The sequence below is a fragment of the Chanos chanos genome, chromosome 5, assembly GCF_902362185.1.
Source record: "Chanos chanos chromosome 5, fChaCha1.1, whole genome shotgun sequence".
Classification (NCBI taxonomy): Eukaryota; Metazoa; Chordata; class Actinopteri; order Gonorynchiformes; family Chanidae; genus Chanos; species Chanos chanos.
The window spans coordinates 27,105,555-27,177,643 of record NC_044499.1 but is presented as its reverse complement, the minus strand read 5'-3'; the positions used below and the strand labels follow the sequence as shown (position 1 = coordinate 27,177,643).

At 41.2% G+C, this 72,089-nt stretch overlaps 1 protein-coding gene across 1 annotated transcript; it reads right to left on the bottom strand.

Moving 5' to 3' along the window:
• Positions 1-20,823: 20,823 nt before the first annotated feature.
• Positions 20,824-35,197, bottom strand: nuak1b (NUAK family, SNF1-like kinase, 1b). Its single transcript, XM_030774834.1, has 7 exons — positions 34,916-35,197; positions 29,296-29,416; positions 24,742-24,893; positions 23,547-23,612; positions 23,071-23,190; positions 22,099-22,231; positions 20,824-21,866 (listed from the first exon to the last, which is right to left on the bottom strand). Exons 1-7 carry the CDS (start codon positions 35,195-35,197, stop codon positions 20,824-20,826), a joined length of 1,917 nt encoding a protein of 638 aa, XP_030630694.1.
• Positions 35,198-72,089: the final 36,892 nt, after the last annotated feature.

Below are 72,089 nucleotides of genomic sequence, written 5' to 3'. Positions count from 1 at the left end.
GCTAGCAAGCTGCTACTAGAGCGAACCGCTGCTAGAGCGAGCCGCTGCTAGAGACAGATTTGAAGAGTTGGAGAACTGGAGAGAGTTTGTATTTTTCAGCGGTTTTATGACAGAAATTGCGTCATCAGTGTATCTGGTATCTGGCTCCATTGCTGTATCCAATACCGTTACACTGAAAGCAGAGAAGATGGGTTCAGATTACCCATGGGGTCAAGCAGGGAATTATGGGTAGTATGGTCTACGGCCGTGGCAACCCCTACAGAAATGTTTGATGACATACACCCTCAGAAACATTACATACAACAAGGGTATTCCACAATGAACATAGTAACACTTTATTCACATTTTAGAATATTTTAATAAACTTCCATGCATGTCACAATACTGACACATCAGTGCCTTGGTAGGACTAGTCATATCACCTTAGTAGCAGGATATGATGCTGCCACTGATATGAAGGAATTTCCCTGGAAGAGTAGTTTTCAAAGAACTCCCGATCACTCTGTGGATTTGTTCTGTATTTGTTTAGTTGTTATTACTTTATTTTGTAATTTTCTCTGAGATCAGCAGTGAGCCTTTTAGGCCCTTTCATTTCCTGTTTTCTCCATAGCATCTGCTGTGCTTTTGAAATCCTCCATTTTAGTAACGCGCCGTCAAGATGGCTGCCACTCTCTGAGCTCCTCCTTAAATGTAACTTTTTTGTTAATTTATTCACACTATTTTATGCAAGAACACTATAATTGTGAATGTCATGATCACCTACGATGGGGAGACTTTGATCGTCATCAGATCTACAATGGATACGCATTTTATAGCCCAAAAGTATTCAACAGACTCAGCGGACTTCCATTTGTTTAGATTTAAATTGTTTAGCCTACCTACTACACCTTGTAAACGGAGCCAGAGAATGAAGCGGGGCAAAAGAGCTGGAGCACTGGTCAGGCAGAGACAATAGAAACAACGAGAAAACCATCGTCCTTGTCAAAGTATCCTTCTAACGAATAATGTTCATCGTAATGAACATCATAATGTTAAGACTAATATGACTATGTATATAGCTAGTAGTGACATTTTTCCCATTAGTGTACTTTCATGCCCACGTAGCTCATTTCGGTCTAGAGTCAAATGGACCATATTTCGTAGCAATTTAGTTCCAATTCAACTGACTCCCTCCTCCGATATGATTACTGTAAGCCTGGTTACGCTGAAGTTAGGTTTTTATCAATATCAGATTGCTTTCACCTAAGGTGTTGCTTGTTAGCAAACCTGATCAGTGATCTTAGCCTTGACATGATGGGTTTGTGTGAAACTTGGTTAAAGCCAAATGTTTTTCTCCCTTTAAATGAAGCTTCACCCCCTAACTATTCCTTTTCCTATGCAGCTAGGGCAGCAAAAAAAGGTGGGGGTGTAGCTCTAATCTGTAATACTAAATTTACTCCTAACACCCTTAGTTTATCTAATTTTGACTCCTTTGAGTTGCTTTCCGTGAAGCAATCTTGTACTGCCTCATCTTTTCTCATAGCAGTGGTCTATCATCCCTTGGGGCCCTATAGTCAATTTCTAGATGAGTTTTCTGAATTTATCTCTGTTATTCTTGCTAGAGTGGATAAAATCCTGATCCTGGGGGACTTTAATATCCACATCAGTAACAATTCTGATTCACTTAATAAAGCTTTTACAGCTATCATAGACACTTTTGGCTTTAACCAATATGTCCACGAACCAACTCATTTCGGTGGCAACATTTTAGATCTTATTCTAGCTTGTGGACTAGATATTTCTCACGTTGTCGTCTCTCCTTACTCCGCTGCCCTCTCAGACCATTTTCTTTTTACTTTCCAAGTAACTCTTCCATTCACGCCAGTTGTCTCTACTGCGGTTCGTAGCTGCCGTCGCATTAATGCTTCCACCACTGCTGTGCTTGCTGATCTGCTTCCTACTGCTCTCAGCTCTTTCAATGATCAGCAGAGATCTTTGAACGACTTGACGGACAGCATAAATTCTACCTTTCGTAATATACTAGATATGATAGCACCATTAACTATAAAAAATAGGCATAAACACTTAACACCTTGGTTTTACAATGAAACCCGCGTGCTGAAGCAGGTGATAGATTATAAAAGTGCTCTCTACACAGCCAAATCCGCATATTACTCAAAAATAATTAATGTTAAGAAAAATAGCCCCAGTTTCCTTTTTGATACAGTATCTAAACTTACCCAGAATCACTCCCCTCAATCTAGCCCTTTTACCGCAAACAATTTTGTTGAATTTTTCTTGCAAAAAATAGACTTAATTCGTCATAATAGTCAAATTAATTTATCAAATCAGACTGCCTGCACGCTCTCCGCACCTAAGATTAGTCAGGATGTGCACCCTTTAACTCAATTTGACCCTATCTCTCTAGATGCGCTGTCCATATTGGTGCACTCTGCTAAACCAGCTTCTTGCCTCCTTGATCCCCTACCTGCTAAACTTTACATAGAGCTTTTCTCAGTTCTTGGCCCAACAATCTTAAACACTCTAAATATGTCACTTAAGTCTGCTGTTTTACCCTCCTCTTTTAAAACAGTCTTGATCAGGCCTTTACTTAAAAAACCAAACTTGATACTGAAGCCTTAAATAATTATAGGCCGATCTCTAATCTCCCGTTTCTTTCAAAAATACTTGAAAAAATTATAGCTGCTCAGCTGATAGCCCATATGTCCTCTAACAGTCTGTTTGAAATATTTCAGTCAGGCTTCAGGTGTTTTCACTCTACTGAAACCGCCCTTACTAGAGTAACTAATGATCTTTTATTAGCCATAGATGCTGGTACTACTTCTACTCTTATTCTGCTTGATCTGAGTACAGCATTTGACACTGTCGATCACATTGTATTGTTAAAGCGCCTGGAAAACCAAATTGGCATTCGTGGCCTGGCGCTCTCTTGGTTTAAATCTTATCTCTCTGAGAGAAAGCAGTATGTCCACTATAATAATGTGACGTCTGAATACCGTAAGCTTAACTATGGTGTTCCTCAGGGATCAGTCCTTGGCCCTCTTCTGTTCTCTATTTACATGCTCCCTTTGGGTGACATTATTCGTAGTTACAATATTAACTTCCATTGTTATGCTGACGATACTCAGATTTTCTTACCTATCCAGCACAATGACCGCTCTGAATTGGCTAACCTTGAGGCATGTCTTTGTGCTATTAAGGGTTGGAAGTCTTCAAATTTCCTGATGCTCAACGCATGCAAGACTGAAATGTTGATCATTGGACCCCCTATGCATAAGCATCTTTTTAGTGATCTTACCCTAAATTTTGACAACTGCATCATCTCTCAAAACTCTTCAACTGAAAACCTTGGTGTGATTTTTGACTGTCGTCTCTCACTAGTCACTCATATCAAGAACACAACCAAAACTGCCTTTTATCACTTCCGTAACAATGCTAAAATTAAGTCCAATCTAAGTATGGCTGATGCAGAAACCATTGTTCACGCATTCGTCACATCTCGCCTCAATTACTGCAATGTTCTTTACTCTGGCCTGCCTGCCTCTAGCTGTTCCAGAATGCGGCTGCTAGAATGCTGACCAGAACGAAGAAGTCTGATCACATTAGCCCTGTCCTGGCTTCCCTTCATTGGCTCCCAATTCATGCAAGGGCAGATTTTAAGGTCCTCTTATTAACATATAAAATTTTACATGGGCTACAACAAAAGTCTAAAAACAATAAGGTAATAAATGAATAAATGCGGCACCAGTGCCTAATAGAGTAACAATAAAAATAAGATAAACTGAAATAGAAAAATAAAAGTAATATTGCAAAAAGATTACAACCTAATAATAAAATCAACATGGTAATGAATAAATGTAAAATCAGTGCCTCTAGAATAACAATGAAAATTAAGATGAATTTAGTAAAATAAGTAAGCTAAAAGAGAAAGTAGAAGTCATATTGCACATGACCTTGAATGTCAAGTGAAAGTCATAGTAATATTGCACATGATCTAGAAGTCATCCATTCCATGGCAATGGAATTGAAAAGTAATAAAAAGTAATTATGGCACATGATATTTAAAGCAATGTTGCACATGATAATAAGAAAGTAGTATTGTACATGAAGTAATGTTGCACATAACATTTAAGAATAGTATTCCAGTAATGCGGAAAGATTTGCATCGCACATGATACTGATATTACTGTTCTCAGTGTCTGATGTTTCAGCAGTCCTTCCTACAGAAGGGGGAGAAGTTATACAGATTGGTGGCCATTGGTAGAAAAGACCTCCTGTGGCATTCTGTGTTTCATCTCAGTGGTCTTAGTCTACAGCTGAATGTGCTTTATTATGACTCAATTGTGGTGTGCAGGGGATGAGAGGCATTGTCCATAATACTGAGTAGTTTCCTCAGCATCCTCTGACATGTCCACCAAAGACTCCAGCTCCACTCACAGGACAGAACCCACTTTCCTGATGAGCTTATTCAGTCCATCTCATTGTCTATGTGGACGCCCAGGTACTTGTAGTCCTCGACAGTGTCCACCTCTGTTCCCCTGATGCTGACTGGGTGTGGACAGGTCCTTCGCTTCCTGAAATCTACCACCAACTCCTTGGTCTTTGTTATGTTGAGTTGCAGGTGATTTAGTTCACACCACTCCACAAAACTTTCCACCACACTTCTTAACTCAACCTCCTGTCCCGAGCTGACTCACAACCCACAATGGCAGAATCATCCGAAAACTTCTGCAGGTGGCAGGACTATGAGTAGTATCTGAAGTCTGAGGTGTAGAGTGTGAACAGAATGGGAGACAGGACCATCCCCGGAGGTGCCCCTGTGCTACTGACTAAATTGTCTGACACGTGGCTCTGCGGCCTCACATACTGTGGCCGATCTGTGAAGTAGTTGTTGATCCAGGCCACTAGTGGGGCATCCACCTGCATGTCCAGTAACTTCATCCAGGTGAGTATAAGCCATGTTCAGCAGAAAGATGATGGCATCTTCCACTACCATGTGGGGCTGGTAGGAGAACTGCAGAGGGTCAAGTGATGGCTCAACTAATGAATGGAGCTACTTTAGGACTGTCACTTCATGACATGTGAGGTCAAAGCCGTGAAACACCTAATAGAGCCCTCACAAAACACACTCTCGCTCTTAGTGAGTGATGTTAACTTGTCCATCTTGTTTGCCAATGATCTTACATTACCCATGATGACAGAGGGTCGATACGGTTGGTATCTCCTCTTTCTTAACCATTGCCTCCTCCTGGCTCTGCAGCCCCAGTATTTCCTCCTCAGCTCCTTGGGGATGTCAGGTCTCTCGCCGGCCATGCTGTGCTGTCAGAGGCTCATCAGCTTAGACCTAGAGTAAATAATGGAGCCCTGGGCCTCATCCGTCATGACAGGGATCCGACACAATAAAAGTACTCCAAAAAGCGAGAACAACACAAAAGAATGTGCGAAGCTTCACTGCTTTCGAAAACTAGAGAGAACTACTTAGAAATGTAGAGAAAAAAGAGAAAAATAGATATAGAAGAGTGAAAAGGACATAAGATGACGAAGAGCAAACTCTGGCAGGCTGCCACCCGGGATAATAATCATCCTTGGACTCCCCTTGCTCCAAGAGCATAACCCCAATATCTCATGGTCTAAATCATTGCCTGATCTTCAAATTGTCACCAACATTGTCTGAATTTGTTTTGTGCTACCACAACTGTTAAGAGCCCCCTAGTTTCAGTATCTCCTGAGATCCCTAGCCAGTATACTGATTTGCAAGACGTTTTTAGTAAATAACAAGCCACTCATCTCCCTCCTCATCACCCATGGGACTGCACCATCGACCTCCTGCCTGGTACTTCCCCACCTTGTGGTCGGGCAAGTACTGGTGAAATACCCTGTCTATAAAGGAAACGTGCGTTATGGAGGAATACATCAAGGAAGCTCTACAACAGGGATTTTTCTGTCCTTCTACTTCATCAGTGTCAGCGGGGTTTTTCTTTGTTGAAGAGAGATTACGGTTTGCGTCCTTGTATTGAATATTGAGGGCTGAATTCCATCACTTAGAAGTCTCCCTCTAGTCTCATCTGCTATTGGTCACTATGAGTTTTTGGTGATGCCTTTTGGCCTCAGAAACGCACCCTCTGTCTTCGAGGCCATGGCGAATGATGTGCTAAGAGAGATGTTGGGAAGATTTGTTATCACTGACATTGGTGACATTCTTATCCACTCCTCTATGCTCTCTGAGCATATTGCACGTTTTCCTGGTCTTGATCTGACTTCTTCAACATCAGCTTTATGTGAAGGAAGGCAGAGAGGTGTGTTTTCCATCAAATTACAATATCCTTGCTTGGATACATGATCAGCCCTAAGGGAGTGAGGATGGAAGAAAAGAAAATCAGTGCAGTGACAACATGGCCAGAACCTAGTGCTGTTGAAGAACTCCAGTGGGCTTCACCTACTTTCACCGCCATTTCAGTCATGGTTTGAGCTCAGTGGCTGCCCCTCTCTTGACCCTTCTCAAAGGTCAGCCCAGATGGTTTCCCTGAGATGACACAGCCAAGGTTGCTTTCTGCCTGCTGAAGGAGCGTTTCACCTCAGCTCCTATCCTGAAAATGCCCGATCCACAAAAGATCATGGATTGTGGAGGTGGACGCCTCTGACACCGATGTAGGAGCAGTTTTGTTACAGCGTCATGGTGAGCTGTCAAAACTTTAACCTTGTACTTTCGTCTCTAGGAAGCTGTCTTTGGATTAGAGAAATTATGCCGTGGGCAACCGTGAGCTACTGGCGGTGAAGTTGGTGCTTGAGGGCTGGAAGCATTGGTTGGAGGGATCTCAGGACCCATTCCTTGTGCTAACTGATCACTGCAACCAGGAATACATCAAAGCGGCAAAGCGGCTAAACTCACATCAAGTCAGGTGGGTTCTCCTTTTCTCTCACTTCAATTTCTCTATTACTTTCCGCCCAGGTTCTAAGAATGAGAAAATCAACACTCTGTCCTGTATTTATGGGTCGGAGGACAACCCCGCTCCAGATTAGACCATCATCTTCCCTTCATTGATCGTTGCTCTGATTAAGTGGAATATTGAGAAAGACATCCAGAGGGGACTTGTTTCAGAGCCTGCTCCACTGAACCAACCCATGGATAAAATCTACATTCCATCAGCTCTTTGTGACAGACTTATTACCTGGACACATGCTGCACTCTCTTGTGCTCATCCCGGCATAACCCACACCCCTCAACCTTTTTTCAGCCAAGTATTGCTGGCCCACCTTGGCTTCTAATGTGCGTCTTTATGTTAAATCCTGTTCCATCTGCCCAACTACCAAGTCACTGAGGGAGGTCCCAGCTGGCAAGCTGATGTCATTACCCATTCCACAGAGTCTATGGTCAAACATACCCTTGGATTTCATCACAGACCTCCCCCGATCCAACGGAAACACCACGGTCTCAGTAGTGGTAGATCGATTTTCTAAAGCATGTCGATTAATCCCCTTTGCCTCTCTTCCCTCTGCCCTCCAGGTTGCGGACACCCTTTTTCCACATGTATTTCATTGTTTTGGCCTTCCGGAGGATGTCCTGTCAGATCACAGCCTCCAGTTCACCTCTTGTGTCTGGAAAGCATTCATGGAAAGACTGGGAGTCGCAGTTAGCCTCACATCTGGCTGCCACCGAAGTTTAACGGCTAGGCAGAGTGGACCGTCCAGGACCCGGGGAGGTTCCTTCTTAGCTACTGTCATCGCCATCAGCATAATTGGTCACAATTTCTGCCCAGGGCTGAGTATGCCAAAAACTCCCTTTGTCATGCATCTACTGGCATGACTCAATTCCGGTGTATGCGTGGGTGCTAGCCTCCCCTGTGTCCTTGTAACCCAAGCCAGACTGAGGCACCGGCAGTGAACGATTGGTTTTGGTGGGCAGAGAGGGTCTGGGAAATGGGCCCATCTACATCAAAAAATCCAGGCCGATCGTCACTGCCAGGAAGCTCCAGAATTCCATTCTAGAGACAGAGTCTGGCTGTCCTCTCAAGATCTCAAACTCTGCCTGCCCTGCCTGAAACTCAGCCCTCGGTTTGTGGGGCCATTCAAAGTCCTATGGAGGGTCAGTTTGGTAACTTACACTCTACAGCTGCCACCTAATTCCAAAACTGGAGTTTTGTACAACTGCCTGGGGTACTGTAATGACCCTGTCTCCTCCATTGCCAACTCCAGCCATTCAGCGGTCAGCGTCACCAGCTTACTAGTCACCGGTCTATTCACTCTTCATCTTCTGCACCTGTTTTCACTCTCTTATTTCCACCCCTATATATTCACCCCTGTTTCACTCACTCAGTGTGAAGTCTACACTTGCTACACTTGCTTGCATGCGGTCTCCGTCTATTTATCTTCAGAATGCGATATTGACTCAATCTAAGCACTGCTGACACCCCTGCTTTGTTATTTTCTCATTAACAAATACAGAAACTCCTCTATAGACCTGGGCTAAATGTGTTGTGTAACTGACTGCAACTTCTTCACCTTTTGTTTGAAAAAGGGAAAGATAGAAAGGAGAGGAGTCCAAGGAATGGCAACTGAAAGGGAAGATAATCTTTAACCACAGAAACTCTGACCCAGAAAAATGAAATAGCAGACACAAGTGGACACTGAAGGAATGCATGTCAGCTGGGAGATACACTGTCTCACTGTAATGTGTGTAGTGACAGAGAAGGGTAGGCTTGAGAAGCAAATCAAATGGAAAAATGAACTAAAACAAGGGATTCTTATGCTGAGAAATGAAGACCTGCTTCCTATGTCCAGAACGTCAAAGCATTCAGCACTAACCCAATCCCTCTTGCTCCTCTTCTTCTCTCTCCAGCATAGTCCATTCACTAACACTGGGCAGAGTGTAAACCTAATTACCAGACAGAGCGGCTTCCTCCTCTAGATATGCATCTGCTTTCACAGTTCCCATGTAGCAACATTGACTCACCCTGCCAGATGAATCCTTCCAAATACCATGCCTGTCAAAAAAAGAGAGAAACAATGAGGCACAACCATTTCTTGGAGGTACTGTAAATGATAGCTGTGTGTTTTCAGCAGTTCTATGAGCAATTCATTATTAGTGTTATTTCAAAAAGTATTCAATTTTTCCCATTTGCTAAATGCAATTCCATGAGACTGTCTTTCAAATTTATGACTAGTTTGTACAAAATCTGAAAAAAAAATAGAATCCTTCAGGCATCTTATTGTTGTGTGCCAGACTTCCTGCCTGAAGCACAGTTTCTTTAGGTGAAAGAGATTTGTTACCTGTTGTCTCTCACTGAGAAAACATATTTCACTTCAAGTACATATTTGCAATATAGGTGCAAATCTCCACACTAACAGGAAAATATTAAAACATACCACAAAGTTTCATAGCTGAATTTACGGATTTTTCATAAACCAGTTTATTTTTAGTCCACTCATCTGCCTGTTGGTCAGTTAATATTTATAATGCGTATGGATGTAAGTGAATGAAAGTACTCAATTCATGGGAGCACACTTAAAAAATTTGAGTTCTATAACATTCATTTTAGTGTAATAAATCATATAAGTTCTTCTTCAGATATTGTCATACTGTCCATCTTTCTTATGCCCAATTACTGTAGTTAACTAGTACATATGTGTAATGGGCAGATAGCCTGACTCTAGTCACTAGCCTGTCACGATATCACCAGGAAGCCGGACGCAAGTGCAGAGATGTGTAGTTTAATGAAAACCAGGCGAGTAAAAATAAGTACAAATTCCAACACAGGATGGAAAACAAACAGGAAAGCAACACAGAATAATACTAGAACTATCCAAACAGGTTTCAGAGCGCTCAGAATACACATCGGGTAAGTGTAGACTTCGCAACGAAGGCCGATGATTAGTAAACCGGCGACGCCGATCGCTGAATGGCTGGAGTCGGTGCGGGAGGAGACGAGGTCGTTACAGGGGCACTCTACAGAGGGGCATAATGACTGCAGTGTCTGTGTGTCAGTGGATGGTTTTAACCTTGGGGTCAGCATCAGGTGTAAACAAAAAAGCTGACTCCATACTGGTTGAACCACTCGAAATGTCCATCATTTGGCTTAATTTTTTGTAGAGAGAGAGGGGGAGAGAGAGCGAGAGAGGGTGAAAGAGAGCTATCAGCTATTTGCTCTTAGCTGTTGTCCATTGGCTAAGGTATTATACAGCCTGCTGGCAGTGGGGACAAAGGATCTCCTCAGCCGTTCCTTCTTACAGCGCAACGAAGTCAGCGTCCACTGTAGCTGCTTCTCTGGCCTGCCAGGATATTGTGGAGGGGATGGTTGTTGTTGTCCAGGATGACCTGCACCTTAATCTGTGTGCATCTCTCCATCACAGTCTGCAGTGTCCAACCTCCTGCCAAACACTGAGCCAGCATATTTTTACCAGCTTTTCCAGTGGCATAGTGTCCTTGTTTTTCATGCTGCCTCCCCAGCAGACTACAGCATAAAAGAGGACACTTGCCACCACTGACTGGTAAAACATGAGCAGCATTTCACTGTAGACGTCAAATGACCTAAGCTTCCTGAGGAAAAAAAGCTGGCTCTGTCCCTTCTGACAGAGGGCGTCTGCATTCAAGGACCAGTCCAGCTTGTTGTCCAGATGCACACCTAGGTTTTTGTAGGTCTGCACCATTTCAATGTCCACACCATGAATGCTGACTGTATGTAATATTGTCCATTACATAATGCAAATACCCTTTAGTTCTTATTGGGGCAGAATTATAACACCTCTTGAAGCAGCACCGTGCCATTAGGTGAACTGCACTTCTCCAAATATGGTCATGAGTTAATCATTTGATTAAAACTTGAAAGCTATCTTGATTATTTTTAAACCTTTTTTACCCAAGGCTGTATACTAAGATACACTGCTGAGGGTAAAGATTCTATCTCCCCTTAAAAGCATCACTTGCTACACCAAAACTTTAAGGCAATGTTGCCTTTTATTGGGGAAATTTTGTGTGGTGCTTTCAAGCAGGATTTATGAAGGGTTACCAAAGGTGGTCTTTTAATTGGTGTAAAGCTACAAGAGCATGCAAAAAAAATCACATATCATGCTGAATTAAGATGGTGAACAGAGGTTTGCTGAGGTCAAATGGTTCACCTGTGTACATTGTGGGTTTTTGCATGAATTCTTGAATTAATATGAATTTTTTTGTGTTCTTGTTGTAATATTAGTATGGATAGGAAGAGCAAAATAAGTACTGGATGACACCAAGAAACAGGTAGGTGTCATCATTTAGTGAGAGTTTAAAAAAACTTGACTGTCAATTATACATGTGCTTGATTGATTGAACTAGTCAACACAATGGAGAGGCAATTGTTTACACAAAGTGCCACTTAAACCAGGCGTGGCACTAGGGTATGGCCAGGAGTAGCCACTGCCACCCTCGTGTAATGCTTGGCCTTTCATATGTTACAGAAATATTTTTCCTCTAATTTTGAGAAAATAGACATATAGCAGACAAAAGCTGCCATTTATGTAATCCAAACATTCTTAGATGTAGCACAGTAGCACAATAGCCTTTCAAATGATCTCTGAGGCCATGCTGGCTGCCCACTCTACCTCTTCAGCTGCTTTGTAGAGTGATGATGCAGATCAGATTTGCAAGATAGCACAAAAACAAGGGCACAAAAGGGTAGCATGAAGTCAAACATGTAAGCATTGTGCATAGTACAGCCATTTCTTAAAGGGATGCATAGGCTGTTGACTTCCCAACAAAATGTCAACTTGAAACCTGCTCATTGAAATTAAACTGGCCTTTAAACCCTGCTACCTGGAACTAAAATACATATCACTGAATTATTGCTATTGTGTCTCATCAGTGTAGAGAACTATAACCAATTCTTTGCAGACCAGTCTCTCCAGGCCCCAGCAATCACATTGTGTTGTTAAAACAGTAGTATAATATACAATGAATTCTCTGCTAAGCTGTCAATTTCCAATGGCAGTTAGGCCTTACCTGCCCTCATGTCTCTTGTGATGGAGCAAACCAAATGAGCTTGGACCTATTCTCAAATTTGAACTTTTCCCTCATGGATGCCGGAATGGCAGAAATTCTCATATCACTTGGTCCTCTCAATGGCCTGCACCCTTCAGTGTGCTGGGCTTCCCCACATCTCACTCTCACTTGCCACTCCCCACTCTCACTTGCCAGCAGTGGTGAATGCCACCGCAACTATAGTCATAAAAATGCCGTGGTTCTACTAGCCCTGCCAGAAGACATCTCAGATGACCTGGGCCTTGTATAACGCTGGTGTCACTGACCTGTGCATGCCTCTCCTTGGATATCAAACTTGGTAGTGGCCAAAAAAAATTCAGGACACCTGTATACCTGAATCATTGTGATGGGCTTTTCTCAGCCTCCTGTTTGAGAGAATGAAGTGTTTACTGAGTAATCACTCCTCGTTGCTGTTTGTTTTGTTTGCTTGTCAGTCAGTACTACAATTTTAGATTTTTGTAGTGTTTTATATTTTGGTATTTTTATCTTTAATATTTAAGTATTTTAATTATACCACAGAATGTGCCAGTGTCTGTGACTGGTGAAATGTCCAGGGTCTTTCCCTGCCTTTTGTCCAATGAGCACTGGGATAGGCTCTAGCAAACCCCCTGCATACATCTTCCCTATTCACTGGAGGTTTCCCAAATGCTTTTTAGGTTTGCTATCATGAAGACAGTATTAAAGAAAACAAACTTAGGTCCAGCTGTCATCACTAATTTATAGACCCATATCTAACCTCCCTTTTTAAATAAAAATTCTGGAAAAAGTTGTCTTTACTCAGCTGAATGGATTTCTGAAATCCAATAATAACTGAATTACTCCTGTGAGGTTTTCAGACTAATCATAGTACAGAGACTGCAATGATTAGAGTAGTAAATGACTTGAGGCTTAGTGCTGATGCAAATAACAAACCTATTCCTCTGTTACTTTATCTAAAACCAAGTTTCAGTGCTGTTGATCATGACATTGTAACACAGACATGAGAAGTGGTTAGGTCTCTCAGGTTTGATTCATACTTCTCTAAAAGACCCTTTTGTGTTTTCTTGGGAACTCATATTCCAAATAAAACTGGAACCACTTGTACTGTTCCACAGGGATCTATCTTAGGACCACTACTTCCTTTCCTGTACATGCTACTTGTTGGAAATGTTATCAGCAAGCATGAATTAGTTTTCATGCTGATGACACAGAACTGTATGTAATCTGTTCTTCCTGATGATCTCCAGCCCATAAACAAATCAGTCACTACTTTGTAAGATAAATATGCCATTGGATGTCACAACCGAACAGCTGAACCAACACAAAACATATTAAGAGATATTAACTGTAGCAAATAAAGGTCAAAGGGAATGTCTGTGGCTCTATTTCTTCATCTCTTAAAGTTCATATTCTGTGTTTGATGCTGGATTCAGATCTTTGCTTTGTACCCAATATCAAAAACATCTCTAATGTTTAAGGAATTTAAGTTAGGTCAGGTCTAAGGGTGATGTAGAAAAACTTGCATATGTATTTGCTATTAGCAGACTGGACTATTTTAATGTTTTCGTCTCTGGGCTTCCCAGCTCTTCTTGTCTGTGCTTTGTTCTTAATTATTTCTCACTTGTTCAGTGATTCTTAACTCCAGTGCATTATCATCATGACTCCACTGCATGTGCTGATGCCTCTTTACCTCTATCAAGCAACCATGAAGTTGTCCAATTGCTTACATCAATCAGTAACAGATGCATAAGCATTACTTCTGTTAGGATAGGTTTTCAGATTAGAGTTCTAAGATTATAGCTAGAACCTTACTTCATAGTTAGCTAGTAGACATTACTGTCATACTATACTATACTATACTAGACTTGCTGTTTCTTTCTAGTAAGAATAAAGCTTCCATTTATCTGTGGAGCCTGTTATGAAAAGTTCACTAAAATATGGAGGCAAGTATATTCAGACCTGGGCATTGACATCAACTTTCATAGGATTTTCCTTTTGTGGGACAATATATTTTACTAATGCAGTTGAAGGCTTTTGTGTTTCCTTTGTGGTCTACCAAGAGGGTTAAAATATATACAATGAAAATGGATTTGGACTATGCAGAATCTAAGAAGATACTTATTCTCTCTCTGACATCTGTCTCTTTCTGTATCTCAGACTTTGCCTACATCACAAAGCTCACAAGTTTACTGGGCGTGCTTCCCTTTGTTCATAGGCTTGGCTGTCAGTCAGAGGATAAGACCTGGTCTCTGTATTAAATGACAAAAAAATCTGAAAGGGATCCATTTTGGGAGTGATTCTATTTTGAAGTGGGAGCCATAAACTTGCAAAGAAAAGCTGAATTTTGGGGTAATATGTGAAGATGTTTCTTTCAGTATGTTACCCCCCAAATCATTCAGTTTAAATTTCTTTGTAGGTTATATAAAACTGCCAGAAGAGCAGTCACAGGAAAACACAAGAAAGTGAAAGTATTATGTACAGCAGGAGATTAGACAGCTGTGCCCAAAAAACAAACAACCTTTAGATCAGTAGGGATGGGGGATGCTAGTTTTTGAACTCAATATTGATGCAAGCATGTTGTATAACACTATTACCTATTACTATTACCTATTAAGTATTTTTCAATATGAGAACAGGATTTTTTAATGACAATGGTGGTAATTATTTATTTTTTAAAGATTACTAGTATTGTTTGATTCAGTTAAGTCTATATTTAAATAAAGTAAATCACATAACACAAGTTAGCCACCATAACAAATGTATCACAAAATAAATACAAACAAAATTGAATAAAAAAATACAAACAAAGGTAAACTAACAAAAGCTTTAACATTTTCATAAAAAATTTTAACCTGCTTAATACATATAAAAATTGACATGATTTTAAAGAACTACTCATCTGTCACAGCCTGCAACTCATCTTTGGACTTTTAGTTTGAAATGTCTTGTGCTCCTGTTCGGTGTGTGTTTCCATCCCTCACCTGATCCTGTTTGTTCCATTTATTAACCTCATTCTCCCCTTGTTAATTTGCTCCAATCATGTTTGCCCTGTTTAGTTCTCCTCTTGTATTTAAGCCCTTGTGTTTGACCTGTCCTTTGTCTATTGTTGTTTGTGTTTGTATACACTCTGTTTGGCTTCACTGTTTTGTTACTGGCTTTTATTCCTGTTTGCACCTGTTTATTTACCAACATTCTGTAAGTTAAATCCTCCTTTTTGTCACCACCATCACCATGTCTTGCGCTTGGGTCCACCTCCACTCCACGCCTGACATCATCCTTTCCTAACTGCAATGTTTACAAAATCAGTTGACATTCTTACATTTAAATTTCCATTTACATTATGTTTCTTCGGTCTTCTTAAAAGAAATTTTAGCAAGCATTAGAACTTGACACTGGATCTTTTACACTCTTACCGTATTAACAAAGGGCTGTATGTTTCATAATGTATCAGTGGCAAACAGCAAAATGTTTAACCAAACCAAAAAAGCTATGAGCAGCATTCTAAATAACTGCACTAGTTGTAGAACTACCTGGATATCTTCTGTCTCTCTGAAAACTTCTGGTAAGTCTCTCATGTGGGGGGTCACATAAGAGACTGCAATTTTGCGAAGAGAAACCTTCCCATTAGAGATGGGTTACAAGTAGACCACACAGACATGTAGCAGTAGATTTATCACAGTCCAGAAACCCATCAGCAAACTTAATGGTGAATCAGTTTTATTCCTATGGACACATACAAATTAAAGCAACACTTACACAGACATATTCTATCACCGATTTGATTGTCTGATGCCATCTCATACATATTTACACACAGCAACACAAAAATGCATAAGCTACACACATATACTTTCACCACAGCCATCATATAGACATACAGCCGAAAAACAGGCAGATATGCATGCTCTCTTTTCCTCCTCCAGGACCAGGGTTCTCAGCTATTCCAGCCTTCATTCAAAGGCTGACAGCCAAGTGCTTGGCCTCTGTAGTGGTTTGAGTGAAGGCCAGACATTCCTGAAAGGTTCGCTATACAGACATCCAAGACAAGCCAGTCAGCAAAGAATTCCAAAATAGCAGTGCTACAACTAAAAATAGAATCCTAAGCAGGAGGAACAAGACAGAAAGTAGACAAAAGAAAAAGCTAGGGAAGAAGGAATTAAACTCCAGCATATTCAGTATGTGCCATTTCACCATGGTGCTGCAAATGAAGAATAGCAATATTGGATTCTGAATCAACTTTTGAGAGTATACTTTACTTTACTGCCTTTTTTTAAAAACTACAATTGCAACACATTCTTGACTAGGATTGTCTCAGTCCCATATACTTTTGCTGGACTGTGCTAAAAGTTCAGTTTTCAGGCTCTAACATAAACACTCAATACAAAATACCCTCAGATAGAGGAAAAGTATTGACTGATTATTTTGCTAACAGCAGGGGACTCCTTTGACTCCTGGTCCTCTCAGGGTTTCTTCCTAGCTTAGTCAAAGGGAGTTTTTCCTTGCCACTCTAACCAGCTCACTTTGGGTTAATACTTATACCTCTGATGCTTAAAATCACTATGAGTTTCTTTGTTTGGGCAAACTCGAACAAACTTTAGGCAAACTTTCCTGATGTGCTGTTCAGAGATGACTAGGTGCACTGAGTGTTAACCTCCATGCATTTAAGAGACATAAGGCCAGAAATCTGTCTGACCTAACTCTCCACTGCCATCGGCTTGGTGGGGTGGCTTCAAGAGTTTGGCAGCTGCATTTTATTTGAGGGTCAAAATCCAGAAGCAGGATTTTGGGGTGACCGAAAGTCAATCAAAATCTCGCCAAATATATGTTGTGTATTACTTCTTTGAAATAACATTGGAATGTTTCCTGCAGCTGTGCTGTTAGAGTACAGGGAATTTTAGATTTGGACAGTTACGACAACAATAGTTATAACTCCTACGTTTCTTGTTCATTGTTGCTGTCATTTTCTTTATTCAGAAAATTTAAAACGTCTTAAATGTAATTATGGGAAATTCTAAACCACTCCCAATCTTTAACATAAACTAGTCTTTGAGGCAAGTAACTAAGTGTGTTTTCAGAATATATGTTTGGCCAGTGCCACTGATGATTCCCTTCAGATTTACTCTTGCTTCTCCATGGACTGCCCTTTGTGGTATTAGCACAAGCTAGAAGTGATCCCCTGGTTCTCCACATGGTTTGATGAACACTCTAGCCAGCCAAACAGAAAACCACTTACCCTGCAAATATGGATTGAATTAAACCAGTTGAGGCAGCCTTTTCCCTTTCCAGTTAGCTCCTCCCCCACAGAACTGTTCTCCCGTTCCTTCATGTGCTGTTTTTCCTGCTTTGTGTCTCACACCCGTATTCTGTCCCTGTACTATTAGCAGGATCCAGAAATACCTCACAAAAAATCTCCCTTAGAAAAGCATCTATGAATCCTGTGGCATTTATTTACAGTAGTGCCCATTGTCATCTTATATCAAAGAAACATTTACGTAGCCCCATACTCCCCTCTAGGAGTGAGTTTAAGATTGAAATCTAATACATGCACAAATCAAGAACACATGACCAGAAGATGTAAATTTATTCATTTATTTGTGTGGACAGGTGTTACAATGGCTTGGTTTTGTAGAGTCAAAGAAACCACAGAACCCTTTAAGCCTTTCCATCACAGATGACTTACAATATAGGATTCCCAAATACACAAACAACTAAAGTTGGAACAACACAACTGCCTGCCAAACCATTCATTCTGACTGTTAACGTCACCACACACCACGGCATGAGTACTGTTTGGACTAGCATTACATTAAACAAATTGGCTTCACCACCAATAAATATGACATGAAAAGCAATGGTAATAATTCTCATTATCGAAAAAACAATCATAACAGATGGCACAGGCACTGAACAAAAATGACCTTAGCAGTTCCAAACTGATACCTAAAAAGACAGTGGTCGCATTTGACAGCAATGGTAGTGAACAGTAAGAAAACTAATTAAATTAAATAATATTGGTATTTTTGTCTTTATAACTTTCAGTCATGTTTCCAGTCAAATTCATGATCAGACTTCTATACCAACATACACCAGTTATTTCCAGTCTGGTAAAGAGTATGCGTTGATCTTGTCCAATTATAACCTGATGTTATGGATTTGTTACATCAATATATTTAGGAACAGATGTTTGAAAGAGTAACACTAGTTACAGTAACAGTCAGGCAACACTTATGTTAAAGTATGTCATGAAATATTGGAATTTAACAGCACTGCAGTAAAATGAAGGCTGAGTAGATTACCATTTAAGATATTTTAAGGGAAGGTTCAAATCTGCTTTTATTCAGGACTTGGGAAACAGACACAGTTGGGAAAAGACAATGTTACATCCCTGTAACTGAGTTTGGCAGTACTATGAACTCCAAACAGTTATACTTACTCCTACTGTATGGGAGTAAAAACTGGAATCTCACTGATACAAAGGGCCATGAAGGACAGATCCTGACCAACCAAAGGAGCCAATCCTATATAGGAGACAGAATTTAATGTGAGGAACACAAACAAATATCTGTCATAACACAAAGTAATATCAAAATGTGACATTTTAGAGAATCAAAAAGAAAAGCATAATAGAACAAAATACTAACATAGTATAATTTAATCATTGTAAATCCAGTTGACAATGCAATGCAACACTAAAAGCAGTAAAATACAAATACATGAGTCTCTCAGTGTAATCAATACCCAGAAGCTTCGCTGCACAACCAGAGTACTGTGTACATCTTGCTCTGTCACTTGAGGTTGGACATTAAATGTTCCACTGCGTACAACATTAGAACTTTACTTGCTATCCCTTTGTGGAAATGTTGCTACTAGCAAGTTTTGCTCAATGCTTTGGGTTGGTATGTCAATAATGTTTTATCTCTGGTCTCTGGAGCATGCAAAGACATACTTCATTTTTGACCATATCCCCCTAAGTTAATATAGGCCAAGCTCAGCCTATAGGCTGTATGTAAGTGGCTGCTCGCTCCACAAGGTTGTTTCAATTTGTCAAATTATGTGATTTCAACCCTCTTTGGTTAAACAATAACATTCTCTTTTTCCTTATTATCCACATACTTCAGTTCACCTCTTCAACAAATACACTTCTTTTCAATCCAGCACTGAACTTGAGATAAAGTTGTGATAATCATTCAGAGAGTAAATGTTTCCAGTTCCATCTGATTGAAAAGTTCTATCCTTTACTAATGTATTCAACCTACTATACTAAGTCTGGCTTTTTCTCTCCATCAACAGTATGATCTACATCCTCTCTTACCTTCTGTATAATGCACTCCACCATCTTACCTGAAACATTTAAAATCAGCACTAACCTGAGGCTGCTAAAACTACCATTTCTGTAAAAAAATGACAAACACAGAGAAACCATATATTATCCTGGTCAGGAAATGAATGTGAATGAGGCTGAAGGTGCTGTCGTTCGAGAATACTGCAGGTACTAGTTAATGTTTTGTCATGCCCCAAAGAAAACAACAAAGGGTGATCGTTCAAAATGTGGAGCAGTACACATTCAGAACATTCCTGGGAACTTAGTGTGTCCAAAACTTCCACCTTTTGTAGAGACCTCTTAAGCTGCAGGTGTCCACATGGCTTAAGCAGCTATTTATTCACAAAAAACAAGGGCATAACCCCAAGCAGAAAACATGCACAGAAGAGTTGTAAATGGGCTGAAATGCTTCTGAGAGAGGGATAAACTGGACATTTTAGCAGTTTTGTCCCTGCACTGAAAAAGAGATAATATTTGGGATACTAGGGCAGTTATTTCAGACAGAATGATCCTTAACAGTGTTTGTATAGTAGATATCCTTTCTAGGTTAACAGGTCCTGGGTCTTGACATATTCAGCATTAATCAGTAAGCACACCTGGTGATTGCTTGATCTGGTATTTCTCTTCATGTAAAGAAAATGACATACATAATTCCATATGAATCCATGAAGGCACTTTCTACAGTACACATTCCCATAAACATCATACATATAATTCTACATATAGGACATATGTGTAGCTGTCATGATACATGTGACCTCATGTTTTACATATGTGGACTCTGTGATATAGAGAAAATACCATTTCAGTTCAGTGGGTTGCAAAAAATTACATAAGTCAGTTCTACACAAACGGATTGGAGAAATTGAGCTTTGCACTCTTCCAGTACAGCCAGACCACACCAGTTTTGTATCAGTAAATCTATGCATTATATTAATAAATTAACATTGAGAAATATTTTCAAGCAAGACCCTGGTTTGCTTTACATGAAGTGAAACACACAATATGTGCTCTTTGTGAGTTTTAAGGTGCTTTTGTAAACTCAGCTTGGCTCCTCATTTGGTAAGGGTCTTCTTGAAGAGGCCACCAATGCATGGTTTAAGTGAGTATGGTTTCAACTCACCTAGTAAACATGTAAACATTTGAATGCAGTATTTATCTACTAGAAAGGGACTCCTCCAGGACAACCACTTAATGCCACTTCAAAAAACTCTTGGACCCTTGATTTCTCTGCACTGTGTGGTATCTATTCTTCTGATCATGTAAAGTTATGTGCATGTATTAGCTACAAACTGAATTCCTTCAGAGGAGGTTTGATTTGTATACATATCTACAGTGTATCCCAGCATCAGACCGGTCGTCAGTGATGAGCAACACAAACATATGCACACATACAAACACAGCCTGATGTAATGTCTCATCTCTTCTTTCTCCTCTCTTTCTGTCTGTCTGCCTGTCTCTCTCTCTCTCTCTCTCTCTCTCTCTCTCTCTCTCTCTCTCTCTCTCATTATTTCTAGGATAGATTGGTGCTGATGTCAAGAGCTTGTTGGTACACCTGAGTCATGTCATCCAGATCACCCAACAGGGAAAAGCTGCTGTTGTCCCCTGGGGAGCCATGAGTTCCACGGCTGAACTTGCCTCCATGGAACTGAGGGGCTGTCTGAAGACCTTTGAAGTTGGCAAGCAGGTTCTCTGCAGACACACACCCTCGGATGTTGGATCGAGAAGCTGTAGGAGGCCAGTCTGCATCACTGAAAGAGCCATTGGTGAGGACACAGCTGTCATCACCAATAATACTGGATGGGCGACTCTGGCTGCGGGACAGGCCGGAATCATTTGATAAAGGTTCCCCCAGGACTCCCATTAAGGGCATATTGCTATGGGTGGAGTATTTACCATTACGTTTCAAGATGCCCTTTCTTCCAATAACTCTTTTTGGAGGTGAACTTGCAATGAGAGGTGTAACAATGCCACCTAGCAACTCAGTGGACTCACTGCGCTCTGGAGAGGAATAGTACCCTGATTCTCGTTGTTGATTGTTCTTCAGGATGCCTTTCACTGGCAGAATGGGCACCTTCTTAGCATGAGAACCCTCTGGGAGAGCAATCTCTTCTTCTTCCTCTTGTCCTGCACTAGTCAGAGGTTCCAGCACTGAGTCCCCAGTGACAGGCCCCAACTCAATCTCTTCCAGACTGGGTGAGTGTTGCTCCTCTGAGAGTCTTGTCTTCAGGATGCCCTTAGGTCTTTTCAGGCCCAGGTTGTCTTCCTCACCACAGTTGGATACTCCTTCATTATTCTCCTTCTTGGACTTCTTTGGGCGCTGGCGCACTAGCAGGAGTGGTTCAGACCGAGTGGCTTTGGCTGGGCGTGACTCTGCGCGGTTCTGCCAATCAATTAGGCGTGCCAGCATTGGGGAGTTGGCATCATGCTGGGCTTCACAATCACATACACTATTCTTCCAGCCCCAATTTACCCACCAATGATTGGCAATGTCCTCCAAAGTGGCCCTTCTCTCAGGGTTCACCATCAACATCCAGCGGATCAGACCACGGGCATCTATGGAGAGAAAAATATAAATGAATTGTTATTAAGACCCTTATCATGTATCTATTCATATTTTCTTTAGACAGGTAGAGACATGCCATTAGCTGTGCAAGTTTATGCCAAAGAACTCTGTCAAGTCTTCTATTAATTGTTTAATACTTAAATTCAAACCCAAGTCTGTAGATATATGGAACCTGAAGCTGAAGAGATCTGAGAGATGGCAGGTGCCATGAAACCTAGGTACCTGAGGACTGGGTGGGCTCTTTGTACTCCCCGTTGCTGATTTGCCAGATGAGGATTTTGTGATCTCCCCCATCAAACGGCATGGTCCCATAAACTAGGGTGTACAGCAACACACCTAGTGCCCAGCTATCCACCTAAAGAGGACAAATAATGATATTTGAAAACTTTCATATGTATTACACAACTAAGCTTTTAAGCAAGGCCAAGGCAAGTTAGATAAAGCTTGCCTCTACAATGGAGGGATGTCTGAAGAAAGCAATGCCTAATGAGAGCAGGCGTGATATCAGTGTCATGATAACCCACCTCTGACTAGCCATTTACTGAGTACTAGGCCACAGGAAATCAGATAGCAGGTTAAAATGATTAGACATCATCATGTAATTGACTTTCTTTTGTCTCTCAGCTTTTTAATTTCACCAACAACAAGACAAGGACTATAGTATTTGGTTTATATGTCCCTTGTGAGGTATAATTTGTGGCATTTCCCTGTTTTGTGATTTGATTATAATATCTGTGCTGCTTTTTTGAATGCCTCAAAAAAATTATACAAAATTAAAAGATTCAGACAGGGTCTAAAAATACGAAATGTACGCCTCTTATAAAATACTTAACAGCACCTGCTTGGCTGTGCCAAACAAAATGTTTTTCAGTGAGTGATCAAAGTGTGTCAAGCAATTTCACTCTCACCCCCAACCTCGGCACAGTAGTTAACCAGCCTGTCTAAGTAATTTAGAAGCATTTGTGAGGACTAATCAAGAGTAAAACACTCATAGTGTTCAAGTCCTCAGTGGCCTGCAAGACACCAGGTGTCAAAAAGGTGCACTGATTCTGGAATTACTTTGAATAGCTTTGTTGAAGAAAACCATCAAAGAGGCAACCTACAGCGTAAATGAGACACTGTGCTTCATCTATGAGAAGCCCAAAGAGTTTTCACCCATGAATGTAAGGAGACTACAGCTTTGGACCTGCCTACCTCTGGGCCATGGTAAGGTTTCCCATTGACGATTTCTGGTGATGCATACAGTGGGCTTCCACAGAATGTCTGCAAGAGCTTGTCCTTGTGATACAGGTTGGACAACCCAAAGTCAGCAATCTGTTAAGTTAAAACACACAATACTCAGAATTCAATTTTAATGCGTGGTCAAAGTAAATTAGTGGATCTGCGTGAATGTATTACATTTTATTTATATTCCAAATGTTGTATGGTAACTGACCACCAAGTTGATTCTGCAAAGTCATATCATATAGTTTTAATGTCTTGTCCTGTCTAAAAGAACTGTAAGCATTGCAGTTCCCTTATTTCCCTTATAGCTCACTTACACACAATAGCATATTCAAGCTCTTATCAGGAAGTAAATGTCAAAGGCTGACAGATAAGTCTAGAGAGATTGCTTCTGACAAGGTGATTTTCAAGAGGCCTCTAGAGTGTAAGAAGTTCATGATTTGCACCTTAATGTTACAGTTTTCATCCAGTAGTACATTTTCCAGTTTCAGATCCCTGTGCACCACACCATTCTGCAAAAAAAGTAGCATAAATATCACATTAGTGTCACAGTAAAGCACGCAAGACTACGGCTTATAGTGTGATAAATGGTGCCTATTTATGGTGAGGTGCATAATAACAAGTAAACAATACCTATAATATATGACCATATGATGTTCTTCATGATTTTACACATAATGTCTTTACATTAATAAACATCTGTCAAAGACAGATTCTGAAAGAAAGATTCAAATTCTGTTAACAACAGTAACAAATTAAAACTGACAGTGTTAATGGCATTTCTTTTAAAACTGCAATTAAGATGTGAAACACAGAGAAGGAAATGCAGTTATTTTGGATTTGAATTGGAGACTGTGTTTTGGATCAGGCTATGCACCATGCGCTTCTTATTGCCTCACCATGGAAAAGAGCAAGCTGGGTATCAGTATTTCAATAGTCTGCTTTCCTGTCTTTTCTGTAATCCCACCCAGGTGTTCCCACAGACTGTGGCCCAGGCTAACTGACCCATCTCCCTGCCCTGTCACAAGCTGTATGGAGCTTACTTTTCTAAGGAAATGATATCATTTCTCCCCAGCTGCAGAGAAGATGACAATCAGGGCAAGCCCACCTAGTCATGGTTCCCTGTAGATCACTGGCTTAACCAGTGAGGAGAGTAGATTACAAGAGTGAGGATCGAGTGGTTCAAACAGAGCCAGTGCATAGAGGACAGTTGTGTGTAGAAGGTTGGAAACGAGAACTGATGGAGTCTGTGGATTGGGAAAGCAAGAGGAATGCCCTCTGTTAAAGCTTTGATTAAGAACATTGGCCACGCTTGCCCTTTTCACTCAGTGCAGGCTGACCAACACATCAGGATGCATGCCATTACTGCTCTGTTGACAGCTATGCTAAGAAGCCATTATTATTCTGTTGTTAGCTGTGTTAAAAAGCTCTATGAACTCTCTAAACAGCCCTGTTTCTCATCAGCCTGTCAATTACAAAGTCCTCCCAAACCTGAGGTGGCTAAAGATAACATGCCTGGAGAGCTGACATCTCTGCATCTAGCTGGGTTTGTTAAATAATCTCCCATGCTGTCATAGATAGAGGTCTAGTTACACATGAGGTCAGGGAGAGAAAGCAGGGCAAATGATGGTCTCAGCACACCTTATGGCAGTAATGAACAGCAGAGACAATCTGTCGGAAAAAGTGTCGTGTTTCTCTCTCGCTCAGACGCCTGCGTTCACTGATGTAGTCATACAGTTCACCCTTGCTGGCATATTCCATTACAATCACAATCTTGTCCTTATTCTCGAACACTGAGGGGAAAAAAGATAGATGGAATGTGTTAAAAAAAACCAACCAAACAAACAAAAAAACCCCACATAAAAACATAACGCAATAAATTTACACTAAAGTTTGTACATTTTGATCTGTTTCTATGATATAACTTTTCTAAAATGCTTGTTTATAAAATACTACTGGCAAAATTTAATGACCTATTAACTAATATATCTGGAGAATTTGAGTGTTAAAGGGAGAGAGCAGACAGGGAGTAAAACAGAACTACAGGCACAACGGAGATTTTGAAAATACATCTGAACATCTCTGATGTGCTCTCTGGTGTTTTGTTTCAGTAAAAAAGGCCAAAGGTAAGTAGCTTTTAAAAAAAAAAACATTGTATCGCAAAAATATATTTATACACTGGTATACTGATTGGAATTGCCCATGGGGGTGGGGGGGGGGGGGGGGGCATTTTGTCTTCATGAAGTCAGGAACTGGAATGACAGATAACCACTAATGAAGACAGAACCAACAAACACAGTGAACTACAGCTAAAAGACCTAGTTTCTTCTTTTGAAAGCTGTTGGAGCTACAAAACCAGAATTGCCATTTAAGGAGCACCCCACCCAAAGCTTTGGAATAGACAAACTCTGTCACACGTCCAGAGTTGACCACATCTCTCTGCTGCTCTGGCAGTTGCATCAGTTCAAGATTCACATGTCTGGCTTCGGCCTATAAGAGCATGGCTGGGAGGTGGAGCACTTTACAGCTTTGTGCACATAATAAACAGAGAATTGGGAGTCTCTGAAAACCAGACCCCGGAGAAATACATCCATGGTGATACCTAACATCATAGCCTATGAAACATAGTTAACTGGAGCTCTAAGCATCATTTCACATGTTGATATGAGGTCCTAAATGAAGGCCTCAGAGTTTAAACTTGGAATATTTCCTTCATTTCTTTCATGCTAAGGTTCTTTAACACTTCCGACAGCTCTTTTGATGTTTCATTCAGAAACTCTGAAATTGTATTATAAAAGAATTAAAATATTACATTTGACGCAAATGTTTCTTTGTTCTCCCTGCTTTTATTTGCCTGGCTTAAAACTCTCGGTACTACTTTACAGTAACACTACCCTTATAAAGGGTTTGTGAATGGTTCATAATTAGATTATTAATTAGGTTGTGAACACTTTATAAATCATTAATAAGCTGTTATAAACTGTTAGATAAAAAGCACAACAGTGACCCGTTGCTTGCCAAATAGTCATCCCACATTTATGTGTACTGTTAAGCCTCCAATCTCAATGGCTACTTAGCTTACTTTGTCTTCTCCATCAGCCAGCATTTATACCTGTCAGACCCATCAGATATTTGTTAATAAGTTACTAGCATTTAACCACCATTAGCATATCTTAATAGTCAAAAAGTTTCATTTGGCATATCCAATTATTGCATATCAAATTTTCATATCAAATTACCAAATTCATACACTAAGGCTGCAATATTGTTTACCTTGACATTTCCAGCATGCTATCAGCAGCCATCCTCATTATTATCACGGGGGTTTATATGACACATGCTATCATATTAAAGTGATATATTGTGATGCGTGTTGGGGGTAGATAGATGGACCAGCATGCCTTGGGGCGATGGACTGTTGTTTAACCCCAGTTAGCTATTGTTCAGTTTATGTCTCCTGTTGTGGCCAGTAGTGTATGTGTATTGCTCATCATGTAGTCTTTGGGTTGTGTTGTCAATTCTTATGATAGTTTAATGTAATCTGTGTACCGTAAATGTAATTGTCTGTGTGAATGATGTACTTCCCTCCTACCATATTAGCATTATATTACTTCCTGGTTTGTACTGCTACAAAATAAAAAGCACTGGCTTCACTTTAGAGAAAATTCAGCCACTCATTGTAAATACTGATGTGTTTTATACTTTACAATAAGGCTCCCTTCTGGCAGTTATAAATGTTAGTAACTCATTAGTAAATGGTGGTGTGTTTTACACCGTACAATAAGGCTACTTTTTGGCAGTCATAAATGTTATGAACTCATTAGTAAATGCTGATGTGTTTTAAACTTTACAATAAGGCTCCCTTTCGGCAGTTATAAATGTTAGTAACTAATTAGCTGATAGTTTAACATGCTCACTGATAAAAGGGGAACATAAAGTAAGCTAAGCAACTAGCAAAATCTGAGATCTAACAGAATAGATAGATGAAAAGTGCAGCAATATCTTTATCTCACCAGATACTGAGCCCATATCGATGTATGAGTTATAACTTGTTTATAGTTGCTTATTAATGATTTATAAAGTGTTTAAAACTTAATTATTAACCCACTCGTAAACCATTTATGAATCCTTTATAAGGGTAGTCTTACTGTAAAGTAGTACCAAACTCTCACTCCTAAGTGTAGCTGTGGACAGGGCTGGTGACATGTTATGGACAAGGATGTTCCCGTGGGAAGGCTACAAAGCAAAATGTCCACCCTGTAGTCACTTGTATCTTTCCCCATACAAAAGGATGTCAACGGATTTGGGACTTTGTCAGAGATCTTTACAAGACAAGCTCATGAGAATTCATATATTTGATAAGAAGTTTCACAAAGATTCTGATCCTAGCCGTAATTGTTCCTGCAGTTGGTGATAAGTGATCAGGCAGGTGTCTGTGTGGTGTCCCAAGGACCTTATGGCAGTGTCAGTTTAGTGCTTCAGTCTTAGTCTCATTATTCAGAGAGCCAAAATGAAAGAGGACAGTGCAATATGTGACAGAAGTATTCAAAATTAGAATATGTAAGCATTTGTTTCTAAAATGTTTATTGACTGTCTTAGGACAGCTACAATTCTGTTCCATTAGGACATTTTCATGGCAAAAAAAGTTGACTGCACATTTTTAGTTAGGTAGTGAAATTATCAGTGCAGTTGAAAAGAATAGCAAAGCTTCCTTTTAAAACTCCGAACACAGGTATGCTTGATACCAGCAAAAGGGTCAACTGCTCTTATTTCACTTGACGTTATTTTCAAAGTCATCATGAATGACCCATTTGGGCTGCCTGATCAGAGAAAGAGTGTTATCACAATCAGCAAAGATTTATTTTTTTAACAGTTATAAATAATGCTGTATGTGACAAGCAATGTGCATAAATACCTACAGCTTGATGACTGATACAGTACATATTTAGGAAAATCCATCCATAAACACATCTCTTTCAGCTTTGCCTCACACAAGTCATTAACCATTAACTATTGGGTGTTACCAGATACACATTACCATGTCTATAGGTTTCCAGACCTGTTCTGGTAGTGGGCCAGGCCACAACACCATTTAGCAGAAACACTATGCTGTCTTTACAAAGACAACTGCTGGCAATAGTTCTGCACACACAGATATATGAATAACTCCAAGGCCTCTTCTCCGCCATTGCCCCGAGGTGGTGGAACGACCATCCCCATGCAGTCAAGACTGCGGAATCTCTTACCATCTTCCGCAGGAAACTGAAAACCCACCTCTTTAGAACACACCTGTCCCCCAATGCCTAACCTCCCTTTCCTAGGAAAAAAAAAAAACCTTTGTCTTGTATCTGTGTTTGTCAAAGTATTCCAGGGGCGCAATGCGAAGGGGCAATTTGACACTCAGTTTTATTGTGATCTCTGCTCACAAGGTATTAGAAATCCAACTGATGCACTGATTGTAAGTCGCTTTGGTAAAAAGCGTGTGCCAAATAACTAAATTGTAAAATTGTAAATTCTAATTTAAGGGAGAGCTCTCCTGATCGCTCTCTCAGACTCCACAACTGAGCCAACCACAACAGTCACTGAATTCTAGCATTGTGCAGTGGTGCAAACAGTTTGGTCAAAAATACACAGTTTCCTGACTTCTTTGGGGTGTGTATTTCATCATTCTTCTGTACATATTCTTCCTTACTTTTTTAGAGGAACTCTCTAGCATACTATCTGCATATCAATGCAATAATTTCGTAATACAGAAATTATAGAAATGTACTGTCGCTTTTCATTGGATTCATATTCATTATTACTTGTTTTTAGTCTATCCAGATGGTTGATGGTAAAGCCTTTATGAACTAGCCTAACATAAATGAGCCAGGCACAGCCATCTATGATGGCCCTGGGCCACTGATGTTGGGAGGACTGCCCAAAGACACCCTTTCATATGTGCTCAGTAACACAGATAGACAGGTGCCAGACAGAGACGTATACCACTTCAGAGATCAATAATATGTCAGAGATTAATAACATGTCAGAGATCCATAACATGTCAGAGATTAAGAGCATAGAAGAATTAGCTGAGTTCTTATGATGTCATCATCTTTTTTTTTTTCAATGATTTTTGCAATTTACAGATCTGCAGCCTACAGTTTATAGATAAAGAGGGAGAAAGACACGCACAAGACTGACTAGCAAACAAACCTTCATAGACTGAGATGATATGCGGATGGCGAAGAGAGGACATAATCTCAATCTCTCGGCGGATGTGGACCATGTCCTGTTCATCCTTGATCTTCTCCTTCCTGATCGATTTGATGGCAACCTGTGTAGATTATTGTACAATGAGTGCACTTAAACCCTGCCACTGAGGAGCTGAAGAGTAAGGATGGAAAATGTTGCTATTAGAGAGTTGAAAAAATTGCTTGGCACAAAGCTGTCTAATAGTAAACAATTTAAAAATCAAACAGATGATTGTTTCATGAAGAAAAGCAGTTGTTTTAGTAAGTGTGCTTCCACTTACATTTTCATTTAATTGTAGGCTAATCTTAAATAGTTGAGAATAATTTGTGATTGGTCGCAGTACATTTTCCAATTATGGTTCAAATACAATCAATGGAACTAATAGACTTACATATTTTACTGTTTTTTGGATTTTTTATTTCACCAGTGCTGTTTCATCAGTTCCCTAATCTCAGACCACACTGCAAACCTCAGCTGAACCCAAAACACAGAAAGCTGTAGTTAGCACAGGCTTAACAATGATCTTATAAAAACACATCTGAAGATGTCTAAGACTCCATCACAGACAGCAGAGGGTGTGTTAATGTGCACCCCAATTGTACATTTACATTTTTTCCAGAGGGTGTGTTAATGAGGGCCTCAACTGTACATTTACATTTGTTTCCAGAGAGGTAAAAAGTGTGTTCACTCTGTCACCATAACTTGTGACACCCCACATTCCTATCTAATTGAGGGAAGAGGTTGTAATTCTGAGACGAAATGCCCATACCTGCCCACAATGGCCAAGCCGGTTTTACAGGTAACCACAGTGAATCTGTAAGGGGTATTCTGGGGCACTGTTTTGGTTGGCTTCACTTCCAAAATGTAGTAATGCAGGGTAGAGGGGTGGAAGGACCAAAACCAATCCTACTCCAGACAACATGACTCATATTAGGCACTTTCGCACCGGAGGACCTTTTCCATAGTTCTTAGAACTATTGGAGAAAGTACCCCCTTTTTCGCGTGTTCGCACCGCAGGAACTTAGAATGATCATAGTTCTTAGAACGCCGTTTTGAGGGGCTTTTTTAGCTCCTACTTCAGGGTAGGTACTTTCGTAGCGCAATAGGAACCTTGTGACGTAGGTGTACAGCTATTGGTCCAGATGCAGATATACGATGATTGCAACCGCCATTTTTAAAGATCCATGCAAAATATAAAGTCTTAGAGCGTATTACATTTTGTTTTTGATATTCATGTCTTAAAATGTCTGGAATTGTAGGAGGGGAGACATTGTCTGTTTTTTTTTGTTGTTTTTTTTTTTTCAAATAGTTGATGAAGGTTTTGTTAAGGCTGTCTTTATTGCTGTGGAGTCTTAGGCATTTTTAGATTTCATTATGTGAAATTATCAACACAAAAGGTATTCTCCCCATGCCAACACCATAATAATGCAGTTGATGACAAAGCCCGTAGTTTGACCATATGCAGGTACTCCTTTTAGAGCAGGTCTCAAAAAGGTCTCTTGCCATTTTTAACTGAAAAGCTCAAAGATATATTTGACACTCTTGTGGAACAACAAGGATATGTTTACTCACTAGCTGACTTTTGAATTTAATTGTGTGCACACCAAACAAACTGAACATGAAGTGAGTGGAGAAACACATTCCTGCCATAAAACATTCCTGCATTATCCCTCTTCTCTCTCAGCATCACACCATTTTATCCCCATGTTGCATGGCTTTACTAGCTGTCTTAGTCTTACCAACGGAATTCAGTTGTATTCAACCGTACAAACAGTGGCCACTGCAGGTGTGTTTGTGTCTCGAGGATGTTTGAAGTGAAAGTCAACACTCTGCTTCACTTCTACACATGTCCAGTAGACACCCTCATCTTGGCTTCCTTTGGATATGACATCCCATCTGGTTGAATGAGTACACAAACACACTAGAGTCCGACTGATACAGGATTTTTAGGAATGATACCGATTTCAATATTTGAGGATTTAAAAATTTGATGATGAAATATCGGCCAATATATATATATATATATATATATATATTTTTCTTTTTTCAGAAACACATAACATAAACAAAGATTTTCCCTCACGTTTGTTGTGCGTAGTTATTTAAGAGTCCTCACGAAGATAACATGACATAATGCAGTTTAAAAATAAACTTGTTTTATAGTCATAAATAGTACTTTGAATAAAAGTACAACAAAACATATTAAAGTTTTGATAAATAATGCAGTAAACTGATACAGTGACCTAGAGTCAACGCTGCTGTTGAATGCATCAAATACTGCATGATTGTCTGCAACGAGGGCTTCCAACTTTGAGATTTCACACTACACATTTTAAAGAGAAGCTGGGTAACTTTGTTGGCTACTAAGCCCTGTTAGATACTTATTCAGCTCACATTTATTTATGTGTCTCCTCTGATTTAATAATTTGCAATGCACCGACTGTAACTATAGGCATGTATTACCATTGCTTCAATTAAGATATATTTACCATTGCTTCAATTAAGGCAGAATAAGTTAAACAAACAGTGTAACCGCTCGTGTGAGTTAGCAGTCTTCCACTGATAAACATGGCTTTAGCTAACTTTGTGGGTGACCAAATGTAGCAATGGATGGCATTATAAGCTGCTGTAAGCAATGTTGCCAGAGAATTTTTAGAAGTGCCGAAGGAGAAATGATAGGACTGTTTATTTACTCACTAGAACTGCAACAACATTCCATAAATAAACCCACAGTCAAGTTTGTCAACGGCTTAGCCTACACCAGTCAACTACCATAACGTTAAAAGTAATTTTGATGTGTGACTGACGGTACCGGCTTTCACGTTACTGCAGCAAAACCAGGCATGGCAGACACGAATGTCATAACATGGTTGAATGATCCATCTGTAATATTCACAAATACAATTGTCACTTATCAGCCATTATAAATGCCGATACAGATTCATCTGCAATTGGGTCATATTGGCCGATAACATCGGCACGTCAATTGATCAGCTGGGCTCAAACACACACACACTCTCACACATACACACACACACACACACACACACACACACACACACACACATGAAGCATGAACCTACTGTACTTCACATTTAATGAAACTGGAAAAGTAAAATGGGGTAGAGGGATTATGTAACAGTCTTACTCTTGGACGTGTCTCCAGGGCTCTGGAGGTTAGAGGGTGCAGACACTCTGTATTACACATACGCACAAGCGCGCGCACACGCATACACACACACGCAGATAAACAAGTAGGAGCAGCAATGAAGAGTATTCAGAGACGGTATCCTGAATAGGAAAGACCTTCAAAGAACATCTACATTTGTTCACACATCCACATCCTATTGGGATTCTGAATGTAATAGTTAAAACCCATAAGGCAAATTCGACAATGAAATTTCCAAAGGAGGCAAAGCAGTTCTTGTGTTAATCTCAGCGGGTCCCCCCGTCCTAGCACAACCCGTTTACGCATACCTAAACAAAGAGTGATAGCAAGTTACACTATGTTCCAGTAGCATTAAAATGAAGTTAAAAAGCAGAGGACTATAGATGTGATTGTGAATGCATATACATATTTGAAATTCACCTCAAAATCATTTAAGTAGCTAGAATTATTCTCAGCCCAATCTTTGGCTGGATTTTCACCAGTAAGGGGCCTCTAGTTTCTATGGTGTATCCTTTTTTTATTTGACAAGCTTTACGCAGGTCCTCTGGGTTTGTGTCATTGATGTTGAGCACTTTAAGTAAAGCCCTGTCATAGATAAAGGAAACAAATGCACCAAGGACAGCGACTAAATCCTGCTCGTACCAAAATACAGCCCACATAACAGCCCTGTCCTTTTTCACTGACAGGACCTTTCAACAGATGACAGTATAATGGAGAGGTTAATTATATGTGACCTCATGTTTTACGAAGCGAACAGAGGAACTTGTATTCTCATCTTTAAGTTGCATTATTGTGTAGTGAAGTATAGACATATGAGCTCTCCTAAACACTCACAAATCACTTAAGATGGACAGAACACAATTAAAAGTAGTGACTTCACATGCATCTGTCCTGAAGCAGCCCTCACTGGATTTTTTTAGATAGCTAATCAAATAGGCACACACCCTTCAGTCAAAGGGTGAATGGATGGACATGAACATGACCCTGGCCCCATGCCCAAAAACACACACCAGCCTGACACGGTGCACATTGGCAAACAGTGTTGGGTACTTGGGCTGTGACAACCTACCCTAGGCATGCAGTCAACAAACAAAGAGTCAACACATAACACGCTTGTCTTTCCTATATATTTGTAGAATTCAGATGTGGCAGTGTAAACACAGTGACCTCAGAGGCTGCTTCAAAACACTGTACTGCTTGCATGCTACCCGAGTGTGACTTCACTGCCGCCATTCTGTCATCAGACTGTTATAAGTATTTTAGTCTTAATATCTTTTTCTCTCCTCTTCCCTCATCTTCTATTTTGATACCATGTTTTGTCTGAGTTACCTTTTAATGGGCATATTTGTTTAACTTATGTCAAAATATGAATACATAACACCTCCCATAATTAAAGGTAAATGCTTTGTGTTGCAAGTCTTTGTATTTGTAATCCTCCAGTCCTTGAGCAGTTAAACCATAAAGATGCCATGGAAGCACACCCCAGGCTAAAGTCACGGGGGTGAGAAAGAATTTGCCAAGTATAGTCTCCCAAGGACATATTATGCATGCCAGACATCTCCTGTCCTTCCTCCCAGCACCACAGTGTCACAAGGGGATAGTTCTCCTTGCTCTGCCAAGTGGAGTGCAAGTGTTTAAATTGTACTACACATGGAGATATTTGCCCTTATTGAAGGTAGCATTGCCTTTGAGGCTGACTGTTTAGGCAATTTGTCAAATGACTTTCAAGGTCAACAAAACAACCAAGGTGTCACTATGTAGACTACAATGGCAGTATTTTCAGATCTTACTACTGGAGGCCAACAGCTCTACATGTTTAGATCTCTCACTGTGCAAACACACATGTTTCAGCCTACAGTCTAGCAGTCTTTGTTGAGTTGAATCAAGTGTGTCCAAGTAGGGAGGATCTAAAATGCACTATGACTGGGAAACACTACTGTGATTTAAATTTAAGCATCAATAAATATCGATCACACATTGTCTTGGCTACACAGTAGTACTAATGGCTGCAGCAACTCTTTCTTGGGTTGGTCAAGTCAAGGAATTGCTTGCATTCTTCCTGGTACAAATGACCTATGAGACTTAGATAGAGTTAGAGCACACAGATTCGGATGGTTTTTTCCTCCTCGTTTTAAGTCCTTTATTAGCTCTCTCTGCAGTGGATTTTAAACCTCTTTCAGTGATGCGTTTCACTGAGGCTATTATCAATACATCGATCCCATCAGTGCCCGACTGAATCATGTCCCCTGAAGCTTCCAACCACACTGCGCTAAGGGGTGGAGAAATAGCGCGTGCCGAGCCATGGCGCATCACGTACATAATTCGCATAGAGGCATTGCAAATGATTAACTTTAGGTGCGTGATAAAAGCGACACATTAAAAATAAATTTGTCATGAATAAGTTTGCCTCACCTCTCTTCCAGAATGTCTTTCAATAGCTTTCTTAACTTTGCCGTAAGTCCCTCTTCCAAGCGTTTCCAGTAACTCGTAGCGGTGCTTCAGGTTATGTTTGTGGTGGTGTTTCTTCACGCCTAAACGTCTGCAGTCAGCCGATGACCGGGCCTCTAGCACTGCGGAGCCATTGGGTGACGGTGGCGGAGGCTGCTTGTCGTCCCTGGGTTTTCCCGCAGAGGGCTGATCAAGTTCAGGTTCATGACGGGATAGCATTTGAGATGATATACAGGCAGTTTCCATTTCCACAGGAAAAACTCCTTTAGATTCTTTTACCAGATTAAATGTTTGATTAGGTATCAGATGTCTATAATATAATAGTAATACGCGAAATATTACGCCAAATATTAATAAATAAATAAATTAAAGTGAAAATAACTTGAATATATAATTTAAGTTGTGATTGTCAATAATCACACTGTCCATCGACCTCTTGCTTTTCTTTTATATTAATGTGCTGTCTGCTCCACATTATTCAAAACGGTTTATTTATTAGCATGCTAAAATATGAACGTAAAGTGTATAAACTGGCGTCCCGAAAAATGTTATATTGCATATTATAATGTAACTATAAACTATGATATCAAGAATCAAATCAGACTCCTTGCCGCAAATCAGAAGCTACCATATCCAGTATCTCGGTTCTAATTCTCTCTAATCCATGGTACAGAGCGTTAGTCTACTGGTACGGTACAAAAACAACAGTCGTAACAAGAAATACATTTATCAAAAAAAAAAAAAAAAAAAAAAAAGAACTGGATGGAATTCTGCTAATATTCTCTTTCGATTGCCGAATATCGACATGATAGTTTCCTGTTTCTTTGTTACACAGGGCGGTGTAGTGTCTTTTAGCTACCATTAAATTCGACCAGTATCACCAAGTCACAGCTAAAAACCTTAACCGTCATTGCTTCCCGAGAAAGCAGCGACGAGGCCAGCGTTCTTGATGTAGATAACCCTCATTTTGTCGACAGACCAGGTAAAACGTCATTCAGTTGGATTCTGTCTAAGGTGCGCGTGATCCATGCCCAAATCGATGTCAAATGTGTGTTATGATCGGTTTGAAAACGCTGAGACGTGCTGAGTATTGCCATGTTCGTTGCACTCCTCTTGTCTCGCGCTCTCGTCCTCTCCCTTTCTTTCTACTCTTCTCCAGTGTGCAGTATATAAAGAATGTGCTAGGATTTAGCAGAAGGCGGAGTTCCTTCTCTTTGTACTCCTCTCCGCCTGTTTTTGGCCCCAGCGCTCACTCTCCTTTTATATATTAAATACTGAAGAGTAGCCTGCTGTACCAGATGAAAAACAAAAGCATCTACAAAAAAGTCATATGTTTATGTTTGATCACACGGCTATTAGATTTGAGATCTGTTTCAAGTCAAGGAGCACTTTCTTCTCTCCGCCATAACATGCTTAAACAACAGATTTAAACCTGAAACAAATAGCTTGTACAATTTTCCCTGTGGGAAACTGGAGGTCAGCATATTTCAATACATTTCATAACGAGTGACTACAGTCTAATAATATTATGCTCAATAATAGAAAATACTGTATTTCACCATTACCAAAAGTAGAGTACAATTTTTTATTTCACTCAAAGGTGTACCACCTGGTGTGTGGCCAAAAATGAACGACTCAGCTATGAAATGTAATACTGTGCGGAGGGACCCTGAAAAGAAAAAAAAAGAAAAGAAAAGGAAATATCTGCGAGGTGTTTCTGTCTGACCTTCTAAGCTAGATGATTTTGAATTTATTGTTTTGTTTCTTCATGGGACTGCACAGTATACACATAAATAAGAACAGTGTTTGCCTCTGTAACTTATATCTGAGACAAAACCTGCCCTCATTTGCACCCTACAGCGTAGGAAAAATCTTGTGTCATACATTGCCACCCAGTGGTAAAAAACTGCCTATTCCTTATACAACATATCCAAGGCTTGAACATATTTAAATTAGTGAGGTGTATCCTCTTTAGTGATAATTCAGTATCAGCATTGAGGTTTGTAGCCACATGGATCTCAATTGTCAAAAAAAAAACTTTGAACAGCTCAGTCTGTGAGTAAATCCTGAGTAAAAACTGTTTGGAATCCAAGAAAAAGTTTGTAAAAAGCATTAACAATCTGACTGAGTTTGGGGCATATCATATAATTCAAGGAACTGTGCTGTATGCAAATTGCATAAAACTGAATCTAAAACATGCCTCTTTAATCTGGTATTTTTGCAATAATAGTCAATTAGTAAAAATTAGTTTTTGGGTACATTACTTTTAAAATCAAAATGTTAAGACTGACAGTGCCACATCTTAAGATTGATAGTATAAACAATGATGACTTACACCATTGCTGTCTTGGGACAGCCTGTAAATAGTTATATTATATTACTTTATTGAACAGTTTTAAACCAGACACAATGCAAACTGAACAACAAGTACATTGCATGCTTCCACGTAAACTTATTAGATGGGCAAACCCAGATAATCAAAAGCTGATATGACAAAATCCTATTTGGGATGTATGGATTCAGTCACATCACTGAAATCTCAAATTAAACATCAGTACATTTTAGGCCACTCCAACATGAATATTTGCTCTCATTATTACAATGAAATCATAAAAAGTCTTTTTTTTTTTTGGTTTATTTACTTTGCTTTTGATGCATAAAAGCCATTTTACTTACTTGTTAATGATATTTCTTATGTTGCACTTATTTATTGTGCATACATGTTGTTTGCAGTCAAAGTGTTACTGAAACAAAATGTCTGCTGGACAGTTATTTTAATGAACTAATGTATCTCGAGTCATGAATTCTGCAGCTAAATATTACTGAATAAAAAACACACTGTACGTAACAAGTGTTACAAAATAATAAAAAATATTAATTATCCACATTCTTATGTAGAACACTTGACAGAGCAGCTTCAAGAACAAAGCGCTCCTTAAAATCTTAATATAAATATTGTATATTCCTCTGCCTCTGGAAACAACTGGCTGATGTCAGCTGTTTCCAGTTAATAAAACAATTTCAGTTTCATCAAAACTATCTGAATACTGAACAGACATTGTACATGTTTACTTGGATTCTGTGAATGATTGGACAGTTGGTAATCCCACTTTGCAGAGGTGGCAAACATCACTTCCATAGAAAAGAACTGAGAATATTCCTGTCAGCAAACAGACCCAAAGAGAGAAACATATTTAGGCAGACAGACAAACAGGCAGGTACACCTGAGAATATCAAGGGAGAAGGAGAGAGATGATTACGTTTTTCACCTTTATTTTATTTAAGGAGTACTTTTTTGATGTCTTAAGGACCTCAGATACCTAGTACCTAGTATCAGATATCTAGTAAGTATTACTGTCAAAGGAGGAGACCACTGTTTCTGTGGTTTTCTTTTGCATCTTGATCCAAAATATAAAATGTTCACATGTAATGTATTTACAATCACTTACGGCTAAATGGTTGTCCCATGTTGGGCAGCAACTAGGGGAGTTTTTACATTGCAATACACTGGCTAATAAATGTTTCACTGATTGTGATACTGAAAATAACATAACCCCCCTCTGTCCCTGTCCCTTTGGCCCTGTTTACACCTTGCATTATGATCCGATTTTGGTGATCCGATCACAATTGGACAGCTATAAGTACATCTGTTTATACCTGGCTTTAGAATCCGTGTCTCGAGTGACCACTTGAGATCGGATCTCACTTCTCCGCTCTATATGCAAATAAACACAAATCATTTCCAACACGTTACCCCTTTCATTGAATTTCAGTTTTGCTTTTTTGATTGGAGATAATGCTTATTACATGTGAGATGTCAGACACATTTGGTGATCATTGATCGCTGTTTTGGGACTCCTAGGATTTTGACTTTGATTTTTTGACCGGAGGAGGCGTCCCTGACAAGAGGTGTCTGAGAGAAATTTGGTGCATTTATCGCAGTTTAGGAACATGAAGCCACATTAAGCTTTTTCACGGTAAACGTCGTTGTTTTTAATTGTCGGGAACCGTCAATGCACTTGCCGTGCCAAGAGTGTCAGAAATTAAAAGAAGAAGAAGAAATCCAAACAATACCCATTTTGCAAGTTGTTGTTGTTGTTGCTGCCTGTTGTCGCACTTTAATATGACGCCGTTGGCGAGCGAATGTCTACATACACAAATGAGTTTGTACTTTTGTGTAAGCAGAGGATGCCAGTTGAGTAGGCGGTCATTCAATTAGCTCTTTTCCACTATTGCGGTGCTGGTGTTGGTTCTAGTTCCGGTGCGGAGCTGGTGCTGCCTTGGTGCCTGCTAAGCACCGGCACGCTATCCATAGGTTTGGGAACCGAACGTGACATCATAGCGCAGTTCATTCAAAACTTAAGAGAGTCGATTACATATGCCGCTGCCTTTGACATATAATCAGGAGGGGAAACACCATTTATCGATTGTGTGCGCCTGTGAGAAAGCGAGTTGCTATGGCGCTTTGGAAGCTGGCTACCAATGGCGAATACAAGACAGTGAGTCACCTTTTTGGAGTGGGCATAAGCACAGTATTGTAGGTGCAATAGGTTTAATAAATTTTAATCATTAATAATTGGTGTTTAATTTCTTATAATTAACCACTAACCTTAATGAAACAAAACAGTTATAACACTATGTTACAGTCTTAGCGGGTATTGCACTATTAATATTGACAACTACTGCTAAGTATGTAATACTCATGAAATAACTAAACTGATGAAGGCAATGGGAGTACTTTGTTGTCAGAGGTTGGCATTCAGTGGTTATTGTGACGAACAGACAGGGCACAGTTTATTTCAAAGATACAATTTATTAAAATAATCAGCACTACTTAGCCAATCAGTACTGATAGTGTATAATCAATAATGAGCAGCAGTATAATCATCAAGGCACAAATGAATAGGAGGTAGTGAGACTATGTGCAAGTTTCTTGTGTAGAATTGAATGAATATGTGAGTAGATACTGTTAGAGTGGGGGAAAATGTGTGTGTGTGTGTGTGTGTGTGTGTGTGTGTGTGTGTGTGTGTGTGCGCGTGCGTGCGTGTGTGTGTGAGAACGTGTGTGAGAGTGTGGGTGTGTGTGTGTGCATGTGCGCAGCTGCGCACTACAGGCAAAAAGAGGAGCGAGGGAGAGAGTCTGTATGCAGGTGCACAGAACAGGAGGGAGGAGAGGGAGGGAGAGTTTGTACACAGGCGCACAGGAAAGGAAGGAGGAGCGAGGGAGAGAGACTGCACGCAGGCGCACAGTCTAGAGGTAGGCGTGGTGTATGAGTGTAGTGCGTGAGCGTTCGTGCTAGGCACCAAAGAGAATGGGGGATGGGTAGCAAGAACTTGTGCACGGGAGAGGGACAAAGGATCTGTAATTCAAGAGCTAGTCTTGACTAGGCCCTAAACCCAAACTTCTATTCAACCCTTAGCTATTCCTGAAATCCCGAAGTTGAGGTGTGTGGGGCGACGGAGGGAATAGGAGAGAGATCAAAAGAACGCAGGCACAGTCTATCTAACACAGATAATAAACAGAGAAACAACTACAACACACGGTCTAAGACCGAAGTGAATCACAGCATATATATTCAAACCACAAATGAATTAAAATAAAAACACTTTTTTCACTTTAGCTAAATACAATTAAAACTAATATTTGCCCAGATGCCAGCCTTACTAGAGATCGCTCTTGCCTGGCGATAGGAGGTGTCTCCTGTTATCCGATGAACAGTGTGTAGCACAGGTCCAGGGAAACAGTCCTTTTTGTCCCAGCTCATCAGCTTCGGATTTTGTTGGTCGTCCGAGGATTTGGAAAAGGTTTTGCTTGCAGTTAGTCGACATCTTGGAGAAATGAAAAGGGATCCAGTCGCCTTTCCTTTCAATATGCAAATCTCCTCTAGCAATGTAGCAGCTGAGTTTAATGCACCAGTCAGCTAGCTGGCCGGTCCGTTTTTGAGTAAAAATCAATATTCAGCCCAGTTTTTAACTTCTTCCTTCCCACACCACTTTTCAACGTTTCTCATTTGCAGTCACTTTATTCCTTCTTCAGCTTCTTCAGTTTGTTTGTTATCTGTTCCATTGTTCTCCGGTAGTCTGCCATGTCAAAGTCGACACGTATTTCCTCATATAACTTGTACTTCCTCACCGTTGCTGTAAGTTTCTCTTGCATCACCGTAGAGGCCCAGATTGCCAGCAAAGCGTTGGTCTCCTCAATGGACCACTGCTGGTTGGACTTTTCACTGCTTTCACTCATGTTTTCCTCTTCTTTCTTCTTTCTGGTGACTATTTTGTGAATATCTTGCGAGTATCTTGTGTAGCCCCTCCCATAGCCATTGACGTCAGTGGTTCCCATCGTTGGACCAGCAGGTTTGCAGTACCGTGCCGTTGCCAGCTTTTTGGCACAGCACCAGTATTTTTTTCAAAGGGAAAGCGTGGCCCTGGTGCTAGATTGGGCACCGGCACCGGCACCGTGTCAGTGGAAAAGGGGTAATTGTAGTCAAGTTTGCATTCGCGTTTACACTAATATAAGAATGTGGTTATATGCGGTCCAGACCATCTCTGAATGTGGTCTGAGTGATCAGATCTCGATGTGACCTGAATGCGCGTTGGATGCGTTTACACCTGTACTTTTGAGCTGTCCACTTGTGATTGAATCACCAAAATCAGATCTTAATGTAAGGTGTAAACATGGCCTTTGATCCTAATTTGCCTCTTCCATGGCTCAAGCCCCCCTGCACTCAGAAACAATGCACATCAAAGCAAAAACTTAGATGTCATAACACCTAACAGACAGCATGCTCAACGACTTATCAATCCCAGTGAATACCAGATTACTTCAGAGGTTAGTTTCTCATGGGGACAGAATTCAAGTCCAACATTCCCTCACTCATTCACAAACTTTATAGAACAAATGAAAATTAAACTAACCTGTATGACATGGCTAAATAATCCCATGTATTGAGCCTGTAATAAATTATATAACCATAAATGTGCTGTAGGGCTTTTGAATAACTCCTGACCGATTAACCAGCAGCCAATTCTCAAGATGTGCCAGAAATCAAGCTGTTCATAAAGTTAGAGCAATCAAATTTCACATCACTCGGATGCATAAAATACTGCGGATACAAATGGCCTAAAATAATTTTTGTAGGGGTCGCCAGGCCCGTAAACCATACTATCCATAATTCCCTGCTTGACCTCATGGGTAATCTGAACCCATTGTCTCAGTTTTCAGTGTAACGGTATTGGGCACAGCAATGAAGCCAGACGCAATTTTCGCCATAAAACCGTGGAAAAATCCAAATTTTTGCTCTCTCCAATTCAAACACTCTCCAACTGTCTCTAGCAGCAGCTCGCTAGCAGCGGTTCGCTCTAGCAGTGGGTGTCTCTAGCGGGTGTTCCTACCTGCATAAAGAGACACCATTTTTCTGCAGAAGAAAAGAACAAAGAAACTACGAAGCGAGATGTTTGTACCGAACTTCCGAACTTAACACTGCGTGAAAAGTGGTGTATTTGGAAATGTCCGGACAAAGTAAACTTCTGCTAAACCTAATGTTTGCCGGAGGTATTCGGATGCCCGCAGAACTTTGTTATGCGGTCCTGAAAACTCCCGCAAATGTCCGAATACAGCTGTTACTGTACGTTCACACTGAATGCGGTGAGAGCGTCAAGAGTCGCCCAAACCTCCTTGCCAACGACGCTGTTGAACACTGCGGACGCTCTGACGTTGATGAAATAGGCGGGTACAAGTTCCTTCGGAAAGCTTGGTTATGCAAATGTTTTTTAAAGGGGCCACAAAGCAAAACAAACAAACAGGTCGAGCGGTATCTCTGTGCTGACTGACCACCAGTAGGCTATAAGTTAACCGTATGAAATATTTTAAATATTTTAAATGTGAAGGTGAGAAATCGATCGATGACAGAAATAAATTAACAATTCTAAGTACATATTTCGTAACAAAATAAACTAACGAAATACACTACTTGAAAGCTTTTTTGTTAATGCTAGGCTAGGTCAAATTCCAGCATGGAGTTTATAGGACACATTTACTTGCCTTGGTCTTTAATTAACACTAACGTTTGTGCATAACCTACATTACAGTAACTGTGGTCCTGTTCCCGCTTAAAATCGAGCGTTCTGGAGCGAAAATGTTGCCTATAAAATGTGTTCAGCTTCATATCAAATTCATCTTATCACTATGGACAACCAAGAGGTCGTTGTGTTCGGTGCTGCGTTGCTTTACCTGAGGCGAAGACGTCGGAGATCCGACTGGGTTCACCCGATTCTTCGGGCTCGTGAGCAGCTCGGGGAATATCACCGGCTGGTGCGGGAGTTACGGCTGGATGACGACAGGTTCCAGTCATACTTTAGGCTTGACAGGAGCCAGTTCGACAGCCTGCTCTCAAAAGTCGGGCCCCGGATTGCCCGGCTGGACACCAACTGTCGGCGTGCTATTTTTCCGGCTGAGCGCCTGGCAATTTGTCTACGGTGAGTTTATAAAGTTTTTTTTTTTTTTAATTTTTGTGTGTTTGTGCTTTAAATGGTCCTGCAATTTCGAATTTGGTTTTGTGTTTTCAATTGCCTGGACAGTAATTTCAGTGTTTTATGCCTATTTACTGTTTAGCAATATAGCATAATGCTGTATTTTTGCTAGTTCATTTTGCCTTACTGTAATTTTTTTTTTTTTTCAGATACTTGGCCACTGGTGATTCCTACCACACCATAGCTTTCAGCTACCGTGTCGGAGTTAGCACCGTGGCAGGTATTGTTGTAGAGGTTGCCAGGGCCATATGGGACGCCTTAGTGTCAGAGTTCATGCCAGTCCCCACCATTGAGGACTGGCAGAGCATTGCCACTGACTTTCTCCATCGGTGGAACTTCCCCAACTGTCTTGGGTCCATCGATGGGAAACATGTGGTGATCAGGGCTCCTGACAACTCAGGGTCCCTATTTCACAACTATAAGGGGACTTTCTCGGTTGTGCTCCTGGCAGTGGTAGATGCCCACTACTGCTTCTGGGTAGTGGATGTGGGCAGCTACGGGAGGACAAGCGATGGTGGTGTGCTGGCTAACTCCACCTTCGGCCAGGCACTCCGAGATGGGACCCTTGGTCTGCCACAGGATGCTCTGCTGCCAGGTGCAGAGCATTTGGGACCACAGCCATTTGTGTTTGTGGCAGACGAGGCCTTTCCGCTCCGTCGAGACCTCATGCGGCCTTTTCCAGGAACCAACCTCTCCAGCAGGCACAGGGCTTTCAACTACAGGCTGTCACGTGCAAGGCTGATTGTTGAGAATACCTTTGGTATTCTTACAGCTCAATGGCGTATGTACAGAAGAGTCATTGGCATCAGCCCTGCCAACGTGGACACCTGTGTGAAGGCTACCTGTGTCCTGCATAACTTCCTGAGGAGGACCGCAAGCACCACCAGGACGCTCCCACCATCGGCTGGAGACAGAGAAGCTGCTGGCCTACAGGAGGTCACCCGAGTGGGCAGCAACAACTCCACACGGGAGGCCATCCGTGTCAGGGAGACATTTGTTTCCTATTTCTCTGCAGAGGGAGCTGTGCCCTGGCAACCAGCGGCTTAATTCATGTCTACAAACGGCTCTTTTAAGAGCCACCAATAACTCAGAAAAAGCATTATTTCCATTTTCAGCACAATATTATTATGCAATTAATAATTCAATTACCCAATTTACTAATTGTTGCTGATAATTTTCCACCTTATGGAGCAGGTTATCAGAGGTTCACTCTTGGCTAATTGTTTTGCACTGAAATATCATGTGACAATGTAATGAACATGATATATGTGTCCAAAATTAAGTGGTTCCGTTTAGTACAGTATTTTCTACATTGACGTATTGTTAGGAAGTGACAACACCCGCTCACACTACACCTTTTCAATTAGAATGTGATAGATTTGAAAATAAAACACATAACCAGATATGTTTTCAAAAAATTTATTACAATAACCACGAAGTGGAGACAGAAGAACTGTGAGGGAGAGCACAAGGTGCAGCTGGCCAGACTGCGAGGGAAATAAGCTTACTAACACCCCTCACAGCCTTACCAGCTGCACCTCGTCACTCTCTTCATACTGTTCGTTGTCTCCAGCCTCCAGACATTTTGCTTGATAAATTAATGTGTATATTTGGAATTTTAAGTCCTGGCGCCTCCTTAAGGACAAGGTTCTGAAGTCCTCCAGCACACTTCTAAAGAAGAGGCGGTCACTGTCCTCTGGAGCAGGGCTGGGAGGGCGAGCTTTGCTGCTAACAGCCTCAATAGCTGTTAGCAGCCTCTCCTCAAACTCGGCACTGTTTGACCTCCTCCTGCGTTTCTGGCCCCGGTCATTCAGCTCTCTCTCGCTCTCTATCTCTCTCTTCCTCTCTCTCTCTCTCACTCGCCTTCCACTGGTCTTCAGTCTGATTGTGCCCGGCCACGACATCCTCTCTCTCCTCTGGAGTCATGGTTTCCTCAACCCCCCCCCATCATATTACTGGAAGTTGCTCTGTCTTCCAGGAAGGGGTTGAGGAAGGCCATGACCCCACTGTAGCGCCATGGCCGGGCACCGCTCGCCCCTGCTCCACTTCTCTTCCTCTCTACCTCCTTTCTCCTCTCTTTCCTATATGTGTCCCTCAGTGATTTCCAGCGCTTTTTGCACTCTTCAACTAGTGAAAAACGATAGAAAACACATATTCCATGAATACCTCATTACCTAATTACTCATATTTCAGAATAGCTTGTCTGCATGCTGTCTAAAATGGCATAGCTGTATGTGCTACTGTACATATTTAAGCCATGCATCGTTATTTTTGCCAGCTAAGCGAAGTCTGTGTGAACTCTTGGCAATGTATGATATGCTGATAAAAAAAATTGTTTAACTAGGTTCACATCAACGGTGCTCACGTAGCAAAAGTTTAAAATGTGCATTTCAGATTTACCGTAAATGACTCAATGTATAACACCGACACATTATTATGATAAAAACATATTTTAAAGCATGAAAAAAAGCATTAAACTAGGCCACGTTATGCATGTATGATGGCTAATAATGACACTTGCGCTAATTTTTTTATGGCGGGTTAAAGTAGGCTATTGTACAGCTCCGCTATTACCTCACGTTTGACAGCATCATCTATATACGTCGAATTTAAGTAACTAGCCGTATAATGTTTGTTCTAGTTGCACATTTAATTATAAGACGACAAAAACCGATGTTATAAATTGGTAAAGTAAACATTACCGACTGATTAACATCAACCAACTTTTCTGCCTGCTATGGCACTAAAATTAAGATGCAATTTCATTCAACCTTCACAAAATATATATATATATATATATATATATATATATATATATTATCCACTTCACCAACTTACCCGGAACACCAACAATTTCAGAGACCTTGACCCATGTCTCCTCTTTTTTTTGTCCCTGTATGCGAACAGGGACACGTCGTAGAGCATGGGGAAACCCGCCACAGATGTAATGAATTTTTCCTCCATTTTGCCTAGGACCAAAAGTTTTGTGGGAACAATAGTTTATACTGTTGTGTTCTCTAAAATTCTCTAGAGCGGAGCACTTCCAAATTCCTATTGGTTGCCGCCGAACCGCGTCATATCTCATTACCATAAAGTTAACCGAACTTCAACTGTATTTTGACGCCCAAACCACCCTCGCCGCGACGCCCTTTGCCGCGACGCTCTTCGCTGCTTAAAGACGCCGGCTCTCATTGAAAATGAATGACTTCCGGTCATTTTGACGCTCTCGCCGCGTTCAGTGTGAACGTACAGTTAGACAGAGGTTTTCGGGCATCCGCGTGACCACAGTCGTTAGCTGATGGCTTGGCCTTTCAAATGCTAATAACAGTCAGTGGTCTAGGTAGGACTGGGTATAGAAGCCTGCCCCCCTTCCTCACCGTAGCTTTCTATCAGTTAGCCTATATGTAATATTTAGGCTATATTTTGATAACCACACAAACTTGTTAGGTGTTGCATGGTGCATAATACAGCAGTGGTAGGCCCATGTAGCCTTTAATGTCATTGCTCTGGCGTGCAGCTAAATTACAATGGACTCTTCAAATGGAGTATACAAAAACACTGAAAACATAATTTTAAAAAAAAGTCTAAATGAGTGGTTCATTAATTACATATTTGATGATTATGCAACTGTCCTTTACTTGAGGTCATAGGTATAGGGTGACCAGATGCAAACAGACCAAATGGGGGACAAGTAGTAAGTTTGTGTGGGACAATGTGGGACATGTTACCAATGCTGAGAGACAATGTAAAACTTAGATATAATGTCAGTCTAACTGAGTAAGAAACACTTGTATACACTTGTATTGATAGACATCCAACATGCATTGGCCATTACAGGCCCATCAAAGGCAACTGTACTTAAGCAAAGTAGCAGGCATCATACAGCTCAAGTCTTTCAAGTTAAACCCCTGACCAAATCCAACTATAAGAATAAATAAGGCTCAAAATAAAATATTACATAAATAAAACAATTTCAATGCAAATCTTTATATCAAGCCAAAATCTCTACTGGATGAGTAGTATGGTCAGAAGGGATAAAAGAACTTTTTCCTTTCTTTTTGACCATGATGTCGGCTGACAGCAGTTACCTTCATATCTGTAAAGTTTTACTAAGTTTTGTTTTTGTGACGTAGCAAAGAAATTCGTCGGCCTCACAGTTTGATTGACGCCTGCCACAGCCTCTTGATGACCGCCCTCAATGCTCTCCTCAGCCATTTGGTGAAAGCAAGGCTTTTAAAAAAACTCGGCTATGTTGCATTTTTACTGCTTTTGACATAGCGCTATTAAATAAAGTAGAAACTATGCCACAATGGCATAACTGGCTCATGTACCGGGCGGGTAAAAGAATGGATCCATATATTTTTTTATTTCTGACAGTTAAAAAACCAAAGGACCAGCGAAAATGCGGGACATTATCTCAGTATGAGGGATGCGGAACAAAGGATACGGGAGTTTTTTTTTTTAAAGTTTACAGGGCACAGGGCACCTGTTTGTTTGGAATGTTTCTCCACAGTATGAGGATGCGCCCCGTTTTCAAACCACCCACTTAGAATCTAAGGTTGAGTCCTGTCCAATCAGTTTTCTGTGCGTGCATGGCATAGAGTGACAGTAACCAATAGCATTGAGTGCAACTGCAGCGCGGAATCTGCTTTGGGGGAGGGGTTACCAGTATGTAGGAGAAGCAAGTCACTGAAGGAGTACAGAAGTTGTACTCCACATTCTGTCGATAGTGTGCATTTTGAAGATGGCCTGCAAAAGAACACTTGAGTTTTTTAATGGACAGCAGAGTGGAGAGGCTACTCGTGCGCCAGGAATATCCAATTTTTCCAACGCCGAGTCCGAACGAAAACAAACAACTGGTGTCCCCGTTAAATGCATTTTTAAGAAGATGTCTGAACAGCAGTAAACGCTCATGGAGAATGTTATTCGGCGGTTGGACAGGATGGAGTCCCATCAAAGAGGCGCAAGAGGAGTCTGCCCAAAAAAAGAAGACGAATGGGAAATAACTCTGTTTTGGTAAGTTTATTTCTGTAGCCTTCTGGCTTTTGTCTTTGACTGGCGCACATTCTGATACGTTCACATTTCTCTATCTGCTTTATCCCTTAAGCTGGCTGAATGGCTGAATTTAATGAATGGCTGAATTTAACTCTTGTACTAACTTTGCTTCTACAGGAAGCTGTGCGGAGAATGCATAATGCTGAAAACAACAAGCACACAGACAAGGTAAGACAACGTGTTTTGTTGGTAGACTACATCGTTGCGATTGTTTCATAGCAGTGCCTAGAATTCTAAAAAAACTTTATCAATCATCCTTTCTTCTCCACTTTTTTTCTCTCTCTAGCATTCTGCAAGACCTATTGAGACTATTCGAAAGAGTCACAGGATGAACCAAGAAGGGAATCTAGAGAACAAAGAGGGGGGCAGGATTGCCACTCGAACGAGGCAAAGGAGGAGAAGAGTAAGTCAAAACATCATTTCCCCAGTAGTTCTTAGACTTTTTCTCCATTTGCTGTTTTCAGCGATCTAATTTCTGTTTTCACTGTGTTTTGCAGCAGCACATGGCCAGAACTAGTGTTCTTTAAACTGAGGAAGAGGCTGCCATATTTAGGACCTCATCAGTAAATATAATTTCTGAAGAGGAGGATGCCATCTTGAATGGAAGGCCAGCGTGGGTCCTCCCGCCTAGCACAGAGTTGTCTGCACTGTGTGGGGTGCTACAGAATAGACTGGACAAAGACCAAAAATATGTTGTGAATCACCATGCACGAGCTGGTGCGGATAGATTCACAATGGAGACCACGGAAGCTTGGTTGTTCTTGGGAATGCTCAACATTTAGAGTTTCATTTATGCTCCCAAAAAGCATTTATATTATATAGTATGATATTACAGTATATTCTGTTCTAATGTATTCTATTCTGTTATATGCTGTACATTGATATATACATATATATATATATATATATATATATATATATATATATATATATATATATATATATATATATATATATATAAATTGTCAATTTATACGCCTTATAATTTATATTATACTGTATTTTCTTTATTTATAATACATTTGTGTAATTCATTTTTGTTTGCCAGATTATCTATATAATCTACCTATGAACATAAAACACCACCACCAATGATAATAATAATAATAACAATAATAATATTAATAATATAAACCATATGAAATCATGTCTGGGGACCCACAATGGACCAATGGGGAAGGGTTTTAGAGGAGGGGCAAGACATTGCTCCACCAATCCAAAGTAAGACTTCTGACCAATTGCAGGATACATGGTGGCCCAACGTGTGAAGTGCAAATGTTCCCTTGCAGGCACCCCCAAGAGATTATTCACCATGGCAACTAAGGGCTCTAGGCAGACCCCCAAACCCGGTGCATATTCAGGCGTATTCCATGCCGCGTAACAGAGCTGCAAACTGCCGGATACAGCCGATTATCTGTGGAGTATCCGGAAATATATAGGAGTATTCCAGTCCGGATACACCTCTTTTCACGCAGTGTAATGTACTTTATCTTGCGCAGTTGCGACTTTAACTTCAACCGGCTAAACACTAACGCACACAGTATTCGACGGAAGAAAAGGCGATCCCTAGTGGAAATTCCAGTTGAAAAACCAGTAGCTAGTCTATTGGGATGGACTGGTCTCTAATGGTCTGTACTGGTTTCAATTGGTTCCAACTGGGTTTTCAGATTCTAATGGTTTGCCCAGTTAAGAATACCAGTTGAAACCATTTAAAACCCATTCAGACCAACAGAGCCATGGGCAGTGGCTGCTTCACCAGTTCCACCCAGTTGAAACAAATAGGATGTAACTGGTGTTGTCTGCTATTCATTTCAACTGGAAACAATTGGTCTCAACTGGTCTAACAAACCCAATACCTGCACTTGGTGAGAAAGTGCTGTACATTGAGAATGCACTCAAAAATAATGAAATATAATGAAATGAATTGTTTGATTCATCAATTAACAACGTACAAAGTGCACTAAAGAGAATACGTTGTTTTTTTGAAAATGTCAAGTCATTTGTAAAACGTTTTAACCGTTAGTGTTTCTTTTAAAAATAAATGTTTTTAAATTGAGCATGAATTCATATTCAATTTAAAAACACTAATTTTTAAAGTTGTATGTTGCTTAAAGAAAGTTCTCTGCCTTCCTACTGGTCAGTTTTTATTAATTATATTTTGCCGGCTATAAACTGACCAAAGAAGTGCACACACTGTCTATTTGGACATGATCACTACTTACTGAAACAATTATATTACATCAGAGCAAGTATTTAGATTACACGATCAGCTTGTCCTCCGTCTTGACTGAAGAGATACCTAGGAAGGGGGCGTGGCTCCTAGCCCTTCTTGAGTAATCTGATTGGTGTATTCAAAAATCCTTGCTGTTACGTTGCACGAAGGCAAGCAATCAAAACCCGCAAATTTTGCTTCGGTTAAACGCAGCTTTACAGTTACAGCCTACAGTTAGCCTTAGTTCACAGTAAAAAAAAAAAAAAGTTTGCTCTGGTAAGGTGCTTGGAAGATAATTATTGGGCTGTTGTTCCCTTTTCTCGTATAAAAAATTCGACGAAACACTGGGTGTTTGGACGACGGAGCCTACTGCCAAGGCCAGGTTTTGCTACCGGTAAGCTACTCATTGCATTAAGCGTTTAACATATCTTACTTAACTTACTTTAGCTTTTACATATGACAAAAACAAGTACTCACTTCTTGGGCTTGTATGCTAGTAGAGTTATACTGATAGTTATAACTGTAGTTAAAGACAGGTGATAACGTTACCGAATCTGTTCCTGTGTGTCCCCGTTGAGACTGTATATATCAATGTAGCACACACTTGCTACTGTTCATTTTTAGTTAACCATAATAGGCTGGCCAGATAACAGCTGTTTGTAGATACGGCTTTATATTGAGTATGCCTGCTGCTGTTAACACTAGAAGCGCCGGTCATTTGACCGCTGTGACGTCTTACTAGAAGCGCCGTGCTGGTTTGACCTACTTATATCTAGAAGCGCCGAGTGCTGGTCATTTGACCGCAGTGACCCAAAAAAAATAAAATCTTTGCACTCGGTCAAATTTCAGGACCGTACTTTCATGACTTTTCCTAGATTTGTGCATTTTATCACCCAGTATCCTTACATTTTCAAAATCACCCCGGTACAAGATAATTTAAAGGTATTTTGCTTCTAATTCTGTGAAACTGCTGTCAGCCTCGCGTTCGGCCTTGTTGTTTCCTCGATTCTCTTTTCTCGCAGCAGATGGCGCAAGGGTTCGCTCGTACGAGTTTTCTGTATATTTATATATATATATATATATATATATATATATATATATATATATATATCAGGGTTTTATATATATTAATATATATATATCGAGAGTTATAAGAGTCATAAATTAATATTACATAATGTGCAAAAATGACAATTTAATAACTATGAAGCGCATTTTTGTTTCATGTAGGCCTACATGGGCGTATCAATTGTCACTGATTTTTGCACTAGCCTACTTGAACCGTGCGTAATTAGTCATCATATGACTGATAGTTGGTGTGTAAACTTATTGCATTACATTATTTTAGAGCTGCAAAAATAATTTACAGTATTAAAATGCAAATGTTTTGTAAAGCAGATAAACGTAGCCTATAATAAATGCATTTTTGTTTCACGTACAGGGGCGTAACTAATTATTATATGACTTAGATAGTGAGCAGGAATTTTGCGAATGGTAATTCATTCAATATAATAACCCACCTACGCAAGAGACGGCACAGTAAGGGTTGAACAAACTGCTGGCGCGAGAGTGCAATGTCATGAGAGAAACCCCAGGGCCCACATGTTATGCCAAGGACAATGTTACAAGTCCATTGGGCAGTTTAGTGTGTTTGACTGACACAGAAATGTGGTGAAAGATTCTGAAATACTCTGAAGCAGAAACTGATCGAAATGATCGAAAATAAGTTCAAACTGCAGGTCTCCTTTATTTGGGAGGTATTACGGGCGGTAAAATCATAAACCCGGACGACTACTGGTCTGCTAACGTGGGAAATCCCATTTTCAGAGACGGAAATCCCATTATCGAGATTCCACGATATCATGCGCTATCTGCGCTTTGATGACAAGAATGCAAGGGCTGCCCATCTTGTGACAGATAAATTAGATTTTCGATAAAGTATTGCTTCTTACATACCTAGTGAGAACATAACTGTAAATGAACAACTGTTCTCTATGAAGTTGTTACTGTGTCGTTTCACACAGAACATGGCCATTAAACTAATTTGCTATTAAATTCTGGGTGGCCGATGACGTTGAAACAAAATACATGTTGAACGCAATTCTCTGTCTAGGGAAAGATGACAGTAAGCCGGCAGTAGGCCGAAAATTTCTTCACCTCGTTGGCACTGGCCAACAAGCTTTTGGTCTACGTTGAAGGGAGTTGGTTGACCAAGTGATTCATGACGCGGTCGTTGGGAGGGGGTTGGGATCACACCTAGGCTATTGTTCTAGGCTGCTGGTCGAATATCTCTCCACTTGAATTGGGAACACAAAACATCGAGGTACAACATTCCCTACTTGGACAGGCTGTGTAATAGTGGTTACAGCATCCCGACACACAGGATACTAAATAGCTTGAAAAGTTCTTTCTGTTTATTTACTTAGTGCATTTCACTGTATACACTATCTCGTGTATCTATCGTGTGTAATGTATATTTCATTCTTTAAGTATTTACTGTAAATAAACTACACAGCTGTCAATTTACCAAAAAGAAGGGCTTTTTTCATGCTGTAATTTAGTTTCAATAAATGGTAAAAATTCGGCCATCTTATGCTACGTTATTTACTCTAAAAGCCTACACACCTGACACAGCTTTGTTTACAAAAATCCATTGCGACATACATATTTTGTAAAAACAACATCCATGCATATTTATTCATTTTCAAGCGGTGCCTACATTTTCTATTACATGTGTGGAATTACATTTAGCTGTGAGTCATGATAGACAGTGATAGGCCACTCGTGGTATGAACTAGTTTTGGCCAAATCATTCTAGTGCGGGAAACTAACAATAGACTATAGCACTTTATTGGGAGGGGGTTGGGAGGTGTTACTCGTAGGTTGCTTGGCAGGCTAGGTGTTAGGCTTCTCATAGCCTACTGAATGCCTTGAAAAGTCGTAGTGTTTGCTTCTATCATGGCATAGAATGATCTGTTAGTTGTGGTAGATAATTAATTTATTAAAATGCAAGTGTAAAGCTTGATATACTCGGCTGGGCTTATTATGGGGTATAAGCGATAATTTCACGGAGACAGACGAGTTCGGAACTGAAACGCTTTAGTCTACTCCTCCAGCGCCACCCAAAGCAGTCTCACACTCTAAACTTTCACGAGTTTTGATTTACACGCATTGTAATTCTCAACCAATTACTGCCTGTCTTGTCATTCCGATAGGTTGTTCTATTGAGTAAGTATAGAGTCCAGTTTATAGCTTACTCCATCACCCGACATGTCGCCCAACAATTAGAATGTTCAAATCTGTAATCGCTCCCTACAACAGTTAACTTACAATCACAATTGTCTCTGATTTTTGCACTACCTGGACCGTGCCCTTACAATAAATTAATCACTAGGGGCAACGACGTGATCATTGTCAGTCGACAACTGAATGTTGATACAGTCGGGCTACGCATTTACAGACCAACCGCAGTCTAACTCGCAACGTGTGTGACATGCCGTATAATAAACTAATTCTCCAAGGTAGAAGATTAAATGTTAAAAAACAAATACTATGAAAAAGTTGCCTGATCTAGTCTTGTTCAGATGGTTTTCTCAGTCGAATTTGATCAAGACTTCCTCCGGAATGTATGCCTTTGAAAACACGGTTGCCACAAATAAATAATCAAAACATTATGTTGAATGATGGAAGGGCTGGACAACAAACGTTCTAATGAAATAATAATCGACTGCTAACACTGAAATGAATGATACATTGGCCGAACGCGCGTTGATCTTGTACGCAAACTATTTGCTTCGTGCAAGAAGTGCCATCTAGCGATCATTATGTGTCAGTAACAGTGTCCTTGTCTAATGACTCGGCGGTCATTTGACTGCCTAGCCGCACTTTAAGTAGGTAAAACTAGCACGGCGCTCCTAGTAGGTAGTCACAGTGGTCAAATGACCGGCACTCGGCGCTTCTAGGTATAAGTAGGACAAACCGGCACGGCGCTTCTAGTGTTAAGGTAGCGGAGGTGTTTTCGTCATTGTCTGTTGCTAGTTTGTTAGTCCTCTGTGAGTAGTTTAGATGCTATGAGTGTATATAGCAGATGTGCCTTAGTTCCACCTAAATCCTAATTAATTCAATTTTAGAGTCATTCTGTGCCACTTGAATTTGATTGCTGTAATAAATGTTTACATTTGCATCTCTATTCTTCGAGTACATGAAAAATCATTTCCTAGTTACTGAATATGGTGACCCAGGAACTTAACTAGAGTTGTTCGATTTTAGCAGTATTATTGTACTTGCTATTTTAATGCTATTATTTACTGTATGTTTAAGCCAATGAAGAGTTATTCTGAATCATTTCTAGGTTTAGTGTTCAGAGTGCTGAGCTATAAATAGAGTTTTCACAATGACTGTAATTTCACCAGATTCAGATTCTCAGATAAGGCTATGGCGAGAGCTATGTGATATTATTATTCAGTCTAATATTCACAGTGAACCATTAGTCAGAATTTATCTATACCACTGGCATGACATCAGTTTCCTGTAAAGTGTTTGGAATGACAACAACTTAATAACATAAAAAGCAGCAACATTTTTACAGTAAGGGTTATAGATATGATAAAAGTTTATGGTGGGTGAGAAGAGCGAAAAGTTGAATGTGTGAGGGCAGAAAATTCTCAAGAAAACAGACCTTTTTTATTTTATGATTTTTGGAGAGCTGCAGCCAGGAGAGGTGCAAGGAAGCCAACTGCTCAGATGGATCTGCTCCTTGGATCGACAGCGGCCATACTAAAAAGGTAAGTAGAGCCTTTTTCCAAAATTCGGCTGTTACGTCCCCGGTGTAGTGCGATATCTAGGGGTATGTAGGGGGGACGTAGCATAAAGAAACCCACCACCTGTGCTGGTTTTGGGACGGTGTGATGGGGGAGGAAAACACGGACACTGGGAATTGATGTAAAAGGAAGTGCACGATATATTTGGAATATTTACAAAGTGAGATTTACAAAATATTTACAGGTATATATTTACAAGGACACACAAAACACACGAAGGTGGGAGAGGACGCCAGACGGTGCAAAAGAAATGAAACTAGTAAAACAAAAACCACCCTAAATGTCTACACCGAAAAACACACACTAGACTACAAAACAGAAAGGTGGCAGAGCCAAAGGAAACCTGACTACACTAACTAGTAACAAAAATACAAGAGTGGCACCCGCCTCTAACCTACCCCTATACAGCGTGATCTCTACCGCAGGGATCCCCTTCCTTACCTGTCCTTCTCCCCGCGATAACCAAAACACCAAAGCCAGAGCGCAATCCACAAACAAAGTCAATAAACGAAAATTCAGGGTCGAACACAGAATGGCAAGTTTGTAATTAGCAGAAAACACACGAAAGGCAAAAATGCAAGCAACGAGACCGAAATCTAACACACGGCGCATCCAGTGTCTTTAAATGTTGGCGTTCCGCATCTGGTTGGCTAAACCACGAGGGACACTCCCTCCCTGGTTGGTCGAACGGGAGGGGGGGGGCGGGGCACAACATCAGGCCAGATGGTATTGCCAGCTCGCCACAGCTGGGTACCTGGAGAGAGAGAGAGAGAGAGAGAGAGAGAGAGAGAGAGAGAGAGAGAGAGCGCGACAGAGAGAGAGAGACGCAAACTGAACAAGGGACACAAACAAAATGCACAGTGCGCCGCGCGTAACATCAGCAAGTAATTGTCAAGACTGAGAGCAGTGGATCTGCCTCTAAAAGAATCGAAAATGTAATAAGAGTCTGATGCAGTAATATGCAGTAACATGCAGTGTGTGTGTGTGCAATTGAGTGTGTAAAACTAACTGGCCTGTATTGTTTAAGTAGGGGCTGCTTACATTATGTGTGCTGAGGGACTGGTATACCGAAGAAGGTGCTTGCTTTTGGTTTGGGTGTGCTTCCAGTAGAAGCTTGGTTCTTCCCTGTAAATTTCACTTGTGAGGGGGAATCGTAGGAAAATTAACCCGCTGAATGACGTTGACCCCTGGGAGTCTAATCCTGTAGAAGCTTGGTAGCCTCCTGAAGGGTTTAGGCTTGGTGAATACTGAGCGTGAACAGGTAAGGAGGATATCTGCTGGAAGTGGACTCCCACCCGTGGCTGTCTGGGAGGTGACGCATTGCACGGTATCTGCCTCCCGGGCCCTGGGTAAGTAGACTGAGGAAACCTTGCGGTGTTAACAACCAGTCTGCTTAGGTAAGTATCCAGCCATCTGTGAGTCCCCTTGGGACAACACACACCGGATGGATGGTCTGGGGCCAACAGACCTTAAATGGGGCCCAGTTTTCCATCGGTGACTAGCACCACTCACACACCAGCACACAAAAACACCTTCCTCTGGATACCGCTCCCACTGTGTTGAGGAAGTGTATCAGTGAGAGATCTGCACGGGCAGGAAAGGTGTAGATTAAAATCTAGGCTAGCTAAGGGGCCTGTTTAGGATAGCATCCCAGTAGTCGCTAGGGGGTCTACAGGATGGTAACTTTTTTTACATAGTAATTTTGTATTTGAAACTTACCATTTCAAGTAGGTTATGGTACAACCAAGACTTGAATCTTGGAATATTAGGCCAGTCTGGGTGCCACCCTGACTTCCTATGTTTGTTTTTTTTTTTTTCTTTTGTCTCATCAATCTCTCTTTCTTTTTCCCTCTCCTCTCCTGCTCCCCTTGCCTGAATACTTTCATCTCCTTGCCTCCTCTCTTCTCTGTCCTCATCTGTTCCTTCCTGAACTCTATTTTCCATCCCTAATCCATGTTCCCTCTCTGTCTATGGAGGTAAACAAACACTTAATAATTATATGAATTACTATAGGCTAGTTATTTTTCAGTGATAGTTATAACTATGTTTTTTTAGTGGTTGCTAAATTAAGTCCTCAACAGTTCGCCCATCTCCAGTGCTTCACTCAACAATGTAACAACAGCCTGACTGCACCTGTTTATGTTTTTAAGTCTAACTTAGAGGGTTTGTTGTGGGAATTGAGTCTCTCCTTGGGGGTATTCCAGAAAGCGGGTTTAGTGGAAACTCAGTTAACTCAAAGCAAACTTCCTAATAGAAGAGCCCTATGGCTTTGTTTTGCTAGGAGAATGAGGCCATAAAGCTCTTCTATTAGGAGATTTACTACTTACTCTGAGTTAACTAACTCAGAGTTTTCACTAAACCCACTTTCTGGAATACCCCCCTGGTGTGTGAGAGAAGTACCAGCATGTTGCTGCAGCCAAAGAAAAGTCTATGCCAGTAGCGGTAGTCAAACTACTTTAGTCGGCCATAAAGTATTTAGATAAGCTCAGGTTGCAGTATAGTAGTTACTGAAAAGCTGTTACTGAAGGAGAAGAGAGCCAGAATAAGAGCTAAACTAACCCAGCTTGGACCTAAGAGAGCGAGGAGAAAGATGCGTCGTCGCCCCCCACCTAACTAAATGCCTGCTCAGTTTACCTACCTCATCTGTTTTTTTTTCCTTGGAAAATACCTAAGTAAGCTCACTTTATTAGAGCTTTATAAGAGCGTCTGCTAAAGGACAATGTAATATAGCCTATTCGTGCTATTAACCAACTGAATTCCGTAATGCGTGCATGGGGGCGGGTTTAGGATTCAGGCTTTCAGTCACCAAGGCATTGGATTAGATGACTGATTGGTTGGATTGATTTTTTTTTTTTTTTTTTTGCCATGGTGGGCCTCCACGGAGAAATGTTAACAGCAGATACACTAATTTTGGTTTTCCCATTCATTCAGTAGTGTTTGTACCGTTTTTTGTGTTGTATTACACATTATGACATAATGACAAAGATAATAATAAAATTTCAACCACAAAGGAGCGTAGCAGTGTGATAGCATCTGTGTGATGCTATATCACTTTAGACTGCATGAAAACACACACAAAATATATAGTCGTTTAAATGAAAAACAATGACTATGAACACAGTGTAGGAGCTGCTAGGCCCGTAGCGCATAATCCCCTGCTCAACCTCACAGGTAATCTGAACCTATCTTCTCAACTTTCACTGTAACGGTATTAGATACAGCAGTGAAACCAGATACCAGATACAGTGATGACGCAGTTTCGCCTTAAAAACTGCGGCGAAATTCTTTCTCTCTGGCAGTGGACATCCCTAGCGAGTGATCCTATCTTTAGAGATACCCGTTGCTCTCTGGCCAAGAATTTCTCACGCATAAAGAAGAATGCAGAAAGAAGAATCAAGAACAAAGAAGCGAGCTGTTTGAACCGAACTTCTGGCCAAAGTTTAATGTACTTTATCTGGCTCAGTTCCGACTTTCATTTCAACCGGTTAACTATACTGTAGCCCACACAGTATTCGAAGAAAGAGAAGGCGACCGGATCCCTTTTCATTTCTCAAAACGTCAACGAACTTTGATTAAGATTCCTTCAAAGATCATCGGACAACCTACGGAACCTCGAGGATCTTCAGCTAACGAACTGGAAAAGAACTGTTCTGCCTGGACCTGCTTTCCGCGCTGTTCACCAGACAACAGAAGGTGCACCTTCGGTCGCTACGCAAGAGCGATCTCAAGTAAGGCTGGTATCTGGGCAATTATTAGTCTTAACTGTGTTAAATTAACGTGAGGAAAGTTGTTATTTGAATTCATTCTTTGTTCAAATGTACACACTGTAATTAACATGAGATTCGGTCTTAGACCGTATGTTATGTTCTTCCCTGTTTACTATCTGTATTAGACAGACGGGCATGCTTTCCTTCTCTCTCTCTCTCTCCAACTCCCTCCGTTACATCACACACCTCGACACTGGAATTTCAGGATTAGCTAAGGGTTGGGTAGAAGTTTGGGTTTAGGGCGTAGTTGAGACTAGCTCCTAAGTTTGAGATCCTTTGTTTCTCTCCCTCGCACGTGCTTCTTGTGCCCATCCCCACTCTCGTTGGTGCCTAGTACAGATGCTTGCGCACTACACTCACATGCCACACCTACCTATTGCCTGTGCACCTGCACACAGTCTCTCTCCCTCGCTCCTCCTTCTCTCTCCAGTGTACAGCTACACACACACACACACACACACACACACACACACTTCTTCTCTCACTCACTCCACTCCACTCATACACTCATCTAATCCTACACTGTAAAACTTATGTAACCCTTTTCTTCCCTGGCGCCGGAAGGTACTCACGAGTCACAGTCCTATTGATATAACAAAACAGAATCCTGGGTTCCCTACCGAGAATGGTGAGCTGGCTGGATCTCCTGTCTACCACTAAAATTGGGACTGGCAGGTCTAGGGCTAGAAAAGGGTTGGATGGCAAATACTAATTGGCGATAACAAAAAGAAAACTTAAGCAAGATGAGAATAAACTAAATAGCGTGGTGCCTCCACTGAAGAAGTACAATACCAGTGCTACCTGGCAGAAAAGCTGTAGATCTTCAGATATAGTTAACATGAAAGCAATAAGTAAAATGAATGATCCCTAATATCAGTATTTCAGTTACACAACAGTGATGAAATGACACGTTGATGAAAGTTAACAAATTGGTGACATTTATTTTACCCTTTTTAACTCCCCATGAAATAAAAAAAAGAGTGTGGATATGTTCTTGCATGCATGTATGTGTGTGTGTGTGTGTGTGTGTGTGTGTGAGAGAGAATGTGCATGCGTGTGAAACTGTGTGCGTCTAATATGAAATAAAACATTAAATAACAAATATTCTTTCAAACAGATTTGTCACCATACCCAATTACGTGGAAACCTGACAAATAATAACTCTTGGTAACAGAAAACAATTGCAACACGAATGTTCTCCCTGCACTCGCTATACTAGGCAATTAACTTCACAAAATGGCGGCGAAACAATACAACTGTAACACAACGGTTTTACAATGGATACTGATCACAAAACAAAATACAATGAACACACAAGTAAAATTTAGAGTCTTCACTACACCCTTTGCAAGCTTGCAAAATAAACGTTGGGGCCCGTTGTGTTGGTGCACATTGAGATAACTCACAGTTCGTGAAACTCCGAATAGCGAATGAGATCCGACATAGACGGCATCAAAGTTCACTCACTTGGTTTTGCAGTCGCGCTTACCCCACGGGACGAAAAACAGTCTGGCCTCACGAATTAAACACTGTAGGCTCCTCTCGAGCAGCAGTTCCTCAGCAGGTCAGCTACAATGTGGCTTCACAGGCTGGCAAAGTCCGCTTTCACTCGATCTAGTCCCCGGTTTTTCCGACAGCAAACTTCGTGTCACCAACTCCAACTTCTCTCCGCACTTCTCTCTGTACTTCTCTCTGCAGCAGTAGCTTCTAGATCCTCGCTTAATGTCTCACAGTCTCTGATTGGCTCAACGCACATCACAACTTTAAACTTGTACAGGATTGGTTACATCATTAGGCTTTTTCACAACTTTGCGCGGGCAAACACACAGTATTACCAAATAAGGAAAACAAAGGATTATGGTAGATGTAGTTATCTTCAATATACAATGTATGAAGCATTGTTATCAACTAAAATATAATTAAAATTATAAAGGGCCTTACACTTATACATAGCCTCACTACCTCTTATTGTTATTTGTGCCTTGATCATTCTATTTGCTGCTGATTCTTGATTGTACCATATCAGTATTAGCTAATAAGTAGTGCTGATTATTTTAATAAATGGTATTTTTGGAATATACTGTTGTCCTGTCTGTTCTTGATGCAATATTCACTGAATGCCAACCTCTGCCATCAAAGTGCTCCAATTGCCTTCATCAACCTGGTTTTTCATGTGTGTTATAGCTTTAGTAGTGTAATTGCAATACATTAGTACTACAATACTCACTAAGACTGTAGCACAGTGTTACAGCTAGATTATTCTATTAATTTTAGTTGTTTGATTATGAAGTATTAAACACCAAAATTAAAGGTTAATAATTTTATGAGACTGATTTATATCTTTGTCAATCCAAAACATGTATTTCGCAAGGAGAAACACTGGTGAATGTTATGTAATTACATTCAAGCAACCTTTAAAAAAGTAATCGAAAGAAAAGAAGTCGGGGGGGGGGGGGGGGCAAAACAAAACACAATTCAAAATGCAACTTCATCAATTTGTTGTGTTCCCATGTGGGGAAGTCTTGTTTTCAGTGAAAAATATTCATTTTCAGTAAACTTTCAACAGTTAAATGAGAAAGTGTTTTATTCACTAGGGTAAAAACTTTTTTGTCAGTTTGGAGATTTTCCTGTGAGGAAGAACATGTTTTAAAGATAAAAAATTTAGTCCGTGTAAACACAGTAAAAGTCACAACAAGTACAGAAACCACTTATTTAAAAGGAGAAATACTTTTTATGTGGTTTTCATTATCTGTGTGAGCAAAAAAAGTTATTTCAAGTATAAAACATTAGTTTTGAAGAAAACCATGAAGACTTGCAAGGACTAAGTGAAACAATGTCTAATTCACAAGGACATATGCTTTAGATTGTTAAACATTAATTTTAACTTAAGACATTGAAACATGCATCAAAGTGAGAAAACATCATTCACAAGGACAAATGCTTTTTATTTGATTTGCCGTATTTCTGTATGGGATAACATGAAACACTTTTTAAACATTCGCATTGAATAAATTTTTCTGCAATGAAATGAGTAAACATAATTCACAAGGATAAACAGTTTCTTCATTCAGCAGTGTTCCTGTGAGGAATAACTTGAATTCCATAAAAATTAATGTCTTATCTTGAAAACATTGAAACTTGTCACAATTATGTTAGACAACATTTAATTCAGAAGGCAAAATGCATTTAACTTTAGTATATGATAACACTGAAACTTGCAAATACTAAGTGAAATGTAAAATTGTAATGGAGAAATGTTCTTGAGTGTAAAGCATTGAACTTAAACATTTAAAGTTGCAACAAGAAAATGAGGAAATTTGTAGTTAACAAGGATACTTTTCTTTGTGTTAATTTACAATGAGTGTTTTTTTCTATGCAAATATTCATTCTGTTTGAACCTTTTGATAAATAGGTGATAAAAAAAAGCTAAATTCAAAGGGATACATGCTTTTTATTGCAGTGTTCCTGTGAGGAAGAACCAGCATGCAATGTAAAACATTCATTTTAACTAAAACTTTTAAAATATTTAAATGAGAGCAAGAAGACAATTAAATCCAATTTGCAGTGTTCCTGTGAGGAATAACTTCTTTCCGGGTTCGATTCCCAGTTCAATCGTTACAGCAAGACTGAGTCATGGAAATAGACCCAGCAGAGCCGCATCCTCCTCGACGCTCACAGATAGACCAGATCTCCGCCGCGGTGTCAAGTCACGATGCCACTGTGCTTCGACACGAACAACAACTGGCCACTCACCGTGCTACAGTTGACCGACATGAGCGTGCATCTCAATGAGATTCTCCAAACCCTACAGACCTTAGTGAATCGCCAACCCTCTCCAGCTCCTCCTGATCCCCCACGTCAGCCTGTCTCCGAGCCTCGACTCCCTGCTCCCCAGAGGTTTGATGGTAACCCGAAGGACTGCCGTGGTTTCCTGACTCAATGTTCTCTTTCTTTCGAGCTCCAGCCCACTACCTTCCCTACGGATCGGACATGAATCGCCTACATCATCACTCTCCTCACTGGAAAAGCCCTGGCTTGGGCCACAGCCATTTGGGAACAGCAGGGTCCCACTTGTAACAACTACAACACCTTCACAGATGAAATGAGGAGAGTATTTGACCATCCAGAGGGAGGCAGAGAGGCAGCTAACAGGTTGTTCCAGCTGTACCAGGGCAACACCAGTGTGGCTGAATATGCTGTTCACTTCCGCACCCTGGCTGCAGAGAGTGGTTGGAATATGAAGGCTCTCATGGCTGCTTTCCATCACGGTCTATCAGGTTAAATTAAGGATGAATTAGCAACAAGAGAGCTGGCCATGGATCTGGAGTCACTGATTGACCAGGCTATTCGACTGGATAATCGACTGAGAGAAAGAAGGCGGGAACGAAGGCCTGAGTTCCATCACAGCAACAGGACTGGTGGTTCCGCTTTTATTCCGTGGCAGTCGTCTCAAGAACCCCAGCACATTTCCCTTAGTCCCGAAGAACCCGTGCAGCTTGGAAGAACACGTCTCTCGCAGACTGAAAGAGGCCGTAGGATGAGAGAGAGGTGCTGCCTCTATTGTGGTAAGCCTGGTCACTTTAGATCATCCTGTCCTGATCTTTCGGGAAAAGCACAGTCCGGTCCAGAAGGGGGAGTACTGTGACGGGAGCAGCCCTTACTCCCATTACCCCCAACTCTTGCCTGCAGATTCCTGTTGTGATTTCCTGGGGTCACCAGCAACACCACAAGCTACAGGCTCTCATAGATTCTGGTGCTACCGGTAATTTCATGGACATGACCCTGGCCAAAGACCTCTACCTCCCTGTGACCAGCTTGGATCACCCTCTCTCAGTGACAGCCCTTGATGGAAGACCCTTGGGACAAGGTACGGTTGACCACCTTACCGCTCCTCTCCTTTTGTGCATTGGGGAACGTCATCAAGAGAGAATTCAGTTTAACCTAATCCAGTCTCCCGAGTTCCCAATAGTGCTTGGTTTCCCCTGGTTGACTCTCCATAGTCGCCACATTAACTGGTCATCTGGAACAGTGATTGAGTGGGGCCCCTCTTGCCAAGCCACTTGCCTCCTCTCTAGAATCTCGAGTTTCCCTCAGAAGTCTCTTAGTCCTCCTGAGTTGTCCCGAGTCCCTCCCGAGTACCATGATTTGAGTGAAGTTTTCAGTAAAAAGAGAGCCACATCACTGCCCCCTCACCGGCCTTATGACTGTGCAATTGATCTCCTCCCTGGAGCTATTCCTCCCAGGGGAAGAATCTTCTCCCTTTCACCCACATAAACCAGGGCTATGGAAGAGTACATCAAGGACTCTCTGGAAGCTGGGATCATTCGCCCATCCTCTTCTCCTGTCGGTGCTGGTTTCTTTTTTGTGAGTAAGAAGGATGGCGGCCTACGGCCCTGCATTGACTATCGTGGTTTGAACAAGGTCACGGTAAGAAACCGCTACCCCTTACCCCTGATGTCATCTGCCTTTGAGTAACTCCAAGGGGCCACAATTTTTACCAAGTTGGACCTCCGCAATGCCTACCACTTGGTACGTATCAGGGAGAGGGATGAGTGGAAGACGGCTTTTAACACTCCAACTGGCACTACGTGAAAAGTGGTGTATTCGGAAATATCCGGACAAAGTAAACTTCCGCTAAACCTGCTGTTTTCCGGAGGTATTCAGATGCCCGCAGAACTTTGTCTTGCGGACCTGAAAACTCCCGCAAATGTCCGAATACAGCTGTTAGACGGCGGTTTTCAGGCATCCGTGTGACCACAGTCGTTAGCTGATGGCTTGGCCTTTCAAATGCTAATAACAGTCAGTGGTCTAGGTGAGACTGGGTATAGAAACCTGCCCCCCTTCCTCGCTGTAACTTTCTATCAGTTAGCCTATAATATTTAGGCTATATTTTGATAACCACACAAACTGGTTAGGTGTTGCATGGTGTATAATACAGCAGTGGTAGGCCCATGTAGCCTTTAATGTCATTGCTCTGTCGTGCAGCTAAATTACAACGGACACTTCAAATGGAGCATACAAAAACACACTGAAAACATAATTTAAAAAAAAGTCTAAATGAGAGGTTCATTAATTACATATTTGATGGTTATGCAACTGTCCTTTACTTGGGGTCAAAGGTACAGGGTGACCAGATGCAAACAGGCCAAATGGGGGACAAATAGTAAGTTTGTGTGGGACAATGTGGGACATGTTACTAATGCTGAGAGATGATGTAAAACTTAGATATAATGTCAGTCTAACTGAATAAGAAACACCTGTGTACACTTGTATTGGTAGACATCCAACATGCATTGGCCATTACAGGCCCATCAAAGGCAACTGTACTTAAGCAAAGCAGCAGGCATCATACAGCTCAAGTCTTTCAAGTTAAACCCCTGACCAAATCCAACTATAAGAATAAATAAGGCTCAAAATAAAATATTACACAAAACAAAACAATTTCAATGTAAATCTTTATATCAAGCCAAAATCTCTATTGGATGAGTAGCATGGTCAGAAGGGATAAAAGAACTTTTTCCTTTCTTTTGACCATGATGTCGGCTGACAGCGTTTACCTTCATACCTGTAAAGTTTTACTAAGTTTGGTTTTTGTGACGCAGCAAAGAAATTCGTCGGCCCCACAGCTGCACAGTTTGATTGACGGCTGCCACAGGCTCAATGCTCTCCTCTCAGCCATTTGGTGAAAGCAAGGCTTTTATTAAAAAAAAAACTCGGCTATGTTGCATTTTTACTGCTTTTGACATAGCGCTATTAAATAGATTAGAAACTATGCCGCAACGGCATAAGCGGCTCATGTGCGGGCGGGTAAAATAATGGATCCATATATTTTTTTTTATTTCTGACAGTTAAAAACCAAACGACCAGCGAAAATGCGGGGCATTGTCTCAGTATGAGGGATGCGGGACAAAGGATACAGGAGGTTTTTTTTTTTTAAGTTTACAGGGCATAGGAGTTTTTGTTGCTGTTCCTCGCTTTGTTTGGAATGTTTCTCCTCAGTACGAGGACGCGCCCCGTTTTCAAACCACCCACTCAGAATCTAAGGTTGAGTCCTGTCCAATCAGTTTTCATGGCGTAGAGTGACAGTAACCAATAGCATTGTATGCAACTGCAGCGCGAAATTTGCTTTGGGGAAGGGGTTACCTGTAAGTAGGAAAAGCAAGTCACAGAAGGATTACAGAAGTTGTACTCCACATTCTGTCGATAGTGTGCATTTTGAAGATGGCTTGCAAAAGAACACTTGAGTTTTCGAACGGACAGCGGAGAGGAGAGGCTACTCGTGCGCCGGGAATATCCAATTTTTCCAACGCCGAATCCGAACGAAAACAAACAACTGGTGTCCCCGTTAAATGCATTTTTAAGATGTCTGAACAGCAGTAAACGTTAATGGAGAATGTTATTCGGCGGTTGGACAGGATGGAGTCCCATCAAAGAGGCGCAAGAGGAGTCTGCCCAAAAAAAGAAGACGAGCGGGGAATAACTCTGTCTCGGTAAGTTTATTTCTGTAGCCTTCTGGCTTTCGTCTTTGACTGCCGCGCATTCTGAAACATTCACATTTCTTTATCTGCTTTATCCCTTAATGTGGTTGAATTTAACTCTTGTATTAATTTTGCTTCTACAGGAAGCTGTGCGGAGAATGCATAATGCTGAAAACAACACGCACAGACATGATCCACGGACAAGGTAAGACAACGTGTTTTGTTGGTAGACTATATCGTCGCGATTGTTTCATAGCAGTGCCTGGAATTCTAAACAAACTTTTAATCAATCTTCCTTTCTTGTCCACTTTTCTTTCTCTATTGCATCCTGCAAGACCTATTGAGTCTATTTGAAAGAGTTACAGGATGACCCAAGGGGGGAATATAGAGAACAAAGGGGGGGGGGGGGGGCAGGATCGCCACTCGAACGAGGCAAAGGAGGAGAAGAGTACGTCAAAACACCATTTCCCCAGTAGTTCTTAGACTTTTTCTCCATTTGCTGTTTTCAGCGATCTAATTTCTGTTTTCATTGTGTTTTGCAGCAGCACAAGGCCAGAGCTAGTGTTCTTTAAACGGAGGAAGAGGTTGTCATATGGAGGACCGCATCAGTAGATATAATTTCTGAAGAGGATGCCATCTTGAATGGAAGGCCAGCATGGGTCCTCCCGCCTAGTACAAAGTTGTGAGGTGCTACAGAATAGACTGGACAAAGACTAAAAATATGTTGTGAATCACCATGCATCAGCTGGTGTGGATAGATTCACAATGGAGACCACGGAAGCTGGGTTGTTCTTGGGAATGCTCAACATTTAGTTTCAGTTATGCTCCCAAAAAGCATTTGTATTATATACTATGATATTACAGTATATTCTGTTCTAATGTATTCTATTCTGTTATATGTTGTGTGTGTGTGTGTGTGTGTGTGTATATATATATATATGATTGTCAATTTATATGCCTTATAATCTATATTATACTGTATTTGCTTTATGTATAATAAAATTTGTGTAATTCATTTTTGTTTGCCAGACTATCTATACAATCTACCTATGAACATAAAACAACACCACCACCAATAATAATAATATTAATAATAATATTCATAATATAAACCATGTGAATTCATGTCTGGGGACCCACAATGGACCAATGGGGAAGGGTTTTAGAGGAGGGGCAAGACATTGCTCCACCAATCCAAAGAAAGACTTTTGACCAATTGCAGGATACATGGTGGCCCAACGTGTGAAGTGCAAATGTTCCCTTGCAAGCACCCCCAAGGGATTATTCACCATAGCAACTAAGGGCTCTAGGCAGACCCCCAAACACGGTACATATTCAGGAGTATTCCGTGCCGCGTAACAGAGCTGCAAACTGCCGGATACAGCTGATTATCTGTGGAGTATCCGGGAATATACAGGAGTATTCCAGGCCGAATACACCTCTTTTCACGCAGTGTGGGCATTATGAATATCTTGTGATGCCTTTTGGGTTAACCAATGCTCCAGCTGTCTTCCAGGCTCTCATCAATGATGTCCTGAGGAACGTTGAACCAGTCTGTCTTTGTCTACTTAGATGATATCTTAATATTCTCTAAGTCCCTACATGAGCATGTCCACCATGTCAGAGCGGTCCTCCAGCGGCTTCTTGATAACCACCTCTTTGTTAAGCCTGAGAAGTGCGAATTCCATGTTTCTGAGATCTCCTTCTTGGGGTTCATTCTTTCTAAGGGAAACCTCTGTATGGACCCTAAGAAGACTCAGGCTGTCCGTGACTGGCCCCAACCCACATCCATTAAGGAGATACAACATTTCCTTGGCTTCGCAAACTTTTATAGGAAGTTTATAAGAAACTTCGGTATGGTGGCTGCTCCTCTCATTAACTTGACCCGAAAGGCGTCTGGCCCATTCATCTGGTCTCCTGAGGCAGAACAGGCCTTCAAAGAGCTTAAGGTGAGGTTCACTTCAGCCCCAATCCTAATCTTACCTGATCCCCCTCTCCCTTTCCTAGTTGAAGTGGATGCCTCGGATGTGACCTTGGAGGAATGGCGGCATTGGCTTGAGGGGGCCCAGCACCCTTTCATCGTTTGGACAGACCACAAGAACCTTAAGTATATCCAGAATGCCAAATGTCTCAACCCCCGGCAGGCAAGGTGGGCTCTTTTCTTTAATCGTTTTGATTTTGTTTTGACTTATCGCCCTGGGTCCAAGAACCAGAAACCAGATGCTTTGTCCAGACTGTTTCCAAACACAGAGTCTGAGGATACACCTGAACCTATTCTCCCGGCCTCCAGGATTGTGGCTCCTGTCCGTTGGGGAATTGAGACGGTAGTTTGTCAAGCACAGCAGAGAGAGCCAGATCCTGGTAATGGCCCTCCAGATCGCCTGTTTGTCCCAGCTTCTGTGCGATCTCAGGTTTTAAAGTGGGGGCACTCCTCGGAGCTAACTAATCATCCTGGTACTGGCAGGACATTAGAGTTTCTGAAAAGGCGGTTCTGGTGGCCTGGTATGAGCGCTGATGTCCGGTCCTTTGTCGTTGCCTGCTCCATTTGTGCGCAAAACAAGAGCCCTCACACCCTCCCCCACGGTCTTCTTCATCCCCTCCCTATCCCCAAACGCCCTTGGTCCCACATCTCCACGGACTTCATCAGTGGCCTTCCTCCCTCCCAGGGGAACACAGTCATCCTGGTCATCGTGGACCGATTTTCCAAGGCCTGCCGTTTTGTACCCTTACCCAAATTGCCCTCTGCTCAAGAAACTGCTGAAATTGTCTGCCAGCAAGTTTCTAGGGTTTTTGGTCTCCCTGCAGATGTGGTCTCTGACCGGGGACCTCAATTCACCTCACAGTTCTGGAGGGCCTTCTGCAAGCTGATTGGAGCAACTGCCAGTCTTTCCTCTGGTTTCCACCCGGAGTCTAATGGTCAGACAGAGAGGCTAAACCAAGACCTGGAGACAACCCTCAGATGCCTGACCTCCACAAATCCCTCTTCTTGGAGCAGGTTTGTCATCTGGGCAGAATATGCACATAACACCTTGTGCCGTTCCTCCACAGGTCGTTCCCCATTCGAGTGCCTGTTTCCAGACCAAGAGGTTGATGTTGGAGTCCCGTCAGCCCAGGACTTCATCCGCCGCTGCAGACGTGTCTGGCGGAGGGTTCGGTCTGCCCTACTTAGATCTTCACGTCGCCACCAACGCCAGGCCAACCGCTGCCGCAGGCCTGCACCATCGTTACGCCCTGGACAAAGGGTCTGGTTGTCCTCACGGGACCTTCCCCTGCGGGTAGAGTCCCGCAAGCTGGCTCCTCGGTTTGTGGGACCATTCAAGATCCTGAGGAGGGTTAATCCAGTCTCCTACCGTCTACAACTTCCCCGGGCCATGCGGATCAACCCCACATTCTACGTCTCTCGTCTACGACCTGTTTTCACCAGCCCCCTTGCTCCTGCTACTCGACCACCTCCACCCCCTCGGATCATTGATGGCCTGCCCGCTTATACAGTCCGCCGCCTTCTTGACTCTCGTCAGCTTCGGGGAAGTCTGCAGTATCTGGTGGATTGGGAGGGGTATGGCCCAGAGGAACGAGCCTGGGTTCCAGCCCGTGACATTCTGGATCCCAACTTAATCAGAGACTTCCATCAGAGACACCCTGATCGTCCCAGAAGGAACGTCGGGAGACATTCTTAGGAGGGGGCGTCCTGTCATGTTTTTTGGGATTGTAGTTCTTTTTTTTCCATGTGGGGTCCTCAGTCTTAATTTTGGTTCCTGTTTAGTTCGTTATTGTTGTATTGTTTGCACCTGTGTCTTGTTCTGTCTGTCTATTTAAGTCTTCAGTTCTGTTCAGTTCTTTGCTCAGTCTTGAGTTGTTACCCTGTGTGCAATTCCAGATCAAGCCTTCTTGTAAGCCCTGAGTATTTTTTTGTGTGTTTTCTTGGATTGCCTTCCCTGTTGCTGAACCTGTTTTGCCTGTTTTGTTTGACCAAGATTCTGCCTGCCGTTTTCCCTGGTTTTGACATTGGATATCTTTGCTCCCTGGTTTTGACTTCTGCCTGGATTTGTTTTCTGACTTTTGCCTGACCCCCTTGGATACCTCTGCCCAGATTTACCTATTAAAAGGAACCATCTTACTGAATCACTTTTGCCTTGCTCTCTGCTTTTGGGTCTACCACTTGGTGGCACAGGGGTAAGGCTCTGGGCTTCCATGCCAGAGCCCCGGGTTTGATTCCCAGGTCAACTGTTACGTGGACAATGCAGCCATTGTAGCCTTTGCTTGTTTCTGCTACTGTATGTGTGTACCATTGGCACAAACTACTTGTTGGTTGTTAGAAAAGAACTGTGAGGAACAAAAAGTGAGAACTGTGAGAAAAAAAGTTGGAATTGCAAGGGAAAAGAAGTTGGAATCCCAAGGAATAAAGTCAGAATTCCATGAAATAAGGTCGGAATTCTGAGAAATCAAGTTGCAATTAAGCAATTTTCTTTCCACTGCGGCCGAAACAAGCTTCCATAGATGTCTATGTGTGCACATGGCCCTCCGGTCTCATGCCCTTTTATGGGGATTAGCAGGGCGTTTACCTATGCTAATTAGGAACAACTGGCACATGCCTTCAATTTATGAGGACAGTGGGATTCATCATTATCAGATGAACAATTCTGCGATTTAAGAACACGTCATGCATCTGATGTTGACTTTTTCTTGGAGTTTCTCAAGAACAAATTTAAGACAAAACCTAGGAAGATATTGGTGAATGAGGCCCATTGATCCCAAAGTGCTACATATGCTTATATTAGGCACAAACTTAGCACCAATAATCTGAGAGTAAGAATTTCATTAGTCTATTTTTGTTTAAATCAACTGTACACGTACACTTTTCAAAAACCTATTTTCTGAGGTGCTGAGATATTGTAAAAAAAAACACATTATAAAACTTTCTGGCCAAGACTTTTCTGGCCAAGACTTTTTGCTCTAAACCTTGTAAACATAGGTGCTAGCTACAAATAAGTGATTAAAGCATTCAGAAATTTCATGTGGTTTGACTACTAAAGGTTAGAACTTTGGAGTGATGCCATTTTTTTTCAAAGACAGTGGCCTTCACAATGAATATTGATGAGGTAGGTGTCAACACACCTGTAATAGTCCCCCGCACCCCTGTCAAATGTAATGGCCCATCAGTCTGGAATGTCATTGTGGCGCATCTCAGCCCACCAAAAATGTTAGAAGTTGCCCTTTCATCATATGTTAATCTATTTACAAATTAAAACCAAATTCACCATTCACGCATTACAGCAGC

Bases quoted from the DNA above. Each gene is read 5' to 3' on its own strand.
- nuak1b (XM_030774834.1), bottom strand. From the start codon at position 35,197: ATGGAAACTGCCTGTATATCATCTCAAATGCTATCCCGTCATGAACCT. The intron at 22,232-23,070 runs GTAGGCAGGTCC...TGTCCTCTTTAG, and splicing joins AACCTTACCATGGCCCAGAG to GTGGATAGCTGGGCACTAGG. The intron at 21,867-22,098 runs GTACCTAGGTTT...TTCTCTCCATAG, and splicing joins AGAGCCCACCCAGTCCTCAG to ATGCCCGTGGTCTGATCCGC.